We start from the raw sequence: 60,948 nt of genomic DNA, 5'->3' as shown, positions 1-60,948 counted from the left end.
TCTCCACATCCTTGCCAACATATGTTATTTCCTCTCTGTTTGACTTTAACCATTCTGACAGGTGTGAGCTGATATCTTATTGTGGTTTTGATTTGCATTTCCCTGATGATTAGTGATGTTGAGCATCTTTTCACATGTCTGTTGGCCATTTGTATGTCTTCTTTGGAAAAATGTTTATTCAGGTCCTCTGCCCATTTTTAAATTGGATTATTTGTTTTTTTTGGTGTTGAGTTATATAAGTTCTTTATATTATTTGGATATTAACCTCTTTTGGATATATCATTTTCAAATATCTTCTCTCATTCATTAGGCTGCCTTTTCATTTTGTTGATGGTTTCCTTTGGTGTGCAAAAGCTTTTTATTTTGGTGTAGTCCAAATAGTTTATTGCTTTTGTTTCTCTACCTGAGTAAACATATCCAGAAAATGTTGCTACAGCTGCTGTCCAAAAGATGACTGCCTATGTTTCCTTCTAGGAGTTTTATGGTTTCAGGTCTCACATTTAGATGTCACATTTAGGTATTTTTGTATGTGGTGTAAGAAAATAGTCTAGTCTCATTCTTTTGCATGTAGCTATTCAGTTTTACCAACACCATTTATTGAAGAGACTATCTTTCCCCATTGCATATTCTTGCCTCCTTTGTCATAGTCTAATTGACCATATAAGTGTTGGTTTATTTCTGGCCTCTCTGTTTTCTTCCATTGATCTATGTTCCAGTATCATATTGTTTCGATTACTACAGCTTTGTAGTATAGTTTGAAGTCTGAAATTGTGATAACTTCAGTTTTGTTCTTCTTTCTCAAGATTGCCTTGGCTATTCAGGTTCTTTTGTGATTCCACACAAATTTTAGTTTTATTTGTTCTGGTTCTGTGAAAAATGCTGCAGGTATTAATCAGTAGATTAATTTGGGTAGTATGGACATTTTAACTCAAGGTAGGAAGTTTCAGTCATCAGATTAGCACACAGTTTCTCTGCCAAGGACCTTTTAGACTTCTCTTTCAGTATATGTTTGGCTCCAGCTTAGCCAAGCTGATGATAACTGTTTCTGTACATGTAAACAAAATCCAGGGATCACATCACTTATTACCAAATTTCTCTTTGATTAACAAAGTCTACATTTCCACCTCTATAGCTGGTAGAGACAAGGTCTTAAATTTTTTCAAGTTGGAATACTGTCATTTGGAGGGTTACAATGAACTGTCATTTGAAGGTTGTATTTTAGGGTGCAGACTGTTCTTTAATTCCAGAAGCAACATTTTGATGAATCTTTTGGTAATGCTAATGCATCTACCACTTCTGACTCCCATTAAATTCATATATGTATGTATGTATGTATGTATGTGTGTGTGTGTGTGTATATATATATATATATATATATATATGCAAATGATTCAGACTGAGATGTTAAATATTCTGTTTTGGAATAAAAATTGAATATAGCTAGCTGAATTATTGGTCTACAGCATTATTTTTTCCTCCTTAAATGTAGATTTAAGCTGTTTTATAATGAAATGTTTTTATTTGCCCTTGGGAAGAAGCAGAGAGACAACAGCCTGGATAAGCAACAGGATGGCAAGGAGTGACCAGCAGAAGAGGAGCATTGTCCTGACCCAGAGACTATAGAATTGCCTGGCTGGAAGGAGATGATTTGGGGAAGAGTTTCTTTAGGGGTACCCAACTATTACTTGAGGAGGAAAAACCTAATAAAATACTGAACTCCTAGAGCCAAAGCATAAGAGACTCTTAAAAACTGAGAACAAACTGAGGGTTGATGGGGGGTGGGAGGGAGGGGTGATGGGTATAGAGGAGGGTACCTTTTGGGATGAGCACTGGGTGTTGTATGGAAACCAATTTGACAATAAATTTCATATATTGAAAAAAAATAAAATAAAATACTGAACTCCTTGATGGCAGTAGAATAGAGACTTAGACTATGTTATTTAGGCATTTATAACTTCTGAAGTTCAGAGAAGGTGGGAACATTTTGATTATACATGATTCTTGCACATCTCTCTCCTCAACCCCTTTCTTACTTTCTTTTTAAAAAGGTTTAAGTTATTTAAACTAAACAAAAACAAAAACACTTTATCCATCTCTTCCATCCCTCAACCCCTACTTCTGGCAGCCATCAATCTGTTCTTTACATCTATGGGCTTAGTGTGTATATATAGGTATATATTTCACATATTATTATTCAATTATTAATACATTATTTATATATAAATTATAAACATGTATTTATATTCACACATGTAAGAGAGATATTACAGTATTTGTCTTTTGTTTTCTGACTTATTTCATTTAGCATAATACTCTTGAGATCCACCCATTCATATAGTTATTGTATTTGTGACTAAATACCTGTGACTGCTTTTGAACCACAATGGCCAGGGTCTTTGTTTGCAACAGAGACCCTTCAGCCCACTAACCCTAAAATCTTTACTATCTATCCTCTTAAAGAAACAGTTTGCTGTCCTTGCTCTAGTTCTAATAGTTTAGAGGAAATATAGGGGACAGAGGAACATGTTTAAGTGACACCATAGAGAGTAATCAGCAAAATTCAAAATGTGAAATAATCTATGAAATAAAACAAATTAATTTCTTTAACAAGTAAATGCTAGTAAAATAATTAAAAAATTGTTGTTAATGTTTATTCTTGAGAGAGAGGGAGAGAGACAGAGACAGAGACAGAGTCAGAGTGTGAGGAGGGGAGGAGCAGAAAGAGAGGGAGACACAGAATCTGAAGCAGGCTCCAGGCTCTGAGCTGTCAGCACAGAGCCATGGGGCTCAAACCCACAAACTGGGGAAACATGACCTGAGCCGAAGTCAGACCCTTAACCAACTGAGCCACCAGGTGCCCCAAGAATTTAAAAAAAAAATTTTTTTAACATGTATTTATTTTTGAGACAGAGAGAGAGAGAGAGCATGAACAGGGGAGGGTCAGAGAAAGAGGGAGACACAGAATCTGAAACAGGCTCCAGGCTCTGAGCTGTCAGCACCGAGCCTGACACGGGGCTCGAGCCCACAGACCGTGAGATCATGACCTGAGCCAAAGTCGGATGCTTAACCAACTGAGCCTCCCAGGTGCCCCACCCCAAGAATTTTTTAAGAAGAGTGGGAGAGAGTACCTGTAGGAAACACATCAACTTAATGTAAAGTGTAGGCTTTTAAGAAAAATCCTGATTCAAAAGTCAACTTAAAAATATGAATGAACAATCAGAGATGTCTAAGTATTGACTGAATATTTGATAGTGCCAGAGAATTACTATTAATTGTTCAGTTGTAACAACAATATTGCTTTTATGTTATTCTTTTAAAAATTTTTTTTAATGTTTATTTATTATTGAGAGAGAGAGACAGAGCATGAGCATGGGAGGGGCAGAGACAGGGGGAGACACAGAATTCAAAGCAAGCTTCAGGCTCTGAGCTGTCAGCACAGAGCCTGACGCAGGGCTCAAACTCACAAACCACAAGATCATGACCTGAGCTGAAGTCAGATGCTTAACCGACTGAGCCACCCAGGCACCCCAGCTTTTATGTTATTCTTTTAAAGAGTCCTTGCTGTCATGGAGTGAGGAGGGTAAGGAAAGTGGGTATATACAAACTAACAATGGCCAATGAAATGACAGTTAATTTCTGGTACACAAAGCACAGTAAATAAAGGGCATTTATTTAATATGCTATAGTTTCTTATGTTACATTATAGTTACTCATAAAGTATGGGTAAATGGGAGTTCATTAAGTTAGTCTCCTACTTTTGTATGTTTTTGATATTTGTCTTAATATAAACTTTTACGATTGCAAGAATTTTAGGAGCAATTATAAAAAATTATTGAGCAACATTAAGAAGGACAATAAGAAGACCTAAAAGGAGACATAGACCATGTTTATAGTTGAAAGACTCAATATTGCAAAAATGTCAATTCTTCCTAAATTGAGTCACCGTAGGGCTCACTTCAGTGAGTTCTACAGCACCCTCACATTTGTCAATATCTCCATGGGGATTTCCAGTCTCAGGCAGCAATTCCCTGCCAACCAGTCTTATCCTCCTGACTGTGAAGGGCTCTGTCTCAGGCAACCCAGAGAACTTCTTCACCATCCAGTTGGCTGCAATCACACTCTTTCCGGTGAGGTCTGAAACCCAGCCTTGGGTTCACATTTGTTTGTTTCTTAGATACTTTCCTTTAGCCCTAGACTCCTTTGAGTTCTTTTATGTGACCTTGTAGTAGCTAATTCCCTATAAATAGTTAATAATTTAATAGTCCCTGTTCAAACTGCTGTGTGGTTTGTGTCTTCTGAGTGGATCTGACCAATATACTAGTAGAATTGAAGTTGTACATATATATAACATGTGGGACCCAGAAATCATGTGTGTGAGTGTGCGTGTGTGCATATGACAAAGAGAGACAGAGACAGAGACAGGGAGGAACTTCCACATGTATAATAACGTAGATACACAAGAATATCAACAGCAGTGTTGTTCAGCATAATCTAAAACTGAAAACAAATCCAGTCTTCGTCAATAGGAGACAGACTGGCTGCGGTATGTGAGAGAAAGAGGAGTCAAGGAAATCTCCAAGATTTCTCATCTGAATAGCTGGAAGATGAGAATTACCATTCTCTGAGATAGGAAAGTCTGAAAAAGGAGCAGTTTTCACATTTGGAGATAATCTTAGAAGCCAGTTTTATATACATTAAATTTGAGATGCCTTTTAGGCATTCAAATGAAGGTGTTAAGTAGGCAGTTAGATATGCAAGTCTGGATGACCAGCCTGGGTTACCATTGAAATTATACGTTTGGAGGTCCTCAACATAGAGAGAGTTCTTAAAGTCCTTAAAGTCAAGCAATTGACTTAAAGTGCTGACTTAAAAGTCAGGTAATGTCACCAAATGAGTGAGCATGGATAGGAAAGAGAAGAGGGTCAAGGTCTGAGCTTTGGGACAGTCTTCTTGGATGGCTGCCATTGTCTCCTCACACCCCCTGCTTTGGTTGTCTTTCTCACCCTCCATTCCCACCCTCAAAAGGTCATGATCTGTTAGCATCCAGACTGACCTTCCAAAAGCATGATTCAAGTTATATGACTCTATTGCCTGAGCCTCTTCAGTTGGCTTCCTGTTGCTTATAGACTAAAGTCCAAACTCCTCACCTAGAGGATCTGGCTCCTCCCCAGGCCTCCACCTTACTTGACTCTTTCTCTGCTCTCTACAGACCATTCCTTCTGCTATGTAGTGTTATTTATTCCTCAAATACATGGATCTCTCTCGGGGCATTTGTGCTAGCTGTTCCTTCAGCCTGGATGGGGAACCTCATCTTCATAGGGCTAGCTCTGTCTCTTAATTCAAATTTCAGCTCTAAATGCTGCTTCTCCATAGGATCCCTTCCTGAACACACTCTCTAAAGTAATTGTCCACTAGTCGCTTGAACAGGTCACTCAATAGCACTTATTCATGGCACTGATATCTGACATTATCTTACTTATTTGCATATTGTCTGTCTCCCTTACTAGAATCTCAGCTCCCCCACGACAGTGACATGGTCTTGTTTATTATTATGTATTCCCAATACCTTGAACAGCAATGCTACCTGGTAGGCAGTCAGTAAATATTTGTTGAATAAATAAATGTATGACTTCCAGGATTCTGTATCCTTCTTAGCATGCATTTTTAGCTTCCAAATTCCGGGAGAGAACCTGGGCGGCCATTTTTCTTTGGGCTTTATCTTTCTTCATGTCCTTTTGCTTTTTCACCAGCTCCCCCATGGTCACAAAAGCCCAACGATGCTGTCAAAAATATTAGAAAGAATACTCTATTCCAAAGCCTGTGAATCAGAGGATTGTGTAAAGAAGTTACTCTAATCTAAATGTCTCCACACAGTGGAATGCAGCTGGTAACTCCAAAGGGTGACTGACACGCCTCCGGAGCAGCCACGCCCTCGGAGGGCTGTGGAGGGGCCAGGCCAGGTCTGAAGCTGGTCCAGTGCAGTCATGGAGGTAGCTCTGGAGCAGTTCTTCATTTTTGTAGGGCTGCTGGCGTGCCTGGTGTACCTGGTGAAGTGTGTGAGATTCTCCAAATGTATTTTTCTGCACTTCTGGAAAGTTTTGCCAAGGTCTTTCTTGAAGTCAATGGGACAATGGGCAGGTAAAAACAGCTTTCCATCTCTTGTTTCTTGTTGTTCCTGCTTATTATTATCTACGTCTCAAAACATAAACTGCATCTTTTGCTTTTGAGAGCAAAGATATACTGCCTTTGAGTGACTTTTATTTGGGTGCCTGGAAAGCAGGAGTGAAATTGGAATTCCTTAAAAAACCAGATGTGGGGCATGAGGAGAATTAGCTGGAAGAATGCCACTCAATTCTTGCCTCTGTGCTTGCCCTCTCAACCTTACTAGTTGGTTGGCTCCTTTTTTGGAGTTTCTGGTGATATAAATAACAAATTTGACAGAAATTTCTGCATCCTTTTCTACAGATTTTTGAAGGCCTTGGGTACTGCCACTTTGTGGAAGGGTGTTTCAAAATCGGAAATACAAATAGTTTTAATTCACTTTATTTAAAAACATTTCTCTGAACCTTTTCATGAAGTGAAGGTATTACAAAATCAAAGTAACAAAGATCCCTATAGGGACACATTTTTGAGATGGTTAGATATGGAATCTGGGTCTGGTTTGTGTCCCAAATAGATTAATCACTGCCTACTAATGGGATTTGCCTTCTGGAACTACCACGCAGACTTTCAGCCCCATGACTGGGCTTAAGGTGAAAAGCAGGAGGCATGGTTTCAGCAACTCCTTGAATGAAGTGCTAAGGTTACATGAAGAAATCCAAGAAATCTAGTGACTTAAAAAAAAAAAAGAATTTAAGCAGCTTTAAAAGTACCATGCTAGGCTAAATAGGAGAGATTACAAACAACCTTATAGGGCTGCCAGATAAAATATAGGATACTGAGTTAAATTTGAATTTCAGATAAACAAGGAATAATTTTTTAGTATATGACATCGCAAATATTATGTGGGACATACGTATACTAAAAAATTACTTTTTGTTTACCTGAAATTTAAATTTAGTTGGGCATGCTGTATCTTTATTTGCTAAAGCTGACAACCATACAACCTAAGCAACACAGATAAAAACATTACCATATGAAAATTGTTTGGAATGAAAAATGGGTTTTTAACTGTTGCATGTTATATTTGAAATGTGTGTTTGTGTGTGTGTTGGTGAACACTCCTTCGCTCTTGGGGCAGTATGCTATCTCCAGAGAACTTGCTAAATAGCTTGAACTTGAGTGTTCTGGATCCAAACGTCCTACTTCACACAGATTCCCAATGCCCACGCGCTTGGCAGGTGGATGGGGGTAGGGTGGTGCTTAGAACTCTGCACAATGGCTGCCCGTCAATGCAGGGCCAAGCCCTTCTGAGAATACACACTCCAAAAAAAGTTCACATGGGGTCAGAGACCAGAGTAGTTGTTGGTTCACACTGAAAAAAACCATAATCTTGGGGTGCCTGGATGGCTCAGTCAGTTATGCGTCCCTCAGGTCACGGTCTTACGATTTCGTGAGTTCGAGCCCCACATCGGGCTCTGCTCACTGACCCTGTCAGTGACCCTCTGCTCACTGACCCTCTCTCTCTCTCTGCCTCTCTGCCACTTGCACTCTCTCTGTCTCTCTCAAAATAAATAAACTTAAAAAACTCATAATCTTAATCTGTCCTTTGAGTCAATATTGAATAGAGTTATCACTAGCAAGAGTAAAATGTCCTTGGGCATAGGCAGATATCTGGGAGAGAAGACAGAACAAGAGCAAGAAGGGGAATGAGAAGAAAATCCAATGACTAAAGACCAAAAATTTCAACTCTTCAGAACTCTGTGACTGATTAGAAAATTATGTCACTGGTGTATCTTTATAGACTTGTGGCCCCAAATTCAGATAGGCAGGTTTCACACCCTGTTGTCATCATTTTTAGCAACGTGACCTTGACTGAGTTACTTTCTCTCAGCTTTCTCCTCTATCAACTGAGGAAAATAATGGTCCATGCATTATGAGTTTGTTTTGAATATTAAATGAGATGATTTAAGTGTTTTAGTGTTTTACTGTTTTAGTGTTTTAGCTAAACACTTGCAAACACTTGCAACACTTGCAACAGTGCATGGCAGAAAGTAAGCCCTCACTAGAGACCAGCCATTTATTGATGTTATTATCTTAACTATAGTACAGACCTTGTATTGGGTGATTTTGAAGATTCCCAAAACGGTGAGGAAGGGGAAGCAGAAGTTCACCCTGAGCATAGCACCTGTACCAAGAGGAGCAGGTAATATGCATGGATTCACCTTAAAGTACCCAAGTGAGCAGATTAAACCATTAGCAGTTATGAAAAGGAGCATGCACTGCCAATGTGTTTCTGGAAGCTTGTACAGCTTGGCTGGTCCTTACTTTTCAATAAACTAAATGTATCTTCTCTTCATACTTTTGGAAAGCATACCCTTCGATTGTTGTGCAAAGGTGAATTGCAGATATGCATATACTGAACAGTTTGAAATCATGACATGCACTCGACTGAGGTTTACCCTAGAGCTTAGTCATGAAATAAGTGTGTAATGTTGGACATAAAAGGACTAGAAGGTCCATCTGATTGTTATATGTTAATCAATAGATACAGGGAATGCAGAGTCTTCAGGTCTCTTTATGTCATCGCATCCTCTTTTTGCATTTCTGTGTTTTCCTCTTTGTTCAGTTTCTTATCTCCCATGGGCTTTGAGTACTGTTCTCCTGTGGGGGGTGGGATGGGAAGAGGGAAGAACTCCACTTTTAGGAAGAACCTTGAAATGTCTTACAGTGATAGTTGGGTGTGTGGGTAGAGAGATAATAGGGCACACTGTTCGGGGTCTGAGCGAAATGTTCCCTGGCTGAGGTTCTTTGTTTCGTTTTGGAGGGTGTCTTCCACAGCCTCACCAACACCTCCAAGAAAAAAAAGCTTCATTTTGAACGTTTAGTGAGGGGAGTCGGGGCTGGAAGCTCCAGAGTTGAGTGGAGTAGTGCTGTAGAGTGAAAGGGCGCTGCTTTGAAATACTGTGCCTTAGGCAGTAAGCCTGCAAAAAAAAGTAGCCAGTGAGAGAGAGCATTTTAAAGATTAATTCTGCCCTTTAAGACCATTTCTTCTTTTTGCAGTGATCACTGGAGCGGGAGATGGGATTGGGAAAGCTTATTCATTTGAGGTAAGTTGTGTTCCTGGAGAATTTCCCCTTCCCTTGAGTTGAACATATCATGATCACGTGACCCCCTCACCCCAAACTCTAGTTTTCTGCTTACAAAAGCAATAGACATTCATTTATGAAGGAAAATATTTTTGATAAAAAAGAAAATTTAAAAATCATAATCTCACCCTCTGGATACCTTTTTTAAAAACACTATGATACTCAGTGGTACCAGTATCACCCCTTAGGAGTTGTTTTAGGAATTCATGGGGGCATTGTTGTTTTCTAGTGTAATTGTACCATAAGAATTTATATACCCAAATACAATTAAAACTATGAACTACTTTCCTATTACTTATCCTTATGTTGTAGCTGGGGCATATATTGATTTTTAAAAAATTATTTGTGTAGGAAGGACATATTATCTATAACTTTCATTTCCAGAAGATTAATGGGCATTATAAAATATTATACAAAGAGAGGATCTGTTAGGGCTGAGAGTCACTGGAATATGATTAGTGTCTCTGAGTATTTCCTTTCAGGCTTCTTGTTTATCTGCAGATAGACAGATATAGGGGTAGTTATACTTTTAAAAAATGTACTTACAGCATATGTTGTCATTGTTGTTATGATTATTATTCTTACAAATTCCACATTTTTATTAATGAAATATTGTTTTCTGGAATTCCTATTATTTTATTTCTTCGTCATGACTATTACACCGACCCCTAGAACCATGTAAAATACAACGGAAGAAACAGAAAGAATCCTGGAAATTATGAGGATGAAAAAAACCAATAACATCTTAAAAATATAACAAAAGCACTCAGTTACAAAAACCACATTCAACAACAGTGCAGTACGCATGTGTCTTCTGGTCCCCAAAGGCCTGTGTCCTGATAGACGCCTAACCATCTTGTGTGAAATGGACAGTACAACGTGTATCGGAGGCACTTGATAGAAACTTTTAAAATGTCAACAAACCTAAATCATGCCAGTTGAAAAAGCTTCTAGCACTCTTTCAGGTCTGTCCCCTATCCTCCAATGATCATCTCTTTGGTACTGACATTCTGCTTCAACTCTGTTTTTTTGAGCTAAAGGGTTCTTTGCTCTTATCCTAATTTGTACATAGCAACTTTCTGATGATCGGTAGTGCCCAACACTCAGTAGGTGGGTGGTCATATTTGAGTGTGGAGTTTGGGGAGACCGATAAGCCACCACTTTCCAAAGCCTTGTGTCTTCCTTACCCAAAAATCAGAAGGAAAGCTTTTCTAGCTATTTGCATTAGAACTATATCACCTGTTATATAACTACTGCCTACCTTCGACCAGGTTTCTGGAAAGGGCCTAATCCCTCATCCAAAAGATCCATGGCCTTACCTCTCAGTTTTCTGGATTGCTTTGAAATCCAGGTGCTTTCTTCATGATTTTCCAGATTCTTTCCTGAAATTCATGCTGACCTAATGGTCTCCTTGATGTCTTAAGACTCAGATACCTTTCTTTCGACTTAGAGGAGACCATGTCCTCCTTAGCCATTTGTTTCTTTACTGTTTCCAAAAACAATGGCCTGGAGGTCAGGAGCTGTGGGTTCCTGTCTTCAATGTGGCACTAACTGTCTGGAGATTTTGGACAAGTTGCCCATCCTTTCTGGGCTTTTGTGTCTTTACTAGCACAAAAGATACCTCTGAAGTTCTAAATTGTTTCTGTTACATACTAATTCTTGCTTTTCTCTTTCTTGTAGAGTCTTTTTCTTTGTTTCCTTTTGTTCTTTTCCTAAGTCTGTGTTAAACAATTTTCTGGGATCCCTACTTCTCCTTCATTCAGGCTTTTTGCCTTCCAGAGAGGCTGTTCATGTCTTCCTGCTAAAATTCTCCAAGGAAAGCAGTTCAGAGTCCAGGATGCTGCAGACTGACCACAAGGGTTAAGAGCCCAAGACATTTGTGTGTTCAAATGCTACTCCATATGCTTACTGCAGAATTTCCACATTAATAAACTGGAGGTGGTGGTAATTCCACTGGGGCTTTTGGAAAGGTTTAATGGGATAAGGTGAACAAAATGCTTTGCCTAGAGTAAGCTCTCTAATGTTAGCCATTATATTATTAGATGTTTAAACTGTTACTCCTTTCCCATGTATTACTTTTTCTTTTGTACTTATCCATAGCTTTACTCTTTCCATTGTTCTTTCATTCCCCTTGGTGTTCCAAGATTCTTTCTTTAGTCATTTCCTTTCTGTTTAGAGAACTACGTTTAGCTATTCTTTTAGGGTAGGTCTCTTTGTTTTCCTTTATCAGAGAATGTCTTGATTTCCCCTTCATTCCTGAAGGATAATTTTGCTGGGTATAGGATTTAGGATTGATAGTCCTTTGCTTTCAGCACTCGAAAAATATTGTGCCACTTCCTTCTTGCCTATCTGGTTTCTGGTGAATGAATGTAATTTGAATTGTTTTTTCCCCATAAGTAAGGTTTGCTCACTCACTGTTCTCAAGATTTTTTCCCTTGTCTTTAGTTTTCAGAAGTTTAGTTATGATGTTTCTTGGAGTGGATTTCTTTGCATTTATTTTGCTTGAGGTTCTCTCAGACTCTTGAATTCACTCACTATTTCTTTGAATATTTTTTTTCTGCCCAGGTTTCTTCTCTTTTTCTGGGACTTCAATCACATGGATGTTAGATTCTTATAGTCCAATGGGTTTCTGAGATGCTGTTCATTTTTCTTCACTGTACTTTTTTCTCTGTTGCTTAGAGTGGGTAATTTCTATTATTTTATCTTTAAGTTCATGATTCTTTCCTTGGTTCCTTCCATTCAGCTACTGAGCCCATCTATCAAGTTCTTAATTTCATTTATTTTATTTTTCAGCCTTAAAATTTCCATTTGGCTTTTCTTTATATCCTCTATATCTTTATGAAAACTTTCTCTTTTCTCATTTGTTTTAAAAGTATTTGTAATTGCTTGTTAAAGCATTCTTATGATAGCTGCTTTAAAATCCTAGTCAGAATTCTAATGTTTGTGTCATCATGATGTGAGTATCTGTTGATTGTTTTTATTTCATCAAGTTGAGATCTTCCTGGTTCTTGGTATGATGACTGACTTTTGAATTGTGGACATTTTTGGTATTTTGTTATGAGACTCTGAATCTTGTTTAAATCTATTTGGGGTCTATACCAACACTGCTTCAGCAGGGGGAGGAGAGGTGCCAACATGTTCCTACCAGGTAAGGTAGAAGCCCCACAGGCTTTGCACTTGGCCTCCATTAGAGGGTGCTGCCTCCTTGTTACTGCTGGGTGGGGGTGGGGGTACTGGCTCCCCGCTAGGCACTCTGTGTGGGAGAGGCAAGAATGCCTCCTTCCTGCTCTCCAAGAGGCTGCCAATGGTAATTGGAGGAGATGGCTTCAATACCATTGGGGTGGTAATGAAAGCCCTGGCCCTCCGCTAGGCTTCCTCTCTTACTATCCCAGGAAGGGAGAGGAGAGAAGGGATGGAGGGCCTTGGCACTGCCAGGTGGAAGTAGAGTTCAGGTCTGCTGACATGGGAAGGGGTGGCTGGGATGAATGTCCTGTCTCTCTACTCAGCCTTCTCTGATGCCAGCCTGGTAGGGGGTAGGGACACTTGTTCCAGCAGTCTCACAGGGTGGAAGTCTCAGTTCCTGACTCAGCCTTTGGGGGTGGGGGTGGGACCACAGATTTTTTTTTTTTTTTGAGCTGTTTGCCTTGAGTAAAGCTGTTCTTTTTAAAGTTTTCTGCCTTACTAAGTTGTGTCTTTTCTGGTCCTTTGGTTAGAGAGAGCAGGCTTTTGTTGGGACTTTTTAGGTCTGCACCTGTGGTGTTTCTGAATTGCCAATTTTTCCACCAATAAGTTTGGAATATGTGAGGCAAAAAGAAAACCCAGGAAATCACCACTATTTTATTTCTTGGGTCTTGAGGCCCCTAGCTGATCTCCCTATCTTTTGGAATCTTTTTATGTTTATTTTATGTATTATGTCCAGGTTGCATAATTTAATTGCATATCATGGTAGGAGTGGGGAAAAGTACTTCTCCATTTTCCTGGAAGCCTATTCTATATTACATTTTAACCTAATCTGTATTTATATTTAGTGTGGCAAGAGAAGCTTTGCCTCCTGCTAAAGGAATCTTGAGCAGTACTGGAACAAGGTGGAAAACAATTGTGGTGAGGATGGGCAGGGGGAGGAAGCAGGAGAGGGGTCTACTCTTCCACCCTTCTGAGGCCACTGCTTCACCCTGTCTTCACACCATTTTTGCTCTTTAAGCACCTGAATTTCTTTTATTCATTGCCATACAGAGGAAGCCTTGTTTTCTCTGTGTTCCCACCACCTGTTAGAGATTAGCAGCAACAAGTACCTTCCCTGAGGCAGGCCCTAACATAAAGAAGGAAAGGGGCACATTCTTCTCAGCAGCAGCCCTTCTTCTTTAGCACGGTGCCACAGTGCATTCTGGGAAAGGGAGGGCTTCTGTGGCTTACCTCCCTGAAGGGAAAGAGGCAAAACCCACATATGGAGCCTGTCAGCCTGGACATTCTGGAAATAAAATTGAGCCCTGCTCGAGTGGACAAAGGGAACAATGCTGTCCCAGACAAATATGTGTTTTCTGCCCTCTCCCTCCCTCTCCTGGCCCACACCACTTCACATAGAACCTTTAAAATGTCTGTGGCTCTTGAGAGAAATGGCACAATTCTGGAGAGGCTGGAAGCCCACCAGGAAGCAAGCATCCTTTGTGCTAAAAAATGCAAATTGTTTTCCATTTAATGGACAATCTTCTCTTCAGGAGGCTGATGAAATGAATTGTGAGACAAAGGTGCTTAATTCTTTGGCCACCATTCTGATGGATTCCAAGGCTCAAAATGAGGGTTGGAGGTGGGGAGGGAGGGGGTTGTTTTCCACAGGAAGAGAGAAAACTCTGGGATATCACTGACAAAGCCGGCCTTTCTTTCTTTCTTTCTTTCTTCCTGAGCACTTTGAAATCTCCCTCCTCTCTCTCTCTCTCTCTCTCTCTCTCTCTTTTTTCTCCCTATTTTTTATTCAAATTCCAGTCAGTTAACATACAGTGTAATATTGGTTTCAGGAGTAGAACCCAGTGGTTCATCACTTACATATAACACCCAGTGCTCATTGCAGCAAGTGCCCTCCTTAATTCCCATCACCCATTTGGCCCATCCCCCACCCACCTCCCTCCATCATCCTCAGTTTGTTCTCTATATTTAAGAGTCTCTTATGGTTTACTTTCCTCTCTCTTTCCTTCCCCTCTTCCCATATAATCACCTGTTTTGTTTCCTAAATTCCATATATGAGTGAAGTCATATGATATTTGTCTTTCTCTGACTGACCTATTTCACTTAGCATAATACATTCTAGTTCCATCTACGTTGTTGCAAATGGTAAGAGTTCATTGTATATATATATATATATATATGTATATATATATACACGTATATATATATACATCTTCTATATCTTCTATATATATGTATATATTATATACATCTTCTATATGTATAGAAGATATACATATATCTTCTATATATATGTATATATATATACATCTTCTTTATCCATTCATCAGACAATGGAGATTTGGGATCTTTCTATAGTTTGGCTATTGTTGATAGTGCTGCTATAAACATTGGGGTGCATGTATCCCTTTGAATATGCATTTTGTATCCTTTGGGTAAATAGTAGTAGTGCAATTGCTGGATCATAAGGTAGTTCTATTTTTGACTTTTTTGAGGAACTTGCATACTGTTTTCCAGAGTGGCTGCACCAGTTTGTATTCTCACCAACAGGGTAAGAGGCTTCCCCTGTCTCTACTTCCTTGTCAACATCTATTGTTTTCTAGCAGAGTCAGTCTTGAAATGGGACAGTCCTTGGTTTTTATTTTTCAATCTTTTTATTTTCCATTTATTTTAAAAATTTTAAAGACTTACTTTTTAAGGACAGTTTAAGGCTGACCACAAAATTGAGTGGAAGGCACAGAGAGTTCCTATATATCTCCTAACCCCAAACATGTGCAGCCACCACACTGTTGACATACACTCCACCAGAGTGGGACATTGTTACAATGGACGAACCCACCTGATGACTTCATTACCACCCAGAGCCCATAGTTTACCTTAGGGGTCACCTTCTTAACTTGTTTTTTCTGTGGTGGTTGTTTCTTATTTTTTGAGGAAAGCATGAGACATGCACAGCTGAAGATGTTTTGTTTTAGAGAACCTCATTTCCACTTTCCCCTCCTTTGCTCAGTCTGGCCAGAATGGAGCTTTATCTAGAGTGAGCCAAAATTGACATCAATGTCTTTGAGAGATTTTCTGTGTCTTTTCCTTTTAAATAATAGCTGTGTTCCAGACAAACCATCAGTAAATATACTTTTTCTGTACGTCATGTGTAAATGTATAAAGAAATTGACTATTTAAAGTGAACACTAGATGTAGAGGATCACCCTTCATTATCTTTTTTTATATGTCTGGATCTTGATTATCTTTTTATAAAGTGACTCCTCATTGTACAGATTCCAGGCCAGGGGTAGGACTTGTGATGATACTTTATGGCTTGAGATCATAGGTTAAAGTGAATGTAAATTTACTTTAAAGTACTTTAGCATAGGGGTGCCTGGGTGGCCCAGTTAGTTAAACATCTGACTCTCTTGGTTTTGGCTCAAGTCATGATGTCACAGTTCATGGGTTTGAGCCCTGTGTTGGGCTCTGCACTGATAGTGTGGAGCCTTGGGATTCTCTCACTCTCTCTCTCTCTCACTGCCCTTTCCTCCCCTACCCCTCTCATTCTCTCTCTCTCTCAAAACTAATAAATAAACATTTAAAAAATAAAATACTTTAGAATTGATAATATGATAGGCATGTGGGTCAGTTTTTTATTTTAAACAGCTTCTTAAGATTTAATTCACACACCATAAAACCCACCTGTTTTAAGTGTACAATTGAATGATTTTTAGTGAATTAACCAAGTTGTTCACCATCATCACCATCCAGTTGTAGAACATTTCCATCACCCTAGTAAGATTCTAATAAGATCCCTCCTGCCTTGTTACACTTAATCCCCTATTTCCATCCCAGCTGTGGGCTGCTACTGAGCTTTTTGAACATTTTGTATAAATGCTACCACACAATATGACTGGCTTCTTTCACTTAGCGTTATGTTTTTGAGATTTATCAGTGTTGTTATGTGTTGGTGGTGTTTTCATTTTTACTGCAGGATAATATTGTATTGTATGGATATACCACCATTTGTTTACTCACTTACCAGTTGATGAATGCTTGGATTCCCATTGTTTGGTTATATTGATCTTTCTTAACTTACAATGGGATTAAATCCCTACAAACCCATTGTAAGTTGAAAATACAATAAGTAGTAAATGCATTTAATAACCCTAACCTACTAAACATCATAGCTTAGCCTAGGCTACCTTAAATGAGCTCAGAACATTTACGTTAGCCTGTGGTTGGGCAAAATCATCTAAAGCAAAGCGTATTTTATGATAAAGTATTGACCATCTTATGTAATTTATGGAGTGCTGGACTGAAAGTGAAAAACAGAATGGTTGTGTGGATACAGAGTGGTTGTTAGTGTAGGGGTCATTCACCCTCATGATCTCTGGCTGACTGGGAGCTGCCTCTGCCCAGCATCATGGGAGAGGATTGGATGACATATCACTCACCTGGGAAAGGATCAAAATTCAAAATTCAAAGTATGTATTGCTCTTGCACCGTTATAAAGTTGTTAAATCCTAAGTTGAACAGTCAGGGACAGTCTGTATAATAATGCTGCTGTGAGTATTCATATGCAAGTTTTTGTGTGAATACAGGTTTCCCTTTTTCTTGGGTAGATTACCTAGGAGTGGAATTGCTGGGTCGTATGGTAAATTTATGTTTAAGTTAGGTGAGTTTTAGTCCATATTTCTGCAGTGGTTGGTTATCAGTTAAAACTAAAGGTGGTGTGTGTTGGGTTACTTTCTGCCCCTCCAGACCTACCCTCTGCCTTTTCTCACCCTGTTCTGTGCCCCAGGAGGCTGACCAGCACCAACGGGCTCAGTTGGCCTCTGGTTTCAGGTGGGTTTGGCCAGTGGGAGACACTGGCAACAGATAAGACAGGGAGAGGAGAGTCAGGTGGAGTTCTTTTCCAGCTGTCTCCCTGTGGGTCTAGAGGGCTAGCTATATCCCTCTGCTGCAGGTGTAGCTCTGTCAGGTGATCTGTTCCACACAGCTGTCTTCTCCCATTCTGGTGACTCTTCATTCCCTAACTCTTTGGGGCACACAGGGGAAAGAGGCTCTGCTGTTATTAGCCCCAGAGTATTGTGGTTTCTCTATGCCATACTTATACTTTGTAAAACATTCTTTAATTAAACTCTCTTAAAGTTATCCAATTTGACAGTGCTGTTTCTGGCCAGGACTGTAGCTAAATCCAGTCTTTAGTTAATTTTTAAAGATGCTAAATCAAAGTTCATCTACATCTATGCTTAAGTTAACAGGACTTTCATTAGATGGTTTTCCCCTTAGCCTAACAGATGTTACAAAGAGCTTCCTGAAGAAATACAGTTGAAGATAGGTGAATTGGCTAGAAATATTGTACAGGCACTTCCACTTTTGTAGGAACAGAGATGTTGTATCCGTGAGTGAGGCAGAGTAGGCCCTAGGCCTTGAACTGATTTGGTCCCTTGTCCTACCACTTAGTGGAGGATTCCTGACTCCACTAGAAGGCTGACTGTATTCTGTCCCAGCACATTGTCATGTTCCCCTGGGAAGAACTTCATGCAAGGCATTCATAGAATGCCTAAGGAACAGAGAGCTGGGATCCACTGATCTATAAGAACAGGTTCATGACTGTTTTGATGCTGGCTTCCTAGTAAATGTTTCTGTGTGGTGGAATTTGGTTGGAGGCTTGCTTGCATTTTGTAACTCATCATCTGCTGGCTGGGTTGTGGGGGAGGAGAGCTGTAGTCTTCATCTACCTCCAGTTACTGGAGAAAATCCCAATAATTACAAACAACCAAATATGCTTACATCAAAGGCAACATATTTACTGCCTCCCAGGGCTCCAGCCATTCAGGGTTCCTGGAAGCACTGCCCAGTCACAGGCGGGGCTCCCTAAAGGAGCATGTGTGACTGCTGTGCCAGACCAAAAGCTGCCCACCTGGCCCCAAACATGGCCAGTCCCTATCACTTCCCAGTTGACCTTGGACCCAGCTAAGCGCCACGCAGCACCCACCCACTCCACACAAATGCCCCACTTCATCCTTAACCCCTGGCAATCACTAATCTGCCCTTGTTTCTATAATTTTGTTATTTCAAAAATCTCATATAAATGGAATCATGTGCTATGAAACCTTTTTGGATTGGCTTTGCTTTTCCCCCCTCCACTCAGCACAGTTCTCTAGAAATCCATCTGGGTTCTGGTATCAATAGTTTGTTCCTTTTTATGGCTGAGAAGTATTCCATGGTATGAATGTACCAGTTTGTCTAACTGTTCATCTACTGAAGGGGCATCTAAGTTAGGTTGTTTCCGGTTTTTGGCAATACGAATAAAGTTGCTATAAATATTTGTATATAAGTTTTTGTGTGAATAGAAGTTTCTATTTTTCTGCGATAAATGCTCCAGGGTACAGTTGCTGGGTGGTATGGTAGTTGCATGATTAGTTTTTTTAGTGTTTTAAAAATGTTTTTATTTATTTTTGAGAGAGACAGAGAGAGTGCAGGGGAGGGGCAGAGAGAGAGAGAGGGAGACACAGAATCTGAAGCAGGCTGCAGGGTCTGAGCTGTCAACACAAAGCCTGACATGGGGCTTGAACTCATGAATAGCAAGATCATGATCTGAGCCAAAGTCAGATACTTAACCAACTGAGCCACCCAGGAGCCTCTGGTTTTGTTCTGTTCTGTTTTGTTTTGTTTTGTTTTTAAGAAACTGCTGAACTATTTCCCAGTGACTGTACCTTGCCCACCAGCAATAGAGAAGTAAATTCATTTTCTTCATATGCTCTCCAGCATTTGGTGGAGTCACTATTTTTTATTATAGCTATTCTAATAGCTGGTTGGCGATGTCTCATTCTGGTTTTAATTTGCATTTCTTTGATGGCTAATGTTGTTTAAGTGTATTTTTTCAATTTAAAGAGATATAAAGAAGAAAACAGCAAAAGTCCATCATTTCTTTGTCCAGATAATTCCTGTTAAAGATAAAAGTAATGCAGGCATAAAATTAGAAAACTCAAGCAGTACAGAAAGGCACACACACAAAATAATGTCCTCTTCCCAGCCCTGCCCTTACTTTATGCTGCTCTGTGAAGGTCACCAGTATTAAAAATGTCTTGAGGGGCACCTGGGTGGCTCAGTCAGTTAAGTGTCCGACTTCGGCTCAGGTCATGATCTCACAGTTCACAAATTCGAGCCCCGCATTGAGATCTGTGCTGACAGCTCAGAGCTTGGAACCTGCTTCAGATTCTGTATCTCCCTCTCTCTCTGCCCCTCCCCAAGTAGTGCTCTGTGTCTGTTTTTCAAAAATAAATGTTTAAAAGAAAATTAAAATGTCTTGAGATTCCTTCCAGAAAATATAGACAAATCATAGCTGTATTCATACTTACATGCCAATACTATGGTAAAGATTGGCTGCAGAACAGAGACCTAACTGTAATCTAGAGACTGCAAAGAAAATGGGAGTTTTCCTGATTGGCAGGTAGTTCTGCCAGGTTCCTTCTATCTTCAAGGTTGGAGCTGAGTCACCAGCATGTTTGTGTCCTGCAAGCCACCTCTCTGCAAGGGAGGTTGGGAGTGTGGTCTAGTCACATGCCCAGGAAGAAGGAGTAACAGGTTTTAGTGGCCCACTAGCAGTCTCCATCAGAATTTACACCTGTATATTTAGTTTTTGCCCATGTAGGCACAAATGGGACAAGCACAAATCCTGTTCTGAACTTTTCTTTGTTCATTTGATAGCAGCATGGGGATCTTCCTGCAGCAAGGGCATATAGATGGCGTGCACTCTTGTAAATGATTTCAGGGTTAGCCTATCCCAGTGGTGTACCATGTCTTATGTCAGCTTCTGAGGGATAGACACTCAGGCTGGTTTTTATTTTTGTTTTCACAAATAATGTTTCAAGGCATACTTTTGAATATGTACTTACACACATGCAAGTATACAACCCTATCAGTGAGATTACTGGCTCAATGGGGATTTGCATTTAAATGTTGGATACCCTTCACACCTGAAACTAATAGAACACTGTATGTTAACTAGACTGGAATTAAAATAAAAAACTTAAAATTATAAAAAAATGTTGGATACCCTTGCTAAATAGTTATCCAAATGACTGAACCAATTATAACCCATCTCATATTATTATAAGGTTTAAAATTTTTTTTAATGTTTATTCATTTTTTGAGAGACAGAGAGAGAGCGTGAGTAGGGGAGGGGCAGAGAGAGAGGGAGACACAGTATCTGAAGCAGGCTCCAGGCTCTGAGCTGTCAGCACAGAGCCTGATGCCGGGCATGAACTCACAATTGTGAGATCATGACCTGAGCCAAAGTTGGATGCTTAATGGACTGAGCCACCCAGGTGCCCGATTATAAGGTTTAATATTTATACAAAGTATAGATTTAATATAATATATAATACACATTTAAATATTATGAATTTTACTTTTTGTTTCTCTGATGCACATATTCTTGACCGTTAATGCCCAGAGAATCCTAGAAGCAAAATGTAAGACTCAAGATTGTGTGGTTTCATTCCTTCACCTCTGGGCACCCCCCAACATCTGGGACCACACGGGTGCAGGCACAGTTCCTGGATCCAGCGTGACAGATCAGGTCAGTTGGAATTCTTCTCACGTCAGTATTCCTGGCAGCTCCAGGTAGTGGCACAGAGTTGGCCCTTGGATTAAAATCGCTTGACTAGCTCTGCCTCAGACCAACCCAAGAAAAATAACTGCTTGGCCCTGTTTTGAATATCATTACACATTTACTTGGCAATTTATGGTGATGTTTTGTCACTTCAGCAAGGAAATTTCTTCCCAATGTCTAAATTACTCTCATCTAAAGTACCTCAGTGGCACTCCCAGCTTGTTCTCTTTCATCTTGCCTTAAGTGAAAATAGCAGCTTTGAATTATTTTTATGTTCCCCTGGACTCATTGCCTTGTTACTGTGTGGCTTGACTTCAACCCTGTAATTTCTGATGCAGGCTTTGAATATCCTAGGTCCATTGTAGTATGTCATGGTTGTATGTGCGTGTGTGTGTGTGTGTGTGTGTGTATGTGTGTGTGTTGAGAGAGAGACAGAGACAGAGAGACAGAGATGCATCAAACAAGAGTGTATATAATCCATAGATGTGATTACAAAAAGTAATAAAATGAGTAATGTGTCCCTTATCACCCAGCTTAAGAATTAGAACATCACCAGTGTCCTTGAAACTTACCATAGTCACATACATCCTGCCTTTGTGTTTTCCCCTCTCTCACTCCATATGTATAAACATGATCATGAACATTGTGTAAACAATTTCCTTACTTAAAAAAAGTTCTAGGGGTGCTTGGGTGGCTCAGTCGGTTAAGCATCTGACTTCGGCTCAGGTCATGATCTCTTGTCATGAGTTCTAGCCCCGTGTCGGGGCTGTGCTGACAGCTCAGAGCCTGGAGCCTGCTTCAGATTCTGTCTCCCTCTCTCTCTGCCCCTCCCCCACTCGCACTCTGTCTCTCAAAAATGAATAAACATTAAAAAAAACACTAAAAAATAAAAGTTCTATTACATGTGCATGTATCCCTAAACAATATATTGGTTGCATTGTTAGTTTTGAACCTAACATGGATTGATTCAGGTCTTCAGCAACCTGCTTCTTATTGATCAGTATTATGCTTTTGAAGTTCACCCATGTACAACATGTACAACATTTTCAGTATATATATCAGTATATATATATATATATATATATATATATATATATATATATATCACTCTGTGATATAAATACATCCCAGTTTAGTTATCCTTTTCTTTGTTGAGAGACATTTCAGTAGTTTCTGCTTTTGCTGGTATGAACACTTTGTCCAGGCCTCCTGAAGGTCTTATGCAAGAGTTGAGAACACTCCCAGGAGCAGAATTGCTGGCTCACAGGTTATACATTGTCAACACTACTAGGTAATGCCAACTAGTTTCCAAAGTTTTGGTGTCAAAGTTACACTGACCTTATAAACCGAATAGGGGAATTTTACCTCTTTTTAATATTTGACAACGATTGTGCAATTTAGCCATGATCTTTTTTGTTTGAATGTTTGATAGAACTTATCTGTAAAACCATCTGCCACTGGAGTTTTCTTCGTGGGACAATTTAAGCTATTCATTTATATCATCATCACCTTATTATTATTATGTTTAGTGATTATAGAGCTATTTGGATTTTAATTTTTTCTTGAATAAGTTTTGGAAATTTGAATTTTTCTAGAAATATATATCCATTTCACCTAAGTTTTTAAAATAAAAATTTTTTAATGTTCATTTATTTTTGAGAGAGAGAGAGAGTGAATGGGGAGACACAGAGAGAGAGATGGAGGCACAGAATCTGAAACAGGCTCCAGGCTCTGAGCTGTCAAGATCATGACAATGGCATGATCATGACACTGGCAAGATCTGACCTAGGCTGAAGTTGACACTTAACTGACTGAGCCACCCAGGTGCCCCAATTTCACTTAAGTTTTAAACTTTATTGGCCCCACTTCAGGTAAAATACGAGCACTGGGTGAGCCCTGCTTCTCTCTCTCTGTCTCTCTCTCTCTCTCTCTCTCTCTCTCTGCCCCTTGTGGGATTCTCTCTCTCTGCCCCTTGCTCACTTGTGCCCCCTCTCTCTCTGTCAAAAAAAATAAATAAAATTTATTGGCATTTTTTTTGGGTAGCATTCTCTTACTAAGTTTAAAAAACAAAAGCAGGAAATGAATTTAGTCTAAGACTGTCATCTAGTTAACCAAACAACTGAATGTTCAGAAAATGAGCAGAAAAATTGAGAGGTTAGGCAGTGGGGGGACACAGCCAGGTCACTCCATAAAATAAGTTGGGCCAGGGTGTTTACTCTCTTCCCACTTTCTCTCTTCTTTCTGGAATTCCAGTTACTCAGATGTTGTTTGTATTATTTCCGGAACTCCTATTATTCAGATCTTGAAATCACTCTCTATTTGTCTCTTTTTTCTCATAATTTTCATTTTATCTCTGCTCTCTTCTCTGCAAAAAGATTTCATCAATTTTATCCTCTGTTTTATTGAATTTTTCATTATTTGCTGTTTTTTAAAAAATTTCAAATTTCTAGGGGGCACCTGGGTGGCTCAGTTGGTTAAGCGTCCGGCTTCGGCTCAGGTCATGATCTCTTCCTTTGTGGGTTTGGGCCCCGCGTCAGACTCTGTGTTGACAGCTGGGAGCCTGGAGCCTGCCTCAGAGTCTGTGTCTCCCTCTCTCTCTGCCCCTCCCCTGCTAGCGCTCTGTCTGTTTCTCTCTCTCCCTCTTTCTCAAAAATAAATATTAAAAAATTCTTTAATTTCAAGTTTCTAAAAAATTAAGAATGAAAACTTTTAAAATAAATTAAGAATCATTCGCATTTCTGAGAGATCTTTTGTGTTTTGTTTGCCTGTTCTTTGCATAGAGCAGCAGCCTCTCTTACCCTTTGGGGATATATCGATTTTTTTTTCTTCTTTCAAAAAAATTGCGTTCCCCTTCCAAGTTGCTTTTTTTCCTGTTTGGCTCTCTGTCTTTCATGTTAACAGCTTTCCACAGATAATCATTGGTCTGTCCATGTCTGAGAGCTGGATTAGGGGAATGAGGACTCTGCCTGGAGTGTCTGAGCCAGATGGAGCTTGGAGCTGAGGGTGATTGGCTCCTGCTTGGGGAGCCCACAGGCCAGTGTCTTGATGTGGGTGAGACTCCCCAGAGAAGAGGTAGCCTACTGCCCATATAGCAAAGGCCTGACTGCCATCTTTCTGGAGTCAGACCTGGTATGGACATAATTTGTGCAACTCCTTGCTCCCAGAGAGGACTCCTGTCTTCAACGTGTGGAACATGGAATGGAGGTGGGCATTCGGGCACTACGTCTTCTCCAACAGCTCTTACCCAATCCCCCCTCATTTGGCACCCCCTTTACTCCGGGTTTGGTGCTGGCAGTGCCTGAGAATTTTGAGGATTTTAGTGGTACAAATTTGGTCAGTTCTCAGTTTATCCCATGGCTGGTGTAAGACTTGGGATCCTGCCCATCTACTTCCTAGGAACCCAAAATTTGGGGTTGCTCTTGTCTTTTGGTACTATCTCTGTGGATTTATGGTTTTTTTAAAAAAAAATGCTTCCCATTTAATGGGATTTCAGGAGGAGCATAATTAACTACATGTGTTTAGTTTCCCCTCTTAACCCCTTTTCTGTATTTAAATTTTTTTTTATTTTAGAGAGAGAGAGTGCATGTTCGCTGCATGAGTGGGGGAAAGGCAGAGGGAGAGAGAACGAGAGAGGGAGAGAGAGAGAGAGAGATTGTCTCAAGCAGGCTCACCGCTTAGCCGCTTAGCGTGGAGCTCAACTCGCGGCTTGATCATGATCTGAGCTGAAATCAGGAGTTCAATGCTCAACTGATTGAGCCATCCAGGTGGCCATACCCTTTTCTATATTTTAAATCCAAGCTGGATCTCTAATTATGCCCACATTTTCATTCCTAATATTACTTATGGTTTATTTGTGCATTCTCTCTTTTTTCTTGATTAATTTTGCTGGAGATTTGTCAGTTTTATCAGTTTTTTTCAAAGACTCAACTTTCTTTTCTTTTTTTTTTTTTTTAACACAATTTATTGTCAAATTGGCTAACATACAGTGTGTAAAGTGTGCTCTTGGTTTTTGGGGTAGATTCCCATGGTTCATCGCTTATGTACAACACCCAGTGCTCATGCCAACAAGCGCCCTCCTTAATGCCCATCACTCATTTTACCCTCTCCCCCACCCCCCCTCCACCTACAGTTTGTTCCCTGTATTTAAAAGTCTCTTAGGGTTTGCCTTCCTCCCTCTCTGTTTGTAACTATTTTTCCCCCCTTCCCTTCCCCCATGGTCTTCTGTTAAGTGTCTCAAGATCCACATATGAGTGGAAACATATGATATATGTCTTTCTCTGACTGACTTATTTCACTCAGCATAATATCTTCCAGTTCCATCCACATTGCTGCAAATGGCATGATTTCATTCTTTCTCATTGCCAAGTAGTATTCCATCGTATATATAAACCACATCTTCTTTATCCATTCATCAGTTGATGGACATTTAGGCTCTTTCCATAATTTGGCTATTGTTGAAAGTGCTTCTATAAACATTGGGGTACATGTGCCCCTATGACCCAGCACTCCTGTATCTGTTGGATAAATTCCTAGTAGTGCTATTGGTGGGTCATAGGGTAGTTCTGTTTTTTTGAGGAAACTCCACACTGTTTTCCAGAGCGGCTGCACAAGTTTGCATTCCCACCAACAGTGCAAGAGGGTTCCTGTTTCTCCACATCCTTGCCAGCATCTATAGTATCTTGAGTTGTTAATTTTAGCCACTCTGACTGGTGTGAGGTGGTATCTCAGTGGGGTCTGAATTGTACTTCTATGATGATGAGTGACATTGAGCATCTTTTCATGTATCTGTTGGCCATCTGGAGGTCTTTTAAAAATTTTATTTTATTTTATTTTTTGTATTAAATATAATTTATTGTCAAATTAGTTTCCATACAATACCCAGTGCTCATCCCAACATGGAGGTCTTCTTTGGAAAAGTGTCTATTCATGTCTTCTGCCCATTTCTTCACTGGATTATTTGTTTTTCAGGTGTTGAGTTTGGTAAGTTCTTTATAGAGTTTGGATACTAACCCTTTATCCTATATGTCATTTGCAAATATCTTTTCCCATTCTGTCAGTTGCCTTTTAGTTTTGTTGATTGTTTTCTTTGCAGTGCAGAAGCTTTTTATCTTGGTGAGGTTCACTTTTACTTTTAATTCCTTTGCCTTTGGAGATGTGTTGAGTAAAAAATTGCTGCAGCTGAGGTCAAAAAGGTTGTTGCCTGCTTTCGCCTTTAGGGTTTTGATGGTTTCCTGTCTCACATTTAGGTCTTTCATCCATTTTGAGTTTATTTTTGTGTATGGTGTAAGGAAGTGGTCTAGTTTCATTCTTCTGCATGTTGCTGTCCCATTCTCCCAGCACCGTTTGCTAAACAGAATGTCTTTTTTCCATTGGATACTCTTTCCTGCTTTGTCAAAGATTAGTTGGCTATACATTTGTGGGTCCAATTCTGGGTTCTCTATTCTATTCCATTGGTCTATGTGTCTGTTTTTGTGCTGATACCATACTGTCTTGATGATTACAGCTTTGTAGTAGAGGCTAAAGTCTCGGATTGTGATACCTCCTGCCTTGGTTTTCTTCTTCAATATTACTTTGACTATTTGGGGCAAAGACTTGACTTTCAAAAGAATGTTACCTGCAATTGTGTAGTGTTTGTATGTGCCCATTGGATCAAATGTATTATATCTGTGGATTCTGTAGTCAGTATTCTAACCAAATGTTTGTGTGTGTCATCTAACAATTACCAAAGTGGGAAATTAAATCTTCTATTCTGGTGATGTATTTTTCAGTTCTTCTTGCAGTTTTATGTAAAGCTACTTTATTAGGTAATCCTGAACTTTGAGGAACTGAACTTTTTACTGGTCTGTAGTTCTAGGAATACTTACATGCTTTAGAGCCTGTTTTGATTGATATTAAGAAAGTCATGCATTTTTTTCCTTTTGGTTGTTATTCATCTTGTGTATAATTTTTTTCTCTTTTTAGTTTCAACCTTCCTGTGTGTACTTCTTGAAACTAACATAAAGGGAGATTAAAAATCCCTCTCTGATATTCTTTGTCTTCACTAGAACATGCTAGTACAGTCATTTCTAAAATCTTGTAGACATTAGGGTTACAGTATAACTGTTGTGTCCATTTAGGCAAATAATTCAAAGGATTAACCAATATTTTATCTTCAGGGTTGTAAAAACACAATTCTCAAACGAAGATACATGCTAGCATTTGTTAAAATTTTATTCAATGTAGTAAGGAAGGATCCAGAAGGAAGCCAAATTGCTGATTGTGTGAGAGTGTCTGAGGAATAAGGATTTATATAGTCAGTTGGAAAGGAATGTGCAATAATAATTGCCAAGTTACGTACCAGATGGGCCAACTTTCTATGGGGTATAACCGTGTCGCCTCTGGGTTAGCTTCTCTGCTAGACAATAAAGTCCTGACAACCCTCCGTCCCTCACCTGGCTGGCTGTGAGCTGTCCATACCTCCAAGGGCTGAGGACTGTTAAAAATTCTGTAGCAGCAGGGGCGCCTGGGAGGCTCAGTTGGTTAAGTGTCTGACTCTTGATTGCGGCTTAGGTCATGATGTCACTGTTTTTGAGTTTGAGCCCCACGTGGGTTGACAGTGAAGAACCTGCTTGGGATTCTCTCTCTCTCCCTCTCTCTCTGTCCCTTCTCTGCTAGTGTTCTCTCTCTCTCTCTCAAAATAAATAAATAAACTTAAACTTAAAAAAAAACCCAGCTGGGGCACCTGGGTGGCTCAGTCGGTTAAGCATCCGACTTCGGCTCAGGTCATGATCTCACGGTCCGTGAGTTCGAGCCCCACGTCGGGCTCTGTGCTGCCAGCTCAGAGCCTGGAGCCTGTTTCAGATTCTGTGTCTCCCTCTCTCTGACCCTCCCCTGTTCATGCTCTGTCTCTCCCTGTCTCAAAAATAAAATAAAATGTTAAAAAAGATTTTAAAAAAACAACCCAAAAGCCCAGCAAAGTTACATGCCCCAAAATTTCCAATGAGGTCAAGCAGGCTTCTTAGAAAACATTCTGGGATGGTATTTAAAAAAAAAAAAATCAAACAATCATCATTGTGCCTGTATTTAAGTTTGGGATGAAGTGGGTTTTTTTTTTTTTTTGAATGTTTATTTATTTTTGAGACACAGACAGAGTGTGAGTGGGGGAGGGACAGAGAGAGAGGGAGACACAGAATCTGAAGCAGGCTCCAGGCTCTGAGGTGTCAGTGCAGAGCCCGATGCGGGCTTGAACTCACAATTGTGAGATCATGACCTGAGCTAAAGTCAGACACTTAACCTACTGAGCCATAAGGCGCCCCTGGAAGACTTTTTTTTTTTAAAGTAATCTCTATGCCCAACGTGGGGCTTGAACTCGCAGCCGCAAGATCAAGAGTCACATGCTCTACTGACTGAGACAGCCAGGCACCCCCAAATTTACATAAATGGAATCATATAGTATGTACTCTTTTTTGGTTTGGTTCTTCCACTCAGCATAATTATTTTGAAATTCATTCATGTTGCTGTGTATATAAATCATTCCTTTTTACACTGAGTAGTATTCCATGGATCGGCTGTACAATAATTTATCTGTTCACCTGTTGATGGACATTTGGGTTGTTTTCAGTTTGGAGCTATTACAGATGAAGTTGTTACTAATTCTTGTTCAAGTCTCTGTGTGGACATGTATTTGCATTTCCCTCTCTCAATTTCTTTTCTTTCATTCCCATCCCCCATTTATCTTCCTCTCACATGCAACCTTGCTAATATGTTTGATTTGTATTCTTTTGTTCATATGTATTTTTATAAAATGTTTACTGTTTTGTGAACATCTTTTCGTCTATGAAAATATTTTACTAATCCAGGTACAGAACTGGTCTTTCTGTATTTAGTTTGGGGGAAAAAAAGGGGTGTTCTTGTTTTTGTAACTTATTTTTCAAAAAGATATGAATTTGTCTTTGCTATAGAATCATTAAGTTCAGTTCTCATTGCTCAATACCAGGCAAAGCCATGGAGGCCCTGTGTAATGACCATGGAGCACCGTAGGTCATTTGCTTGCCTCATGTCAATTTGAGCCCTGGGAAAAAAACCTAGACCCTGAGTGGTTGCATGGGTAGGGAGGCATGGCCTGGACTGTTGGGTTATCTGCAGAGGACATTGTGTAAGGAAAAACAAATTTCTCTTGTATTATGCCACTGAGATTTGGGGCTATTTTGTTACTGTAACTTTGTCTGTCCTGTCTTGCCTACTACAGACTGAGTACAGTAACAAAGGAAACACAGTGAATAGAAAACTAAAACAAGATAGACAGTTGGTGCAGTATATTTGCAATCGCAGTAAATATGACTTGGTTATATTTCCTGATAGATATGAGATAACCTAGAAAGAACTAAAAAAAAAATCCAATGTTAAATACAGGAAAGTAAAGTTGAAAGTATCCTAGTTTGCATATCCTAGGAAAATGCAAAAAGACAGGAAAGGATATTGCTCCCAATATCAGTATTAGACAAAATGTAATTCAAGATTATAAAAGGGGCACCTGGGTCACTCAGTCGGTTAAGTGTCCAACTTCGGCTCAAGTCATGTTCTCATAGTTTGTGAGTTCAAGCCTACATCGGGCTCTGCGCAGACAGCTCAGAGCCTGGAGCCTGCTTCAGATTCTGTGTCCCTCTCTCGCTCTGCCCCTCCCCTGCTCATGCTGTCTCTCTCTCTCTCTCTCAAAAATAAATAAAACATTAAAAAAGCATAATAGAAATGTTCATATTTATAAGATTCATATGATTAATATTGAGCCAATTCTATTTCTGACAATATAACTTTGAAATATTGAAAGTAGAAACCGATCCAGAGAAGAAGTGTTTGATGAATTTGCAACCACTGTAGGAGATTTCCATGACTCTTTCAGAAACAGAACTGATAAACGGGCTTTGCAGGACTCACTGGGCACACTTGTGACTGTTTCTCTTTGTCTTTTTTAACCTGTTCCATAGCTCTGGTTCTTTCTCTACCTCTGGTCCCGTTACTTCACTGATTCCCTCTGGTCACTTCCAGATGCAAACAGGTTTCAACTCCACAGTCCCAGTGTCCAGTCACCTGCAATAATGAAAATATTGAACATGAAATAAAATTAAATCTCCCCTACTGCAGCTGGGATGTGCTTTGGAGACCATGCTCTGGGGACATGACATAGTGCTGTGGTCTGCTTCTCTTTCCCAGTTGCCAACTGAGATGTCTGAATCTGCCAGGGGTGAGGAGCAGGAGTTTGGAGATGGTCGGCAGAGAAGAGAAGGAAGGATAGGATAGGCCTGGTACCGTCCTAAGAAGGAGACTGGCTGTCTGGGCCTGGTGACTGACATTCATGTGACTTATGGGGCACTTTCCTGGGTTCTCCACACCTCACATGGCTTTGGTGAATGTGCTCTCATCTTGCATCCTGACCTCCTTAGCCCTTGAAATCTTCCTCCAGCTCCGCTTCTGCTGAGGTCTCTTTGCCTTTGGGGTGGATGTTTTGTCTAGACTCTAACCCCATACCTATTCTTTCCCACATCTGGTCCAGGAGAAACAGTCAAGCAAGTCTGAATGGTGGCCTAGCTCATGGCAGCAGAAAGCTCCAATGTCAGAGCATCAATAAGCCATGATTCTTGCTCTTTAGATTTTGGGGAGTGTTGGTCAGATGGGTCTACAGTTTGAGCATAATGAGTAAGAGATAATCCTTTGTCATGTTAAATTGCTGTAACTTGTGACCATAGCATCGCCTATGCTCCACTAACTGAATCAGCAGAAACCAGGGAGGGTAGGGGGCGATAAGCTGGATAGCATGATGCATAGAAAACATGAAATAAGATGGGATGGTACCCCCACCCCTTTTGACTTGAGGCTCCTCCCTCACCCTGCCCTTGGGGATGGGAATCGTAGCTTGGTAGCAGACAAAACCAAAGAAATCCTCTTCACAAAGCCCTCTGATTTGCTATGCTCCTTATCTTGACATATTTTTTATATGAGTGAAGGGTGCCCTGTGGATGGGCTCAAGAATCACATTGTCAGGTTACTTAGATATTATTTTGTAAATTTTTTTTCTTGGTTTGCTCTCTGAAATGATTTTGTGATCCAATTTCTATTGGGTCTTTGCACTTCTGTTGAAACTTCTAATTTAACATCTTACTACATAAATACAAATAATTAAGTTTATAAGGAATTTGAATACCCTCTCATACAGGTTTAACCAATACTTGGTAAGCCATTTGGTAAACCTCACTTTTAATTTAAGAGACAAAAATTTATAAAACCTAGCCAATGAAGAGCTAATACACATTCCTTAAGGATACACATGGAACATTCATAAGAGTGCACTTATTGGAAAGAAAATTGTGATAAGTTACCAATGGCAAAAAACATACCATTATGTTCACTGACTACTATGCAATAAAATTGAAACAAATCTTAGAAAATGACATCCAGAACACCTGGGTGGCTCAGTTGTTAGAGGGTCAGACTCTTGATCTTGGCTCAGGTCATGATCTCGCGGTTCATGTGTTTGAGCCCTGCATCGGGCTCTGTGCTGATGGTGCAAAGCCTGCTTGGAATTCTATTTCTCCTTCTCTCTGCCCATCCCCAGTTTGTGCCCTCTCTCTCTGAAAATAAACAAATAAACATAAAAAAGAAAGAAGAAAAAAAAAGAAAAAAGAAAATTATATCCACCCTGTCATCTATATTGAAAAATTATACCTCAGTGTAACTCCAAAAAATAAAAATGGACATTCCTGTGAATTATGGTCGAAATGCTATGCGTTTCAAAGTGAAGATTTTTGGCTTTAAAGGCATCTATTAGAAAATAAGGAAGATTGTAGATAGTCTTAGCTTTCAAGAAATTCTAGAAAGGGAACAAAATAAATCCAAAAGAAATAGAAGGAGGAAATTAATAAAGAGAAGAACAAAAATGGGTGACAGAGACAATAGGAATAAACTGAACTGATCATTCAAGATTGATTCTTTAAAAAAAAAAACAGAAAAGGGAACAAATTTTTGAAAACCTCAAAAAAAAAAAAAAAAAGAAAAAGAAAGAGAAGGAACAATGTTGGGAACCTAGCTACAGACAAGGAGATTTAAAAAAAAGTAGAGGAAGAAGAAAAAGAAAGGAAGAAAAGACTATCTTTGTATCAAGTGAAGTGTATCAAGTGTATCAAGAAAAGACTATCTTTGTATAAAGTGAAAACTTAGATGAAAGACATTTCCTATGGAAACATAATCAAAGTTGGCTCAACCCATGCATGAGATGGAAAAGGCATTTATGAATATCTACAAAACACCCAGATGTTACTTGTGAGTAAATATTACTAAATCTTCAAGGAATAAGAAAGAAATACCAAAAAACCAAAATATTTCTAGGATGACCAACCAACTTGATTTGCTTGGGACTGGGGCAGATCCTGCGGTGTGGGACTTTTGGGTTTAAAATTGAGAAAATCCTGGGACAAGTTTCAGGAATTGTGTAGACAGATTGGCATGACTCTGATATCAAAATGGGACAAAGGTAAGAAGAAAATTGGGATCCAAGTTAAGTATTAGCAAACTGAATCCAGCTGTTTTAAAAATAAAGTAATTTGGCAAAAAGGAATAGATGAAAGTGTTCTGAAATTGATAAAAAATAACTTCCAGAAATAACAGGAAACCTCATGCTTTGTACTGAAAAACATTAGGGGCGTCTGGGTGGCTCAGTTGGTTATGCATCCGACTCTTGATTTTGGCTCAGGTCATGATCTCACGGTTTGTGAGTTTGATCCCTGAATCAGCCTCTACACCAAGCATGGAGCCTGCTTGGGATTCTCTCTCTCCCTCTCTCTCTGCTCCTCCCCCACTTGTGTGTGCACGAGTGCGCGCGCGTTCTCTCTCTCTCTCTCAAATAAACAAAAAAATAAAAGTGTTCTCAGTATGGGAGAGAACAGACAGTATATTTGCTTGACGTAGCACAAGAGATATTATCCAAGATAACGAGGCCAAAAGTATGCAAACATTGGAGAGGAAGGGACAAAACTGTAATCTGTAGATAATATTACTGTCTATGATGAAAAGCCAACCATTGATGAAGAAATTATTACAATGAGTAAAAGAATTCAGCGAGGTGGCTGGGCAGAGTTCCTAATCACTAAGGGTAACAAAGTAGAATACATAGAAAAATAACTGATACTATTGGGTGCTTTCCTATGTGACAGGCTCTGCACCATGCACTTGTGGTATGGTTTTTTATTTGATTCTCAGAACAACTTAATGAAGTATATCTATTGGTGTCCATGATTTGCCAATGCGGAAACTCTTTGGTCTGAGTAACTTGTGTGCACAGGTTTAAGTGGTAGAAACAAGAACTGAACCTAGGTATTTCATTCTAGAGTTTCCTCTGCTTTCCATAATAACTTAATTCATGATGGCAACAAATAAATGTAAGATATTGGTGACAGGTACAGTTAAATGTCCTCCCATATCCTTACTTTTTTCCCCCATGGTGTAGACTTACAGCCAGAAGTGGCTGCCCAGCCAGGGCATTTCCCAGACTCCTTTCCACCAAAGTGGGGCCATGTGACTAATTTGGCCAATGGAATCAGGCAGAATGATGTGTGTCACTTCTTGGTCAATGTGGTTAAAGGAGGGGATGTATCTTCTCTGTCTTAATCCTTGCATGGCTGGGTGTCAACACCCAGGGCAATCTTAGAAACCTAGTGTTGAAGATGGCAAAGACTTTCTCAGCATGGGACCTGAATGACTATGTGAAAAAGAGTTTATAAGACAAAAACCAAACTTCATTGTGTGAAACCACTGAAATTTTGGAGTTCTCTGTTATGTGAGCTAATGTTATGTTAACTAATACAAAATGTCCAAGATTTATGTGAAGACACTTCTAAAATTTTTGAGAAGAACACATGGGATTAGGACAAATGGATACCAAATGTCTGGATGAGACAACTGATTACTGCAAATATCGTAATATTTCAAAATATTATTTACCCTAAATTTCTCTAATTTAAATATAATACTTGACTAGACAATTTTATCATTTATTTGGAAAGTTAAACTAAGAAGATAAAAACATTTTGAAAGAGAACAATAAATGGTAGGAACTTGCTTTTTCACACATCAAATATCAAAGCCTATTAGAAGATTGTGATTAAATCATAAATGGCACTGGCACAGAAATTGACTAACAAATTGGTGAAACAGAACAGGTAGATCACGAATAGACCCACGGACATGTAAGAATTTGGCATATGACTAACTTGGCATTTAAAAAAATTTTTTTTAATATTTATTTTTGACAGAGAGTGAGAGATGGAGCATGAGTGGGGGAGGGGCAGAGAGAGAGGGAGACACAGAATCCAAAGCAGCCTCCAGGCTCTGAGCTGTCAGCACAGAGCCCGATGCGGGGCTCGAACTCACAGACTGCGAGATCATGACCTGAGACCATGACCATGATCATGAGCTGAAGTCGGACGCTCAACCGACTGAGCCACCCAGGCGCCCCTAAGTTGGCATTTTAAATCAAGAAAGAATGGAGGGATGCCTGGGCTGGCTCAGTCGGTTGATTTTGGCTCAAGTCACAATACTAGGGTCATGGGATTGAGCCCTGTGTCGGGCTCTGTGTTGACTGTGGAGCCTGGTTAAGATTCTCTCTCTCTACCTATCTCTCTCTCCCTTTGCACTCTCCCCCATTTTCTCTCTCTCTAAAAAAGTATAAAGAATGGAGAAATACAAAACTTTTGTAAAGAAAATTGCCACCCATCTTGCAAAAAATAATGTTAGGTGATTTCACGCTCAGGTTATTCTCAAAAATAAACGAACAGGAAATATAAAAATAGTGTAAAAGGTTATAGGAAAATATATCCTTGGAGTTATGGAAGTTCATAAAGGAAGTTTTTAAAAAGCCATAGAAAATATTTACGAACGATAACATGAAAATTAATATATAATGTATGGTAAAGGTGCCATAAATAAAGGAGAAAATACTAAATATATAGTAAGCAAATAATTAATACTCAGAATATGTGAAAAAAACCACAAAACACCTAAAAATTTATTTAAAACTGACAACCCAGTAGAAGAATGGGCAAAAGAGTACACACCAGTAATTCATACAAATGTCCAAAAAAAAAAAAAAATGCTCAGCTCCACTGATAACTATAAAAATGCAAATTAAAACAATATAAGGATATAATTTCTTGACCATTAGATTGGGAAAAGTTGAAAAGGTTGCTAATATAAAATACTGGACAGAGTGTGAAGAAATAGCTATAGTTGTATTTTTGGTGGTATGGTTTTAAGGCACCGTATTTTGGCAACACTGTTAAAATTTTAGAAGCATGCACCCTTTGATACAATTCCACTTCTTGACTATCTACTCTAGGAATTGATTCACTTGTATATATGAAGAGTTATATAGAAGGGTATTCATTGTGGTAATATAGGTAATGGGAAAACTTAAAAATAACTCCAGTGCTCACCCTAAAGTGAACTACAGGACACTATGAAACTGGAGTGATGTGGAGATAGATAGGATACTTAGAAATAAGACACATCATCAGCTTAAAAACACAATCTTTATAATGCCATTTATAAAGTGTGAAATGAATGTTTATTTCTGTATGTGCTTATATATGTATGTAGATGCAGAGAAAAAGGTAAGCAGCAGGAGCCTAGGGGTGTATAGGGGTTTTGGAGACATCTTTTACAATAAGATTGTATTTGTGTATTGCATAGATAATTTAATAAATTAAAATAGAAAAAGATGTAAACACTGAAATTTTTATTTGGATGGTTTTGGTGGGAATTGGGTGTGTGTGTGTGTGTGTGTGTGTGTTTGACATCTCTCTGGGTGATTTTGAGATCATTGGCTTGAAGATTGAGTTGTTGGCTATTGGAGATCACATATTATAGTCTTTAATTCAGCTGCTTATGTATTTTCTATAATCTGTAATTCCTTATGAAAATAAAGGCACAGTGCTTACTTCTGCAAGACATATACTAAATCTAGAACGACACAGAGAAGATTAGCATGGCCCCGCACAAGGGTGACACATAAATTCATGAAACATTCCATATATTTGTTAAGATGATAAATTTTATGTTATATGCATTTTACCACAATTAAGATAAAAGATAAAGGTATAAATAACTTAATTAAAACCATAGAGAAAGATTTCAACTAACAGGCCCTTTTGTCACTAACTCAAATGTTATCAGTCTCGGTTTAAACAAATGTTAGTTTTTCCCTTTGTCTTCAGGGAAAGCTCTAGCTTTTCTCACAGTAGCAGTTTTAGGTGTGAGGAGTCTCGACCTGTCTGGGACCGCCCAGCATACTGAGTTTGCCTGTCCCCTGTGCCACGTTAATGTGGACCTCTTCTGTGCACTGCCACTTAGCCTTGGAGTTGAGGCACTATCCACTCTGAAGAAGAGTTCCTCCTTGATCTCAGAGAAGCGTCTATTTACCCTCTGGTTCCTTATTCTACTTTTTGTCCTGCTGGGAGCCAAGAGAGAGGGCTCAGGCCATGCCCATGCCCAAGTGCAGTGATTGCCCGAGTGAAGTGAACCACGAGAAAAATGTCCTTATGAATAGGAATCAGCTCAAGAGTTGCTGCAGAAATACAGTTTTTAAACAGGGGGTACTGCCCTATACTTGTTATATAAATTATACTATAAAATCTTCTAAATTCTGAATTCCAAAACACATTTGGCCCCAGGCATTTCTGATGAGAGCGCATTCAGAGGGTTTTTTTTTTTTTTAAATAAAAAAGGGTCTGTGGGTCTTTTATTTTTTTAAATAAAAAAGCTCTTAGAATAGTTTTTGGCACATAATAAACACCTAAAAATAAACTATTATTATGTCACATATAGCTTGGCCCCATGTGGCTGTTTTGCTCATAATCCAGAAATCTTTGTCACATTCTGCACATTTAAACCCAGGAGAAGCAAGCACATCACCTTGTGACCAAGTGGGTGATGTTCCAATTCACCTTTAAAACACGACTTCCCTATCTGCTTATCATCTTGCTCATTTTCAGTTTTCCCACCCCCATTCCCAGCTAGCAAGACAAGGACTCAATGTTGTGCTTATCAGCCGGACACTGAAAAAACTACAGGCCATTGCTGCGGAGATTGGTGAGTGACCCAAAGAAATAAGGGAGATGTTTGTGGAGCCCACCAACCAAGTCTGTAGGTTCTGTCTGTAGAGGCCCCATCAGCATTCCTAAGGCTGCTCCTGATGCCTGATGCACTGGTCCTTCTGCAGGGAGCTGACTTTACAAAGTTAAGGGCAGGACATAAGTGGCATTAGTTCAGCAGGGATTCTGTGGGCTGGGTGAAATAGGAACAGACACATGCACACATAGGTCTACTCTCTCCTTGGTGGAGTGTCTTCATCTGTCGAATTAGTTCTGCTCACCCAGAGGTCCCAGCTGTTTTATTGCTTCTGCTACTTCCTTCAAAAGCAGAATCTATGTTTGGGCATTTCCCTGTATCTGTGCCCTGCTCCTTGCAGGGAGTTGAGGGATAGTCCTTGCTGGTGGTTATCATATTTTTAAAAAATATTTGATCCAGGGCTGCCATGTATGGTTGTAAAAGTTGTACACTGTACAACTCTATGAGGCAGCATTTATACTATAATATTTGATCATTATGATCCACTGCAAGGTGTTGTTAGTTAATAGTAATCATATCCCTTTTTAGGTATTTTATTTTAATAATTATTAATTTAGTAATTTGTAAAATCCTTACCTCAAAAGAATGAGTCTTCAATTATGAAGACTTGTGAAGACTGTGACAGGCTGTCAGGGGATGGCCTTGTGTCTCTGGGGGAGATTTGGAATAGTGTGGGATGGTGGGAAGTGTGGGGCTGGGCAATCACACTATGGAGGCTCAGTGCCCTTCAACCAATGAATTCTGCTTTTGTTCCATGTCTGGATATCAAAAGTAACTTTGACCAAAACTAGGATATCCTTCAGTGTTTCTCTCATAATGCTAAGATGTGCTTTTTATTGTCCTTGAAAAGCAAGAAGTGTCTTTGGCCTGAAAACATCCCCCCACCTGCCAAACTATGCCTCAAGATCACTTGTCCCAGAAATATTGCGTTTAACTCCAAAGTTGAGCAGGAAGCAGTTGCTGAACTCTACCTGTTGCTTTTATATCCACTGAAGGCTTCTGCACAAAGCCAAGTCCACATGGAATAGCAGAGCGAGCATGGACTTGGAGGGAGCAGAGTGTGGGTGTCTTGGGGCGAGTTAGCTTCTCTGAGCCCTAGTTTTCTCCTCTTAGCAATGGGTGTAATATCTACTTTACAAGGTTGTAGAGAGGTTTAAAATAAGATATTATATGTGTAAATGCTTTATGAATACTACCATGTTGGACAAATGCAGAGGATTGCTCTGTCTATGCCACGGGGACCTGACACTGAGGAGAGGCAACATATCACTATCCTCTTATGGCCTATAGACCAGGGGTCTCATCCTTGAGCATGAACAGGGTCACTGGGAGGGCATGCAGGGTGGAGCCTGAGAATTTCTAACTCCACTTTGAGAACCATTGCATTAAATTTATTTTAGAGCATATACTTGTCATCAGAGTAACTCTCAGAAACACCAGAAACCATCACTCACAAATCTTTTAGCACTTCCCAGCATTTATTGGGGACTTTTTCGTGTTTCTAATTGGGATAATGGTTTTATCCTCTTAAAGGTCTGCTCAGGTAGTGCCAGGAGCATTGGAGAAGTCCATGAGCAAGGGAGGGATTCGAACTCCTGTTCATTAAAGAATATCTGTTGTCTCTAATGCAGAGTGTACCACAGGGAGTAGCGTGAAGATTATACAAGCAGATTTTACCAAAGACAACATCTACGAGCATATTAGAGAAAAACTTGAAGGCTTAGAAATTGGAATTTTAGGTAAGTAAATTGCAAAATGCAAAGCATATTATAATACATTAGTAAAACAATTATCTTAGTGATGCTTGATTATTCTGTGGTAAACTTGAACTTAACCCATGACTGTCTTTTAAGTTGTAGCATTAAACAAAATATTACAATTCAATTTTTCAAGAGGCATATTGGATTAACACATTTATGTATGGCTTTGGAATGTATGAAACTAAGATACTTCAACCTTCCCAACCATATTTTATAATATGAAAATGATTTTTTCCCCCACTGATAACTGATATTAGACAGAAAGACAGAATCTCAGAAACATTGGCCTTGGGGCACCTGGGTGGCTCAGTTGATTAAGTGTTAGCTCTTGATTTCTTCAGGTCATGATCTCACTGTTCATGGGATTGAGCCCTGTGTCAGGTTCTGCACTGACAGCTTGGAGCCTGCTTGGTATTCTCTCTCTTCCTTCTCCCTGCCCCTCCTCCCCCCACCCTTCATGCTGTCTCTCTCTCACTCTCTCTGTCTCTCAAAAACCAACCAACAAACAAACAAACAAACAAACAAACAAACAAACGTTGGCCTAAAGAATTAGTTTAGCAAACAAACATTGCTGTGATTGATTCATGAAATAGCAAGTGAGCATGTTTATTTGAGAGTTGACTTTCTTATTCAGAAAACAAGATACTATTTTTTTTCTGCGGTGACTTATAGACAAGATATTTTATGACCTGATACAGAGCACAGTCTCTATATTGTACACAGAAGGAAGATTTGATTTCTAAACTTCCTGCTGAATTTTAAAAATAAAGACATTTTTTACTAATAAAAAATGTAAACCACATTATTACAGAAAAACCAGAAAGAATCTATGAGCACATAAATTGGTTAATATCTCCACAGCCTGAGATAATGTTCTGGTACATGTCCTTCCAGACATATACACACATATTTCCAAAGCTGGGATTAAATTTACATACTCTTTTGTAACAATTTTAAAAACCATATACCACAAATGCTTCCCCATGTCTTTAAACTTCTAAGCAGTCATAGTTTTGAATGGCTGCATTGCATTCTGCCATACGGCTGCCTCATGATCCATATGATGTGCTTCCTACTATTGGACAATTGTTTTCCCCTTCAATTTCCTCACTGTTATCAAATTATGTTGCAAAGAACAGCCTTGAACATAATTTTTTTTCTGTATGTGTTTCCTCAGGGAAACTTCCCAAGAGAAGAAACTTCTGGGGTTGAATATAAGCATTTTTAAGGCTTTTAATAAACACTTGCTACCAGCTCCTCTGACATCATTTTGTTTTGCCTTTGTCAGTCAACAATGTCGGAATGCTTCCAAACTTTCTCCCGAGCCACTTCCTTGATACACCAGATGAAATCCAGGTAGGTCTGGTCTCTTTCTGTGGATGGTTTCCTCTCACTGGGGACTGGGCCTCCTGGCTGGGTAGTCACTAGGGCCTGGGAAAGGGTACAAGGGAGACTGTCTGGCCAAAATTCTGTATTCCAGGTGGATGTCTGTAGCTCTCCCTTTCTCTTCACCTAAGTACTTGCCACACAGGCAAGGGCACCACTTTCCATGACCATCTCTAGGATATAGAATCTTCCTCCTTCTCTGCACACCAAAACTTACCTGCCCACTGTCCCATTCTCTTGGGGCTCTGTGTTCTGCTTTATAATCTTTGAGGACTTTGTGTTGGCTAACACATTTACAGCTGTGGTTATAAGTGGGAGAAGGCCAGCTCTTTGGCTTTCATTGTCTTTCCAGGCAATAAGATTTTTTTCAACTTTCAGCGTGAGGAAAGTCTGTGACACAAAACTCTGTGGTTGGGGGTGTTGTACATCCGGCAACCTTGACCCAGACCCATGGCTGCCATTGCACGTCATCAGTGAATTTGTTACGCATTTAATAGTCCTTGAAGACATGATTTGCTGACTCTTCTCCAGGTCCTGACTTTCAAAATCATGTAGTTATACCCGTTCTGAACAGGCTGTCATTGTGTGCCTGTGGTCCTATTTAATCCCCAAGTCTACTGCATGGAAAAATAATGCCAGATTGCTTGGACTTTGCTGCATGTCCTTGCAAAATTCCCCTCTTAGCCACATATCTAACCCCATCTAAATCCCTATTTTTGGCACAAGTCTGTGTCTCTCTATTAACCATGATCCATTATTGTTTTTGTTTCTCTACTTATGTCTGCATTTGTGCTTGCTTCTGTATGTCCCTCCTTTCCTTTCTGTCTGTCTTGTGTGATTCTAGTAGTTTCTTTACCCGGCATCTGTAGCCCAGAACCTTTCTATTTGCTATGCTGTTGTCTTCTAAACCCACATATGCTAACTCTCTTCCTTTAGCTGGAAAATAACCACCTTCCTTTGAAAAACTGTATTTTGAAGGAAAATCTCTAAATTTTGAAGGAAATTCTTAATTAACTTTTACTTAAGGTCAATTCTTATAGAATCGTAGTGGACGTCAGGTGCTCCCCAGTTCTAGAGCATACTTGGTGACCATCAATCAAGAACCTCATTTCCAGGCGGAGTGAGTGAGGGGCAGTGCTCAGACCCACCCTTTTGCCCATTTTATGGTTCTTTAGCACTGACTGCCTCTCAAGAGATTTTCTCAAATCATCCAGCTAATTCATGGTTGTGATTATTTATTACAGAGTCTCATCCACTGTAACATCACCTCAGTAGTGAAGGTATGTAGTCAATATCTGTGCTAAATGCTTAAAATGTAGTAGCTGTTGGAATCTGGCAACTCAGGAGAACTGCTTTCTTCTGCAGAAGCAGAATTCTGTGAAGCTGAACTGCACTTGATTGAGAGACCAGGCTGTGTTTTTTTTAATTGTCTCTCTTTTCATCAGGAAAATACAGTAATGAATTTATTCTCCAGAGTGTCTGAATCTCATTTTTCATCAAGTTTTGTCACATGTCAGGATATATTAGGCTTCAACATATTAGACATTGAAAGTTTCTCAGGATTCCAGAGTAACTTGAAAAAAAATGGTGCCTTCCTCTAATTTTCATCTTTGTTAATGGAGGAAATCTCACTTGGTTTGAAAAATGACAGCAGGCCTGGCTTGGATTTTTCTGGACTTTTGACATTCAACAAATATTTGTTGAATTGAAATTCAAGATTTCTTTATTCTGATCCTATCTCAGCTACTAGTTAGTTGGACAGTGTTGGCCATGTGGTTTAACTCCCTTGAACTTCAGATTCTTCATCTGTTCTTGAAAGAATGTTGGACTAAGGGATGTGTCAGGTGCCATTCAGCACTCATTTTCTTTGATTAGAGTCAACTGCATAAGCATTTGCAGGCATGACTATCACAAAGCTGTCCTATATTGTGCCTTTGTGTGAATAAGAAAAAGGCACCCCCTCAGAGCAGATGATTCGGGAAAAGGTGCTGCTTAAGCATGGATAGATGATGCTTTTGTGTGAACACAATGTTTCCCTTTACTCTGAATGGGGAGAGCCCTCCTAATGGCTTGTGAGTGAACCCTGGGCTTTCAGCTGACAGTCACCCCCACAGCTGGGCACCTTGCCCAGTACACAACATTCACAACTGCACATTACAGTCCTTCTGACTGCTCTGGAATGTCCAGTAGAACTGTAGCAGTGAATCAGTACGATCCATGGTTTCATGGCATGGGGAGCGGCATTAGGGACAGGAGGGCCCAGTCTCATTTTTATAACATGGCCTGGCAGAGAAGGGTTGCTTTCCCAAAGAAAAATAAGTTGCTATCAGTATAAGGAGGGAGATGGAGGCTGAGCAAACCAATGTAAAATGGACAAAAAGTTATGTTCACCATTGGTGGTTCTTCTGTAAAAAGTTTTGTAGTTGTGCTCAGTTTTTATTGGTACATACATCCTTTGTAAGCCGAGCAATCAATAGTTGTTTTAAAACCCCAGCTGATGTAATTGTAAGTTTTATAATGTCCAACTGTTGTCTGCAGCTTTACCACTAAAATCTTTCATGTTATTTTATACGTTGATCTTGCAGTCTTGGTCCATTTGGTCACAGGGTTTCCCAAATATATCTGACAACCTTCTGGCTCCTTTAGCAGACAAATGCTTTGATTTGCTAAAACATTTTTTATATATTGGTAGACACTAACTTCCTTAAATAGCAAAGAAAACAAATTGCAGATTAGCTTTCTGAGAACACCATGCCTCAGTTGGTCACACTGGTTGGAAGCATGACTAGCATCACTTAGTCATCCCAAAGGAGCCACCTGGAAATAGTAGCGTTCTCTGTCAAGGGCAGGGATGTGGGAATGAGTCTGAAGGGAAGGTGGGGTAAGAGAGTAAATATCAGGAGCTTTGAGTCTAATGTTATCTCTCTGTTGGGATCATTCATCCAATAAGGCTAGTGATTTCAGTAGGGAGGCTTTGAAGAAATGCTGGTGCTGTCCAACACGCTCCCATAGTGCCCTTTAGGGGGAGGGGAGAGAGAGCCAAGGGGAAGATGAGGGCATCATCTAGTCCTCATGCTTCTCCTGTCTCCCTCAAAACCCAGACTTTCAGGAAGTAGTCTACTGCCACTCCACCCCCACTGCTGCCCCAGAGCAGTGAAAACATTATCTGGAGGCCCTCAGGGTTGGGATTAAAGTCCTGACCTATGATATAGGGATGGTGGCAGGCATAGAGCCTACTGAGAAGCTCCTGTAGGGCCCCAGACAACACAGAAAAATAGGCAAAATTTGTCTTCTGGTCTTCAGTCTCCTTTATGTCTCTGCCCCTCCCCTTCTGTTTGGATCCTCTCTTCTCAAGCCTCTTCTAGAGACATGCTTGATTCCACTCAGTTGTACTTTTGAGAACATTTCAGTCTGTGGGTTTGCCCCTCCCTCCCTCCCTTTCCTTCCTTCCTTCCTTTCTCCCTTCCTCTTTCTTTCTTTCTTTCTTTCTTTCTTTCTTTCTTTCTTTCCTGAGAGAGAGAGAAGCAGAGGGAGAGGGAGAGAATCTTAAGTAGGCTCCATGACCAGTGGAAAGCTGGCTTGCTCTCACAATGATGAGATTATGACCTGAACTGAAATAAAGAGTTAGATACCTACTCAACTGAGCCACCCAGGTGCCTCTGCCTCTTCCTTAACTCTTAAAATGAGTGCCTTATAATTATGATATGAAAAGCTCTTTTAATGGGGCATTTAAGCTGCAGAACTGGTAGGAAAAACCCCTTCCAGGGCCAGGCAAGTTGGGACAGGGAACAGATTCCTTCACACTGCTGTAATTCCAATGGACAGATAGACATGATCTGTATATGGAGCTATTTCACAGTCCGCCTGTGAGCTGCTTACTTGGCTGCTGTGGGATTGAAGAGATGTACTTCTCTATCTCATTCCTTTTATGTGAGACGTTCACAGATACTTGTTAGATTTCCTGACGTCCTTCCTACTTCTAACTCATGGGTGAAGTTTGTGATGGCCCACCTACTTATGCCTGTCTCCCAGAATGAAAAGTATCTGGGGAACTTCAGTGTTGATCCCATGGCTGGAAGCCAATTTCCATAATTTTTCACTGCCCTCATTTTTCAGGAAGACTAGCTTTATGGGGAAGAAACCAGAAGCCTCTAACAGTTTGCCGTTAGTCTAGGTTGCCTCTTGTGGGTTTTATTCAGACTCTAGTGTTGCCAGAATCATCTCCAACGAGTGTCAGCAGATTTTCAAGGCCACCTGAGAGATAAAGCTCTTTTTTACTACTTCCTCTGGCACCTGCTTCCCTAAGCCCCCCCCCACTGGCTACTAACTTCCTTTGTTAGAGGGCTTAATTCTACCCTTCCTCTTACAGATGACACAGCTAATTCTGAAACACATGGAATCAAGGTAAAGTCTTTTTTTGAAAAAGTGCAGAACAACATGGCCTCCCTGGCCTGACAGTTAACTGACCTGGGGACTAGGGACAGGGTAGGGAGGGTGGGGGGATAGGGTTCATCTGGCTGCAGCTTTAACCAACGGAAAAACTGTGATGAAAAGACATGGTGATTGCAGCAGGAAATGTAGCATTCTGCACCAGGCCAGCTTTGCAAACAGATAAGCCTATTTGAAGGTCAAATGTGGCATCTACTGGAGGGAGGAAGAGAACAGTGGTTTCACCCACACATTGTATTAAAAAGATTAACTTGGGGTGCCTGGGTGGCTCAGTCGGTTGAGCTTCCAACTTCGGCTCAGGTCATGATCTCATGGTTTGTGAGTTCAAACCCCACGATGGGCTCTGTGCTGACAGCCTACTTTGGATTCTGTGTTCTCCCTTTCTCTCTGCCCCTCCCCTGTTCACACTCTGTCTCTCAAAAATAAATAATGTTGAAAAAAATTTTTAAAAAGATTAACTCATGTTGAACATAAAAGAAACTTCAGAAGTTGGCCTGAGATCAAAGCCATCTTTTGTTATTTCTCAAATTTTGTAGTAAAAATCACCACCTATTGGTGTCTCTACTTAGTCCATGGTTTTATTACCCTATTACAACACCCCTTTGGGAACTGGCTTTTCTCAGGTGGTATTCATTAGACACAAATGGTTGATAGTTTTATCTTCCCTAGAAGAAGGGGCTTAGCCTTGTATTCTAATTTGCAGTTTCTTTTTTTTTCTGAATTGAATCCATCTAACTGGGAAGGATTAAAGTTACTGAATTTCAAAAGGATTAAGTAAGGACCCTGGAGACTTGTGCATGGGTTCCTGTGTGAACAGATGATGGACTGTCAAATTCCACCCAAGAAAGGATTCTGCATTTGACATCTGTCCTATCCTGGGTCATCTCTATGAATCAGAAGGGGCCTTGAACTTATGTGGTCACATTTGAGAAAGAAGACCCCTTTCTCCTGAGTCTTGTCTGAGTGGAGTTGGTTCTCTGCATTTTGATGGGGGATGTTTGTCATAGCACAGCCGCTGTTTTGAGTCACAAGCCCTTGATGTCACGACTGTTGGGTAACATCACTGTATGGTGTTGGGGTCTACACCATAGGAAAGGGCCACTCACGGTTCTGGGGAGAACACTTAGTGCACACAGCAGCCTAGAGAGGGTGGACTTTTCCAGTGGTCACAGGAGCCCCTTTGTTTTCTTTCTTCTCAAGCTGTGTGTGATCAGGCAGCAAAACATTCAGAACTTTACTTCTTTGATTTTTAGGCGGAAAGGGCTCATCTTGAACATTTCTTCCGGGGTGGCCCTCTTTCCCTGGCCACTCTACTCCACGTATTCAGCTTCCAAGGTGAGCAGCAGCATGCAGTCCAAGTTTCCTTCTCCTTCTGCTCTTGTTTCTCCAAGCTGGCATTTTCCTTTGGACTTTGGATCATCTGGCAAGCTGATGGACAGATTTGCCTGGAGAGCAAATGTACAGGGGGCTTCTGTGTACAGGGCTCATCAGCAGGCATCTGGGAACCATGTCAGCAGATGCCCATGGGTTGATGAAGCCCTGAGGCAGCACAGCTGGACAAGCGCAGTCCCCATGGGACTCCAGGCCCCACTCAGCCTCTTGCTTGATAGCCCTGCTCCTTTGCTGCCAGCAAGTAGCACTGTGTCTTTCTTCTGTCCTGGAGGCCTAGCCAGGTGGCCCATGCCCTAGTCATAAAACCAAACCCTCAGAGGAGGGGGTGTTCCCTGGCACTGAGACAAGGGAGAGCCTTCTCTGGGTAAGGTCATCTATATGCAGTGGCCCTAGGCATGTATTAATCCCAAAATGTATGTTCCTGCTCACTGAGGGAGTTCTTCCCAGGCCAAGAAGTCCTAACTCCCATCAGACAAACTGCTGCATTTTAAGGTAAAGCAGGTCAGCTCCCTGCAGTCCCTTTAAGATCTGAATAAGTTGGCTCTGAGGACAAAGCAAGCTCTCCCCTTAAGTGTTTTCTCCTTTTTGCTCCAGGCTTTTGTGTGTACGTTTTCCAAAGCCCTGCAAGCAGAATATAAAAGGAAAGGAATCATTATCCAGGTGAGGTCAACAGCTCTGAGTCTGTGGGACTGGGGCTAGGAAGTGTGGATTCCCATGGAGCTGGGGTACTGCTTCCTGCAGGGCAGGTGGCACATGCATGGCCAGGTGGGAGGGTCTGGATGACACCACGTGAGTTCCTGTGACCCTCGCAGTGGCAGCTGCCACCGTAGTTGCCCTAGGTGCTGGAGGAGGAAATGGGGCAGGGTGAGTGAGCACTGCATCATGACAGTGTCTTGGTCTTGTCTGACCAGCCTTTACTCTCTGACTCAGGTGCAGGAGATAGGTTTAGGCAGGAGGAATTGTGGAGAAGAAGCAAAAGAAAACCGGGCAAGAGATCTGTATTGAAAAGAGGCGGTGGTTGGGGGGTAGCGGCGGTTGGGCGGTGAGTAGCATTTATGAAGGGGGTAGTATTTGTTGGGGGGTAGTGGCCATCGAGGGGTGTAGTGGCGGTCGGAGAGTGGGTAGTGGCAGTGGGGGGGGTAGTGGTGGGAGGTAGCCGCGGTCGGAGGGTGGCTAGTGGCAGTGGGGGGGGGGTAGCAACGGTTGGGGTGAGCAGTGGCGGTAAGGGAGTAGCAGCGGTGGCAGGTACTCTGGGAGCTGTTCATCTGTGATGGGCCACAAAGATCCCCACCCTGGTTCTTGAGCGGTTAGAGTAGAAGTGCTTGGCTTCCTCTTTCACCTACAACAGCAGAACCATCGTGGAGATGACCTTGTCCCAACCTTAAACAGAGGAGGGTTGTCACAGCCATCAGCAGACTGTGCAGTATGATTCTTGAGGTGTCAGTGACATATACGTGCTTGGCTCAGCAAAATAGAGTTAACTGCTTTCTGGAACTTGGAATAAACAGTTTACAGAGGTTTTTTGTTATTGTTTGGGAAGAAGCTTTAAGACATACTATTAGAAATGAAAAGGTACACTCACAGTTAAATCTGTAAAATCATTGCTGTACATACTGATTTTCAATTAAAATACCCAGGTGAGAACATCTCAGATGGTTGTTCCTATAAATTAATCACTTATAGGATAAAGGCATATCAATATGCCATATTCAATAGGCAGATATGAGTTAATGGTACAAACTTTGCAAATAGCACTGTCTTTCATGGTGAATGATTATAACAACCCTGTCACTAGACCACAGTTCTGTTCTCTGCCCTGATGGACTTAATTGTCACCTATCAGATACTTCTCCCTCCTATCCATTCTCCAACTCCCAGCTGAAGATAGATTCTTTTTGCAACAGTGCTACCCCATATAGGCTAAGTTTCCTGCAGTAAAAAATAACTCATAAAATCTCATTGGCCTCAAACTGCAAAGATTTATTTCTCATTCACTATAAGCTGGCAGAGAGGATTAACTCATTGTAGCCATGCAGGGACCCAGGCAGATGGAGCAGCTGCCATCTTGGATATTGTCAGTTGAAATGCCAGAGAAAAAGTGGGAGGAGTTCCTGAAGATCTTGCTTTGATAATTAAGGGCTCTGGGTCAAAAAATGTAAGAAGCATGCGTTCTCAAACCCAGTTATTCCTCTATCTGGAAACTGGGTTTAAGAATGCACGCTTCTTATATTTCTCTAAGAGTAACACTTTGAGATCTTTAGAAGAAAACTGTTATACAAATTAATGACTGTTAATTTCCATGAGAACAAATTCAGTTGGATTGATCGACTTATAATTAGATTCAGTTATGAAACAACACAATTTCAAGTGTGATATTGATTAAGTTTTTTTGGGGGGGGGGTTTGGAGCCGATGGCCAAGAAAAAATTCTTGAAGACGTCTTTGGTGCATAAAGGTGATTTTATTAAAGCATGGGACAGGACCCATGGGCAGGAAGAGCTGCACTGGGGTTGTGAAGAGTAGCTGGTTATATACTATGGAGTTGAGGGAGGTAAAGTCAAAAAGGAGGCCTCCAGAAGGACTTTGATATGCTAAAGAGGACTCAAAGATACTGGAGGCCTGGCTATTGTCAAATTAAGGTTGTTTTCCTGTAGTAAGGCATTAGCATAGGACAGTTGGGAGTTTCTGGAGAAATGTTATACTCTGTATTTGTCTCAAGTATTTGTCAATTGGCTGCAGGTTATAAGGAAATTTAATTTTACTTGCCATTTCCTTCTTGCCTTTGTTCCCCACATCACTACGGAGGCATGATGTTGGGGCTCCAGGAAACTGAGTCTATAGGTTTCTGGAGATTAGGCTATTGATAAGATTGCCTTTTTCTTGTACTTTACTAAGATATTTATAAACTGATGGAGACCCATGCCCTGTACAACTGTGATCTCTACAGTTAACCATTTGTTTTCTTTCCTTTCCTTTGTTCTTGGGCAGCCTGGCATCCCTGAGGAATATCACACATATCCCACAGGGTGTGTGTGTGTGTGTGTGTGTGTGTGCGTGTGCATGCATGCGCTAGCTTGTATCTTGCCCTCAACATGCCTTATGCTCCCTCATCAATGTGAAGAAAATGTGATGTGAGGAAAAATAAAACCAAGAAAACAAGCATGGATCTTTTTTTTCTTTCTAAAGATGCCGAGGTCTCTGTCTGGGAATAAAGTAAGAAACCCCATTATGAAATCTCATGCTAGGACACAGTGTGGTGAGATCCCAGGTGGAAACATGGTGTTGAGTTTGCAAGGCACAATGTGTGATTGTTTATTTTTCTTACCACAATAGGAAAGATCATCAGGTATGTGCCACTCCTGGCTCCTAACTGAAGCGTGAAAGTGTGAATCCAGAGAGCTTTGCATTGCTCCAGCTTTGGCTGTATGTGTTAGAAATAAACTTCTCAGGCAATGTTGCCAGATAAAATATAGGACATCCAGTTTAGTGTGAATTTCAGATAATAGTAATTTCTTTTTTGGTATAGGTGTAGGTCATGTAATACTTGGGACATATTATACTTTAATCTTTTTCCTTGTTTGTCTGGATTTCAAATTTTACTGAGTGTCCTACATTTTTATTGTTGAAATCTGGCCACCATGTCTAAGAGATAACTCATGTCCTCAGTCACCCCATGTACATTTGAACCACCTGACATGGTTGTGGCTAAGGTCTCAGCTTGAGTTAGTGATAAAGTTAAACCAGAAACCAGCCTTTCTGATTCACAGCTCTGTGCCAGTTTATGCCTTTTCAGTGCTCCATTATCAGTTAAGATCCCGAGACTTTTTACAGGAAGAACAGAATTGGAAAATGAAGAGGTGGTTAAAATAAGTGTTAATTGCTCAGGTGTGGACAGATTGCTCCTGTGTTATGGCCTTTATTTCCCATTGTAGGTGCTGACCCCCTATGCTGTTTCAACCCCAATGACAAAGTATCTAAACACCAACATGGTAACCAAGACTGCTGATGAGTTTGTTAAAGAATCACTGAATTATGTCATGATTGGAGACGAAACCTGTGGCTGCCTCATCCATGAAATCTTGGTAACTGATAAATTCTTTCTCAAAGCAAGAGAGGCAGGTGTGCAGGCAACCCCAGCAGAGCTCTTCCTTGCTATTGGAACAGTCAACCGTTTCCTTTAGTGCTGCCAGAGGGTATGCTACTAAGTAGTAATATAGCCAGTTAAAGAGCATATGTGGCAAAGAGGAGAAGCTGGAGGCCTGGGTGCTCAGACCATAGATAATCCCAAAATTGGCAAATATCACCCTTGGCTGCCTCACTTCTTTCCTCAAAAAGTAAGGTGGCTTCCTGAGTGCTTGGAAAGGGCAGACCAAGACACAGGGAGCTTCCGTGGGTGGGGGTGAAAGGGGTTGCTAATGTCTTCTCTGGCCCCCTGTGTTAGGAAATGTTTAGCTAACTGGCTTTCCAGGAAAAAAAAACCCCAAAACCTTTATTTATAGTGTTTGCTGATTTCCATGGTTTAAGAGCTCCCCCATGGCTGAGTTTATAGCTACCATTGTGTTGTCATGGCACTTGAATTTAAGAGTGTGCATGATTGGCTCTTTTGGGCAAGAACAAGCTGGCTCTTGCACAGCATGGACTCCACCAAATGTGGGAATAAAATTCAGTGGCATACGGTATGAGGAGTTCCTACTGTCCCTAGGCTGCTTTTAGAAGCAACCACAAACATGAAACACAGGTAGATTTGACTGTTGCATGCTGATACTGAAAACAAACACACACAGTGTCAGGGCAGTTCTGTTGCTGGTATCACCAACACATTTTAGACAGATCTATACTTTCCTTTCATATTTCAACTTTCTCCTCTGCCTCATGTGCTTTTCTACCATGGGAATTCGGTTTCTCCCCACTGTCTCTTTCTCTCTCAGGTGCTAGAAGGATTCATGGGTGAATACACTAAATCCTCCCAAAGCATTCAATTACCTCTTGGGACTTACAGAGACTCTACAAGAGATACTGAATTGACTTAGAGAACTACTTGCTACTTTTACTGTAGAACCCCAACAGTGTGCAGAATCACCAATTTAACACACACTTTTACAAAGTGGACATGCAGAAAGACCGTTAGATATTTATTTTGCCTATTGCTGATCTGGTCTTTCTCCAGATTACCACTTGCTGCGTGGTGGATAAACAAATGTACAATGAGTTTAAATTTAGTTTGATCTGGTAATCTAAACTACATATTTAGAAAATGTGCTTTTGTCTATTATTTAAAGTTTTCAGTCTTTCTGGGAGCATCCCTTTCTCCTGACTCTCTCACTGAGATGATATTGGGAAGAAAAATCTCCACTATTTCCTGCTGGTCCTTAAGTGTGTGTGGCTGATGTCCCACATCTACCTGGTGCTTGGTGACCCTTTCTGTCCATTTGGCTTGGCCAGTGAACTGCCAGCTGATAACTGCAGACCTCTGAATCTCTGCTACTTCCCTCATCCAGCCATAGCCCTGCAGTCCTTCTGCAGCTTTGGTTCATAAACATGCTCTCACTTCCACATCACCATCAACATGGACTTGACTCATGCTGGATAAATGAATGTCAGCACCTCCCTCACCATGCTGAGATAACGTTCCATATCTCCCCCTTTGCCTTCAGTGCCACCCTTACTTATTTAACACAGTTTCGTATTCTTTATCTGAATCCCCTGGTTCCCCAGCCCTCTACCCAGCCTAAGCCCAGAGGACACACATATCAAAGGACACACATCCTCTGGGATGTTGATGTCTTTAATGGAATCCATCAGCATTTAGAAAATGTTTTCTTGAGCCAATAGCCTGGCTTTCAGGGATGTTGTTTTGCTATATAATGCAATTCTAGATGTCAAAAGTTGAAAAAAATGTTTGGCTTTTCTTTTTTGATTTCTTTTTTTGGTAATGTTTGCTTGTTTGTTTGTTTGTTTTGAGATAGAGATAGAGAGAGAGAGAGAGAGAGAGAGAGGTAGAGAGAGAATCTCAAGCAGGCTCTGCACTCTCAGCATAGAGCTCAATGAAGGGCTTGATCTCACAAACTGAGATCATGACCTGAGCTGACATCAAGAGTTGGATGTTTACCTGACTAAGCCACACAGGAGCTCCTCTCTTTTGATTTCTTATGTAACAGATCAGATCTCTTCTGGCAAACAGATGCCAAGTACAGACTAGGCAAAAGAGTCCTTGTGCCTGTCAAAGTAAAAGAGAAAGCAAAGGAGAACACACAAATCATTAAAGCCAATTTAGTGTTTGCTGGGACTTAGAAAGATTGTTGAATCTAAAGTTATGAGTAATCAAGTAGAATCGACTGGTAAACAAAAAACCATTCCATTACAAAAAGGCAAGGCAAAGACAACATGCTCTTTACTCCCAAGGAGTTTTAGGGCAGGAACTGACATTAGAATGGAATCTCTAAGGTAGAGTCTGTGTGGTACTTGAGGTTACCTCACTTAATCCTCCTAATCATTTAGTAAGGTAGGTCATTTGGATCTTGTTTTACAGTTGAAGAAACTTAAGTTCAGAGCTAGATCAGATGCCTAAGGCCACTTGACTGGTAATGGTGAAGCTAGGGTTTAAGTCCACTTTAGCTCAATGTCATGCTTTTCCTGGTTTCATCTATACCATCCTTCTAGGTTGGTATGGGGTAGACAGCAATGGAGATGGAAGAAGGGACCTTTTAGAACATTTTCTAGGGACCTGGAATCATTTATTTTCTTTATGGATGACTTCACTAAGCCAAAATATTTAGTTTAAGGCAGAGCTAATGAAAGGGCTTGATTTTGCTGTAAGATTAAAAAGCTCTAAAGGGGAGAAAGATGAAGTCCTTGAGGAAGAAGTTGCATTCACTCATTGACTTGGTTGGTGGAAGAAGAGTTCTACTTTGGTTCCCAGAAGCTGTCTTTGGTCCCCTGCTTAGAAATATCTCAATTAATGTAATGGTCTGAGAATCTGAGCTGTCTGAAGAATATGAACACTCCCTGAAAAGCTCACATCTTCCTCTGGTTGAAAGCCTGTTGTTTAGTGGGGAGCAGGAATGTTGGATGCCCAAGATTACAATGTAGACAAAATGATTTTTTATGGGGGTCTGGACCAGTTTTATAGGACATGGGTATGATTTGAGGGCAAGAAGCCTTCCAATGCTTGTGCCTATGCCTGACATGCAGCCAACTAAGCATTCATGCCTTGGCTTGAAACACCCTACTCCTTTTCCAAGAAAATGCTCTGTGTTAGTAATTTATACCTTGCTGTGTCAGACTTTTGTTCGTGAATTCATCTATGCATTTGTGTATTTGCTTAGCACCTATTATGCCTCAGGCATTGTGTAAGGTAATAAGAGCATTTCTGACTGTTTTCTGGAATCTCATTTTAGTAGAACCTTGGTAAAAAGAACCTGAAGACACTGGGGAGATTGGGCACCAGGAAGAGGAAGTGCTTACTAAGAGAAGGAGAAAGGGGTGTGGGGTGAGTTCTGAACAGAGTTCTCTTAATTTAGAATTTCTTCTGGGCCGATTGTACAAGTGACTGTTTTGGTTTCTGAGAAAATCTTGCTTGCTGAGAAAATGCTACAAAATTTTTAAATTTTAGCAAATGCTTAAAAGATTTTGAGACTTAAGTTCAGTAGTCAGAAAGATATTTTTAGGGGCGCCTGGGTGGCCCGATGGGTTAAGTGTCTGACTCTTGATTTTGGCTCAGATCATGATCTCATGATTTGTGAGTTTGAGTGCTGTGTTGGGCTCCATGCTGATTGCTTGGATCCTGCTTGGGATCTTCTCTCTCCTTCTCTCTACCCCTTCCCTGCTCATGCTTTCTGTCTGTCACTCAAAATAAATAAACTTAAAAAAAAGAAAAATATTTTTAAAGATAATGACTATAAACTGAGATGTTTAGTTGTAACTTGTTTGCTCTTCTTTTTTCCCCCCAAACACTCATGTTTTTGTCTATTTAAGCGGAGCTTCCTGAACCTGATCCCATCCTGGGTTTTGTACAGCAGCACATTCCAGAAGAAATACATGGACTACCTCAAGCACAATACCAACACCATATAGTCCAAGTGGGCTGATGCTCCATCCAGCATTGTTCTCCAAGTTCCGTGTTGGCTGCAGAAAACTTATGAGCAGACCAGCACCTGCCACTCCTCTGAAGCTGGAGATGCTGTGTCATGAATACAGTACTGAAAATACAACTTTTTTTTTCCATTTTACTTGAGTCTGGAGATCTTTGCAAAAGCTGTAGTGTAAAAATGTGTTGTGCAGTGGGGTTTTGTGGCTTTCTGTGTGAGAAGATGGGAGTGTCTATAGGAGAAACTAGAGGAATTTCTACATGGGATTATAACATAAATGTGATGAGAAGAAAGCCTTTGATACTTGGCATATTCAGAACAATTATACCTATAAGCTACTTTATAGCTATGTTAAAGAAAGTCTGAAGGGGACACCTTGGTGGCTCAGGCAGTTAAACGTCCCACTCTTGATTTCTGCTCAGGTCATGATCTCTCAGTTTTATGAGTTTGAGCCCCAAGTCAGCTTCTGTGCCCTGACCATGTGGAGTCTGCTTGGATTCTCTCCCTTTCTCTCTGTCCCTCCTCTGCTCATACTTTCTCTGTCTCTCTCAAATTAAATAAACTTAGGGAAAAAAAAGAATGTCTGAAGTTACTAAACTTTACCAAGACTGCTCTAGTCCTAGAGCACTCAACCTGAGCTCTTTAGAGACCCAGAAAACTCTAGGGGAAGGTTGTGCAGGCAACAGCTGCATCAGGCCAGTTTCTGGGACCCTCCCATTTCAACTAATGCATAACCAGCTTTATCTATTTTATTTATATTTGGGGTTCTATGTCAGGCTGTGCTCACAAAAATAAAACAGAAAAGCATATATTGATAAAAATAGTTTAAAAACCATTACTCTAATGCAGGAGTTGATACCTGCAGAAATGAAATTTTTGTAAGTCTCCAGCTTTAAGGGTGCTGGGCTGAGGGCTTTACTTGTCAACACATGGAGATGGTGTTTTGGGGAACTATTATCCATCAGCTCTTGAGGGAGTTGGAGGAGGAGCACAGCAGCAGGCAACCCTGTTTTGGCTGGCCTTGGTCAAGAGTGTTACCCCCATGACATCACCGTGCTCTAGGTGCTGCTGACACTTGGTGGCACTCATCTTTTCTGAGACCATCATTGGCATTAGTAGTGTGAAAAAAGAATTTATGTATTGCTGCTCTATTTATAAAAGGAGTCTGGGAGATTTGGTTGGAATTTATGGGACATTTTGATATTCTGGGGGAAGCACAGGGTAGATAGAACATTTAAAACCTTGGTAAGGTTGGAAATCATGGGCTGTAATATCATAGCTTTTATTAAGCCTGCTCTGGGGAAAAGACTGGGAAAAGTTATTCATTCTGAGGTGTAGATACCTACTTAAATTTTCTCAATTATGGGTAACAATAACTACAGTACAGAATGTTTTTACAGTGCCCATATGTATTGGTTATTTACTTGTTGTCTTCCGTCCTAAGCCCCACCTTTCATACTCTGATCTATGATGCTGGGCTAGGAAGTTTCAGACTCTGGTCTTAAGACACTTATGCCAGCTGGTTTTGCATTAGATTCTGCTCATGGGAGGCCAATTTGGGAGAGAAAAGGAGGTAGGAGGGCCAGGGAAACTCCTTCCTATTCACACTCTTATTACCATCCTTCTGCAGAGGGGACAGTGTTAGCCACACTCAGCACCAACCAGGAAGCAGCCTGCAAGGATGTACTACCACCCTTCACAATGCCCTGTTTGGGCATTGACCAGGCAGCGGTTCCCCCTTGGAGCACTCAGTTCCTAGAAACACCACCTCCTCCACTGGTTCTACCAGTCCTGCAGCCACTAATAGCTGAGTTACCTAGTATCCTCTTTTTGCCCTTTCAGCCTTCTGAATTTAGTGTTACCAATTCCTTCTACTCAATCCCTTCTGTTTGAAATGCTCAGTGTGCTTTCTCTTTTTGTTATTGGCCCTGGCTGAGACTTTCAGTTGATTATCTTGACTGATCTAGGAAGCTGAGTGGGTTGAATCTTTTTTTGACAATGAAGAATCAGAAACTCAGAGTTCTGAAACTGAAGGCATGATTGATCAATTTGAGGAATTATTTGCAAATGTGTGGGGAGGCCATAGAGAAGTCATCGGAGTTAGTAGAGTGGTGCTTTTATTACCCCAAAGCCAGAAGGGGCTGGGAAGGGAGCAATTACAGACCCAATGAGAGAGACAGAGAGAGGAGGCTGGTGGTCAGAGGAAGGGAGAGGAAGAAGGAGAGGGCTGGAGAAAGAACAGTGTAAGGATCGCTGTCTCAGAGGAGCTGTGACCCTTGGCTGAGAGAAGCTGACAAGTTGTGGCCACCCCATAGAGAGGGAGAGAGGATTGTGATATTGTGATTTCTAATAATAAATATATGTTATCTTCATCTCTATTCCTTGGAATTTCCCAGGTGATAAGAGCAATAAGTGTGTCATTTTTATTCGTAACAAGCCGCTTTTCAAACATGCTTGAGTTTATATTAATGAGGTGACTTTTGGAAAGCCCCTAAGGATGGAGCTGGTTGCCAGAGGAACTGACCATGTGATTAGAAGGTTGGAACTTTCATTCCTACTCCACAATCTTTGGGGAGGGGAGAGAGGGTGGAGGTTGAGTTCAATCACTAATGACCAATGATTTAATCAATCGTGCCTACATAATGAAGGCTTTATAAACTATGGGTTTTGGAGAGCTTCTAAGGTTGGTGAACATGTGGAGGTGCTAAGAAGGTGGCATGCCTGGAGAGGGCAGGGAAGCTCCATGCCTTTTCCCATATACCTTGCCCTCTGTATCTCTTATATCCAGCTGTTCCTGAGTTGTATTCTTTTATAATAAACTGGCAATCTAGTAAGTAAACTACTTTCCTCAGTTCTGTGAGCCATTCCAGCAAATGAGTGAACCTGAGGAGGGGTCATGGGCACTTTCATTTTATAGCCACTAAATTGGTCAGAAGCTTAGGTGATAACCTGGATTTGCAATTGGCATCTAAAATGGGGGCAATGTTATAGGACAGCCTTTAACCCGTGGGATCTGATGCTCCCTTCAGGTAAAGAGTGTCAGAATTGAGTTAAATTACAGGACACCGAGTGGGTGTCTGAGAATTGCTTGGGGTGGGAACCTCTCCACATATTTGGTGACCAGAATTACTGGGAGTAGAGTGTTGAGAGGAGAAACAGGAGTGTTTTTCCTTTGCAAGAATAAATACCTCAACTTCACTTCCCTGCTGTTCTCTGGGTCTCCTGCTGGTGCCTGCTATTGGTCACATCTAACTGGAAGCTAGTTCACTGATGTATTTTGTGAGGTTAATCTGGGATACCAGATCAGGGGTTGGAGGAAGAACAGAGATTAGATTTGGAGGAAAGAGATGCAACATAAGACCCACATATTAAGTGATTTTCTCAAAGTCATACCATTAATAGTTGCTGGCTCCTGAATTGGGGCTACTGTCTATTCTCTATGTTTCAAAAGGGATAATACTTTAAGCTCAAAGAATAAATATCTCATTGTGGAATTCAAGATTTCAGCAAAGTAGGTGATATCTTACAGACATTAAAGTCTCACTTGCTTAAATGTGAGACAACCATGCTTGTTAGCTATTCTAGGTATTATTGCCATATAACAAGTGATCCCCCAACCTAGTGGCATAAGATGACCACCATTTTCTTGTGCCACAGATTTCGTGGGTCAGAAAGGGCACAATGGGATAGTTTGGTTTGCTCCATGATATCTAGGAGCTCAGCTGGGAAGACTCAAAGGCTGGAAATGAGTCAGCCTCTGAAGCTGGAAACATCTGAATGATTGCTTAGTTATTTGTCTGGCAATTGATGGGAGTTATTATCTGGGACCACAGCTGGGCTGCTAGATGGAAACCTACACATGTCTCCTCTATGTTCTGCTTGGTTTTACTCACAGCACGGTGACTGGGTTCCAAGAATGAGCATTCAAAAGAAAACTAAGAGAAAGCCATACTGTCTTATATGACTTAGCCTTGAAGTCACATGACATTATTCCAACCCTTTCCAGATTCAGTGGGAGGGAACACAAACCTACCTCCTGATGGGAGAAGTACCATGTGTAACAGGAACTATTGTTGTCACCATTTTAGAAAATACAATGAGCCTTACTAATTAATCTTACAGTAAGTGTTTGTCCTAGCATGTATCAATGATGGGGAGTTACTTGGCATTTCAACTACTGATGCAGCAACTTCTAAAAGTATAGACATTGTTTCTAAGCCTTCACATCAAATCCTAGCAAATTTGCCTTTGGGGAGGAACTTCCACAACTGGCAGCTTAGAAGAGAAAAGAAACGCACTTCAGTATATACAACCTGAGGCAGATTTTAGATATAGTTTTTAGCTTTATAATATGTGGGTTTATCCAATGTATTAGTGCTGAGTTGGTTTGAATGACTGATTGTCTCACAAGCTTTTTGTGGGCCTTTAAGAGAAGATTTCTTCATAGCAAAGGCCTCAGTATGTTGGATTGAAATGGGAGTGAAAAAGCTCTATATTTTATCCCTGTAACCACTAACACTAGAAACTAGCTGTCATTTGTTGAGTACTAATAATGAGTCAAGGACTATGTAAATCCTCTTTATTCTTAGGAAGTAGGAACTATTAATATAATCTTCTATAAATATTACTTTCCTTGGGGAAATGAAGAAAAAAAAAGTTGAGAAATGCCCACAGGTTTACCTGACCAGTGAGTGGCAGGGCTGGGATTTGAATGTGGGTCATCTTCCAGACTATAGTAGAGTCCTACCTGCCTGGGATAAGGTTCTTTAACTGAGCTTAAGAGCAAGGGGTGGACACTATTCCCTCCAACAATGTGTTTTTCACTTTCACACGTTGTGGAGAGAGAGGAGCCATCAGCCTTTGCAGCCAAGCCCATGTGCCTCAATTTCAACACTGACCACTTTCCAAATTTACCATTGCCTGGGAATCATTTGGGAAGAGGGAGGCTTGCCAAATTTTCTGAACTTTTGTTTCTGCTGAGCAGTACCAGGCTCTTGTCTCTTGCCCGATTCTCTTCTTTTTGTTTGGAGGGCTTGGAACTCCAAAGAACAGCATCGGCAGCTGGTCATTTAGATGGAAGGATTCACTCTGTGTTCTTCCAGCCTTCCATCTGTGCTACCTCCCAGGATGCCAAAGCCTGGAGAATCCCTCTGACAACACTTGGAGCAGGAAAATGAGGTGATTATGGGCTGCTGCTCTGAAAAAACTTGGGAGCTGTGACTGGGGCAGTTCCCTGGGGCATCATCCATTTCTTGCTCGTGTGGGATAGGAACCAGAATGCCCCACTTCAAAAGACTCCTTAAGCTAACGCTTGCCAAAGAAAGTTGAAGACGGTCATCCCAGGGTCAGCATGATTTTAGTCAAGTTTGTCTGCTTCTGATGCCAAGAAATGATGTTTATTCTCTCTGTCATTTATCCACTGTGCTGAGGTCTTAGCCTGGCCTGACTTGCTACTGCCCTCTAATGGGCTGGGAGGGAGACTGGTGGGTCTTTCTATCTAATCCTGTAGGAATTTTAGAACAGGATCCAGTTTGAGAAAAGAAATCCCTCAAATCTTTTTGTTGTTGTTGTTAGTTTTTTAAAAAATTGAAATATAATTAACATGTAACATTGTATTGGTTTCAGGTGTACAGCATAACAGTTGGATATATGTATATATTACAAAATGATCACAATAAATCTAGTTAACATCCATCATCACACATATTTACAATTTTTTTTTCTTGTAGTAAGATCTACTCTCTTAGCAACTTTCAAATGTGCGATATGGTATCATTAACTACAGTTACCATGCTGTATATTACATCCTCAGGACTTATTTATTTTCTAACTGGAAGTTTGTACTTTTGACCACCTTCACACATATTGCCCACTCCCTGTTCTCTGTATCTATGAGCACAGGTGTTTTTTTTTTTCTTTCTTTCTTTTTTTTTTTTTTTAGATCTATGTATGAGTAAGATCATATGGTATTTGTCTTTCTCTGTTTGACTTATTTGTCTTAACATAATGCCCTTAAGGTTTATCTCTCAATTTTTTTTGTGCTGTTTGTGTGTGTGTGTGTGTGTGTGTGTGTGTGTGTGTAGGTGAGTAGGGGGTTCATGAAGAGAGAAAGAAAAGGACCAGAGAAGAGAAAAGGACTATTTCAGGTTCATACACAGACAAATGGCTGACAATGAGCCTCTTGGGGCTCTGGTTACATCATCAGTAAAATTAGAAGGCTTGGCTACATGTTCCATAATTCAGCTCTTATAGTTTATACATTTTAAGTCAGTTTTGGAAATAATTTTTCTTTCTCAATCTTTAAAAAACAAATTCCTGATTATAAACATTTTTGTAGTGTAGGAAATACAGAAACTATAGAAGAAAGAGAAGAAAACAAAAATCACCATTTACCCCACCACCCAATATTAACCATTGTTCACTGATTGTGGATTTTTAAAATAAATTTTCTGTATGTGTATGTGTGTGTGTATGTGTGTGCACGTGCACATATATATGTCTAAATGCAGATTTTCTATTCCTCTTTCTCAAGATTAGAGCATGAGATTTCCTTGTGTTAATAAGTATTCAAAAGGTGATTTACAGTTGTTACTTAATACTTATTCATTATGACCAAACATAATTTATTTTATGACCCCTTTTGCTTTGCATTTAGGTATTTTTGACTTTTAAAATCTTATAAATAAC

The 60,948-nt window shown here is 40.5% G+C and overlaps 1 protein-coding gene and 1 non-coding gene across 4 annotated transcripts; both read left to right on the top strand.

Annotated features, from left to right (window-relative positions):
• The first annotated feature begins 5,752 nt into the window (after nucleotides 1-5,752).
• HSD17B3 (hydroxysteroid 17-beta dehydrogenase 3) lies at nucleotides 5,753-54,402 on the top strand. Of its 3 annotated transcripts, XM_042913627.1 has the most exons (11): nucleotides 5,753-6,138; nucleotides 9,163-9,209; nucleotides 37,074-37,149; nucleotides 38,820-38,927; nucleotides 40,237-40,304; nucleotides 41,579-41,614; nucleotides 44,704-44,738; nucleotides 46,037-46,118; nucleotides 46,770-46,835; nucleotides 50,107-50,256; nucleotides 54,149-54,402. In XM_042913627.1, exons 1-11 carry the CDS (start codon nucleotides 5,985-5,987, stop codon nucleotides 54,245-54,247), a joined length of 921 nt encoding a protein of 306 aa, XP_042769561.1. In that variant the 5' UTR covers nucleotides 5,753-5,984; the 3' UTR covers nucleotides 54,248-54,402. The 3 variants fall into 3 exon arrangements, with proteins under 3 accessions (XP_042769561.1, XP_042769562.1, XP_042769563.1); XM_042913628.1 differs by lacking the exons at nucleotides 44,704-44,738; nucleotides 46,037-46,118; XM_042913629.1 differs by lacking the exons at nucleotides 44,704-44,738; nucleotides 46,037-46,118; nucleotides 46,770-46,835.
• LOC122205781 lies at nucleotides 35,994-36,097 on the top strand. Its single transcript, XR_006196267.1, has one exon. It is a non-coding gene; the product is annotated as a U6 spliceosomal RNA (small nuclear RNA).
• Nucleotides 54,403-60,948: the final 6,546 nt, after the last annotated feature.

The sequence above is a fragment of the Panthera leo genome, chromosome D4 (assembly GCF_018350215.1).
Source record: "Panthera leo isolate Ple1 chromosome D4, P.leo_Ple1_pat1.1, whole genome shotgun sequence".
Taxonomy (NCBI): domain Eukaryota; kingdom Metazoa; phylum Chordata; class Mammalia; order Carnivora; family Felidae; genus Panthera; species Panthera leo.
Note: the sequence above shows the minus strand (reverse complement) of the source record. Positions and strands in the feature narration are given on the sequence as shown.

Coding starts and splice junctions, on each gene's coding strand:
- HSD17B3 (XM_042913627.1), top strand. CDS start 5,985: ATGGAGGTAGCTCTGGAGCAGTTCTTCATTTTTGTAGGGCTGCTGGCG. Junction 6,139..9,162: donor GTCAATGGGACAATGGGCAG/GTAAAAACAGCT, acceptor TTCTTTTTGCAG/TGATCACTGGAGCGGGAGAT. Junction 46,119..46,769: donor CCACGTATTCAGCTTCCAAG/GTGAGCAGCAGC, acceptor TTTTTGCTCCAG/GCTTTTGTGTGTACGTTTTC.